This window comes from Martes martes, assembly GCF_963455335.1.
Source record: "Martes martes genome assembly, chromosome: Y".
In the NCBI taxonomy this organism is placed as follows: domain Eukaryota; kingdom Metazoa; phylum Chordata; class Mammalia; order Carnivora; family Mustelidae; genus Martes; species Martes martes.
Genome location: NC_137907.1, coordinates 18,069,107 through 18,141,195, shown reverse-complemented (window position 1 = coordinate 18,141,195; position 72,089 = coordinate 18,069,107). Strand labels below are relative to the sequence as shown.

The following is a 72,089-nucleotide window of genomic DNA, read 5'->3' as shown; positions in this document are numbered from 1 at the left end:
CTGCAACTCAGGAATAAATCCCATTTGATCATGATGAAGAATCCTTTTAAGGTACTGGTGAATCTGATTTGCGAGTATCCGGTTGAGCATTTTTGCATCCAGGTTTATTGAGGATATTGGCCTATAGTTCTCCTTCTTAGTGGGGTCTGTGCCTGGATTAGTGCTGGCCTCATAGAAAGAGCTGGGAAGTTTTCATTCCTTTTGAAATTCTTTGGAACAGTTTGAGAAAAGTAGCATGAACTCTTCTTTAAATGTCTGGTAGAGTTCCGCTGGGAAGCCATCTGGCCCAGGACTTTTGTTTGTTGGGAGATTTTTGATTACCGATGCTATTTCTTCACTGGTCATGGATCTCTTCAAATTTTCCTTTTCCTCCTGTTTCAGTTTTGGTAGTTCATATGTTTCTAGGAATTTGCCCATTTCTTCCAGGTTGCTCAGTTTGTTGGCATATAATTTTTCATATTCTGTTATGAATGAAAAATATATTCATATATTTTTATGATATATATTATATCATATATTTTTATGATATTCATATATTCTATTCTATATTATTCTATATTATATTCATATATTTTTATGATACATATATATGACATATATAATATATGTCATATATTATATATATTTTAATATATATTCCATATATTCATATATTTTTCATATTCTGTTATGATTGTTTATATTATCTGTAGTGTCTGTTGTGATCTTTCCTCTTTCATTTGTGACTTTTATCTATTTGGGTCTTTTTTTCTGTTTGGTCAGTCTGGCTAGGGGCTAAACAATTTTATTCATTCTTTCCAAGAACCAGCCCTCAGTTTTGTTGATCTGTACTGGTTTTGTTGTTGCTTCTATATCACTTGTTTTGGGTCCAATCTTTGTTTCCCTTCTTGCTGGTTTTAGGCTTTATTTGCTGATCTTTTTTTCTAGTGAGAGTAGACATCTCTGTCTTGCTCCTGACCTTGGGGAAAACTGTCAGTTGTTGTTGTATTTTTTTTATTTCTACTGAGGATGTTAGCTGTGGGATTTTTAATATATGGCCATTGTTATGTTGAGGAATGTTCCCTCTCGCCCTACTTTCTTGAGATATCTTATCATGAATGCATGTTGTACTTTGTCAAATGTTCCTTCTGCGCTGACTGAAATGATCATATGCTTTTCCCATTTGTTGTTGTTGTGATGCATCACAGTGATTGATTTACAAATACTGAACCAAGCTTGCACCCTTTGATCCCAGAAATAAATCCCTCTTATTTGAGATAAATGAGGTCTTAAGTGTATTGCTGGACTTGGTTTGCCAATATTTTGTTGAGGATTTTTCTATCTAGGTTATATAGGTATTTTGCATCTAGGTTACCTAGAGATATTGGACTGTAGTCTCTTATGGGGAAGTGTTTTGTTGTTGTTGTTGTTTTTTAATCCCATTTTGGAATTAGAGTAAAGCTGTCCTCATACTATTAATTTTTGAGATGTACATCCTCTTCTTTTCTGGACTATTTCAAGAGGAGTAGGTATTGTTTCTTCTTTAGGTGTTGCATAGGAATCGCCTGAGAAGCCATCTGTTCCTGGACTTTTTTTTTTTTTTTTAAATTTCTTTTCAGCGTTAACAGTATTCATTGTTTTTTCACCACACCCAGTGCTCCATGCAATCCGTGCCCTCCCTAATACCCACTGCCTGGTTCCCCCAACCTCCCACACCCTGCCCCTTCAAAACCCTCGGGTTGTTTTTCTGAGTCCATAGTCTCTCATGGTTCCCCTCCCTTTCCAATTTCCCTCAACTCCCTTCTCCTCTCCATCTCCCCATGTCCTCCATGTTATTTGTTATGCTCCACCAATAAGGGAAACCATATGATACTTGACTCTCTCTGCTTGACTTATTTCACTCAGCATAATCTCTTCCAGTCCTGTCCATGTTGCTACAAAAGTTGGGTATTCGTCCTTTCTGATGGAGGCATAATACTCCATCGTGTATATGGACCCCATCTTCCTTATCCATTCATCTGTTGAAGGGCATCTTGGTTCTTTCCACAGTTTGGCGACCGTGGCCATGGCTGCTATAAACATTGGGGTACAGATGGCCCTTCTTTTCACTACATCTGTATCTTTGAGGTAAATACCCAGTCGTGCACTTGCAGGGTGATAGGGAAGCTCTATTTTTAATTTCTTGAGGAATCTCCACCCTGTTCTCCAACGTGGCTGCACCAACTTGCATTCCCACCAACAGTGTAAGAGGGTTCCCTTTTCTCCACATCCTCTCCAACACATGGACTTTTGTTTGTTGGTCTGTTTTGTTGTTGTTTTTGTTGGCGGTGGTGGTGATAGTTTTTTGACTGATTCAATTTCATTGCTGGTAATTTCTCTGTATAATTTTCTTCCTGCTCCAGTTTTGAAAGGTTTCATGTTTCTTGGAATTTATCCATTTCTTCTAGGCTGTCTAACATTTTGGCATGTAATTTTTCAAAATATTCTCTTATCACCCTTTGTATTTCTGTGCCATCAGTTATTTGTCCTCTCTCCTTTCTGAATATGAGCCTCTCTCTCCCTCTCCTTTTCCCTCTCCCTCTCTCTCACTGCTAACTCTAACTAGAAGTTTATTGATTTTGTTGATCTTTTTAAAGAATGACCTACTGGTTTCATTGATGTATTCTATTGTATTTGAGTTTCTATTTTGTTTTCTTCTCTAGCCATTATATTCTTAATTCTTCTGGCTTTGGGTTTTGTTTGCTCTTCTTTTTCTAGCTCCTTCATGTGTAAAGTTAGGTTGTTTATTAGAAATCTTCTTGCTTCTTGAGGTAGACCTGCATTGCTATAAAAATCCCTATTAGGATCACTTTTGATGCATCCCAAAAGTTTTGGAACATTGCATTTTCATTTTTGTTAGTTTCCATGTACTTTTAAATTTCCTCTTTGACTTTTTGGTTGGCCCATTGATTGTTCAGTAGCACGGCCTCCACCTTTCATGTATTTATGTGCTTTCCAGATTTTTTTCTTGCGGTTGACTTCGCATTTCATACCATTGTGGTCAGAAAAGATGCATATTATGACTTGGGGTTTTCAAAAATTTGTTGAGACTTCTTTTGTGGGCTGATAAGTTATCTGTTCTGGGGAATGCTCCATGTGCACTTGAAAAGAATCTGTACAAGGTTGTTTTAGTTTGGAATGATCTGAACACATTTGTTAGATCCACCTGGTCAAATGTGTCATTCAAAGCCCCTGTTTTCTTATGGTTTTCTGTTTGGATGATCTGTCCATTGATGTAAGCAGTGTGTTAAACTCCCCTGCTATTACTGTGTTATTATCCATGATTTCCTTTACATTTGCTCTAAGTTGCTTGATGTATTTGGGTGCTCCCACCTAGGGTGCATAAGTATTTATAATCATTACATATTTGCTGGATTATTCCCTTTATGATTATGTAGTGTCCTTATTTTTCTCTCGCTATAGGCTTTGTGCTAAAACCTATTTTGTTGGGTGCATTTGTGGCTCATTCACTTAAGCTTCTGCCTTCAGCTCAGGTCATGATCCCAGAGTCCTGAGATCAAGTCCAGCATCTGACTCCCAGCTCAGTGGGGAGTCTGCTTCTCCCTCTAACCTCTCCACCCCACTCGTGATCTCTCTCTGTCTCTCTCTCTCTCTTTCTGCTCTCTCTTTCTTTCAAATAAATAAGTTAAATCTTTTTAAAAATGTTTTTTGTTTTGTTTTGAATTTTGTTTTAAGTCTATTTTGTTTATATAGGTATTGCCACCCTGGAGTTCTTTTCACGTCCATTTGCATGGCAAATGTTTCTGCACCCCCTCACTTTCAATCTGCAGATGACATTAGGTCTAAAATGAGTCTCTTGAGAGCAGCATATAGGTGGGTCTTGTTTCTTTATCCATTCTGACACTCTATGTAAGTTGAGTGTGATGTGGGAACTAAAGGCAGAAGAAAGATTTCCTCACCACCTACAGCCCACTGGCATGTCCTTGAAACAGGCAGAGTGATATTCCTCTAGGGACTCAGCTGCCTTCATGTTGATCCTTTGCTAAGGGCAAAAGACAATCCTAACCTGACCACCTCCCTTCCTTGCCAGGATCCTCTAAGTCTACTTTAACATATAAAAATTGCTTTGGAAACTTTCCTTTATCTCTAACCCCTTGCCCAAGGTAGGTGTTGGCAATCATCCCCAAGCATACGGCCCACTGATATATATCTGAAGGGTCTCATGATATATATCTGAAGGGTTTTATTAGGTGGTAATAAATGACTTTTTCCAACAATAGGTAGCCCCCTCAAGGACCTGGAAAACTTGCCTCCAAAATTCCTTAGAGATTTACGTTATCCCTAACTCCCTCCCACCTTGAAAGTATAAAATGGGCCCCTCCTCATGACCCCAGTGCAGCTCTTTCTGCCCATGGCTCCTGTCCCCGTGCTTTAATAGAATCGCCTTTGTGCACCAAAGACATCTTGAGAATTCTTGGACATTGGCTTCAAAACTTAATGTCTTTCCCACATCAATTGAAGTGTTTAATTAATTTAGCTGCAAATTAGTTATTGGTAGGTATGTACTTACTTCCATTTTGTTACTTGCTTTATGGTTGTTTCTGTAGTTCTTTGTTTCTTTCTTCTCTACTTCTCTCACGGTTTGCAGGCTTTCTCTAGTGATATACTTGGATTCCTTCTTTCCTTCCTTCCTTCCTTCCTTCCTTCCTTCCTTCCTTCCTTCCTTGCATTCTATTATCAGTGCTTGATTTGTGGTTATCATTACACTTACGTATAATTTTTTGCATATAGTGGTCTGTATTAAGTTGATGGAGACTTAAATTTGAACTCATTCTAAAATCATTAAGTTTTACTCCTTTCTCCGAACAATTTAGGTACATGAAGTCGTACTTTACATTCTCTTATTTTGTGAATCCCTTGTGTATACTTACAGATGTACTTAATTTTACAGCTTTTGTGCTTCCTACTTCCTTGTTCCTACTTCTGCTCTTTCCTGTCCACACACAGAGTCCCTATTAATATTTGTTGTAAAGCTGGGTGATGGTGATGGACTCCTTTAACTTTTATTTGTCCTTGAAACTCTATCTCTCCTTCTATTCTGAATGATGATCCTGCTGGACATAGTATTCTTGGCTTCTGGGTTTTTTGCTTTCAGCATTTGAAGATATCATGCCACTCTTCCCTTTCTCTCTCTCTTTTCCCTCCCTCCCTCCCTCCCTCCTTCCTTCCTTCCTTCTTCTTTCTTTCTTTCTTTCTTTCTTTCTTTCTTTCTTTCTTTCTTTCTTTCTTTCTTTCTCTTTCTTTCTTTCTTTCTTTCTTTTTTTTCTTTCTTTGTTTCTTTCTTTGTTTCTTTCTTTCTTTCTTTCTTTCTCTCTTTTTCCTTATTTTTTTTAAGTGTTCCAAGATTCATTGTTTATGTACCACACCCAGTGCTCCAGGCAATACGTGTCCTCCTTAATAACCACCACCAGGCTCACCCATCCCCCCATCCTCTCCCCTCTAAACCCCTCATTTTATTTCTCAGAGTCCACATTTTCTCATGGTCTGTTTCCCCCTCTGACTTCCCCCAATTCACTTTTCTTTTCCTTCTCCTAATGTCCTCCATGTCATTCCTTATGTTCCACAAGTAAGTGAAACCACATGATAATTGGCTTTCTCTGCTTGATTTATTTCACCCAGCATAATCTCCCACAGTCCCATCCATGTTGATACAAAAGTTGGGTATTCATCTATTCTGATGGCTGGGTAATATTCCATTGTAAATATGGACCACATCTTTATCCATTCAAATATCCATTTGAGATGCTGAGGGCATCTCAGCTCTTCGGCGATTGTGGACATTGCTGCTATGTACAATGGGATACATATGACCCTTCTTTTCATTACACCTGTATATTTGGGGTAAATACTGCATGGTGCAATCGCAAGGTCATAGGATAGCTCTATTTTTAATTTTTTGACGGATCTCCACACTGTTTTCCAAACTGGCTGCAGCAACGTGCATTCCCAACAACAGTGTAAGAGGGTTCCCCTTTCTCTATGTCATCTCCAACATTTGTTGTTTCAGTACAGACAAAGGGATGATATCCAAGATCTATAAAGAACTTCTCAAACTCAACACCCAAAAAACATAATCTTGTCAAAAAATGGGCAGGAGACATGGACAGTTCTCCAAAGAAGACATACAAATGCTTAGCAGACACATGCAAAAGTGCTCATCATCATTAGCCATCAGGGGATTTCAAATCATAACCCCATTGAGATAGCACCTTACACCAGTTAGAATGGCAAATATGTCACTCCTTTTTTGGCCTACCATGCTACTGATGAAAAATTGGCTCAAAACCTTTAGAAGTTCTCCTTGAATGTAAATCTTCTTTTATCTTGTTGCCTTAAAACTTTTCTCCTTATCACTACTTTTGCCATCTTAATTACTATGTGTCTTGGTGTAACTGGCCTTGGGTTGATTCTGATGGGAGTTTTCTGTGCCTCCTGGATCTGGATGTTTGTTTTCCTTCTTCAGGTTTGGGACGTTTTCAGCTATTATTTCTTCAAATAAATTTTCTTCCCACCTTTCTCTTTCTTCTCCTCTGGGATTCTTAAAATGTGAATAGTATTACACTTAACATTGTGACTGAGTTCCTTAACATATTCTCGTTTTCTTTAAAATATAAATAGAAAATAAAGATTTTATTTATTTATTTATTTGTTTGTTTGTTTGTTAGAGGGAGGGAGGGAGAGAGAGAGAGAGAGAGAACGCATAGGCAGGGGAGCAGCAAGCAGAGGGAGAAACAGGCTCCCCACGAGCAGGGAGCCCAGCGAGGGATTCGATACCAGGACCCTGGGATCATGACTTGAGCCAAAGGCACGCACTTAACTGACTGAGCTGCCCAGGCATCCCCTCATTCTCATTTTTTAAAAGCTGTCTTTCTTTTTCTTTTTTCTTTTCTTTTTTTTTTTTTTTCTTTGTAACGTTGGGGGGTGGGGAGGGAGAGTGAGAGAAGCAGAGTCCCCACTGAGAAGGGAGCCAGATGCTGGGCTTGACCTCAGAACCCTGAGATCATGACATGAGCCAAAACCAAGAGTCGACACTCAACTCAGTGACCCACCCAGGCACCCCAAAGTTATTCTCAGTTTTTATTATCCTGTTTTTCTTTCTCCTGTTCAGCTTGGCTGCTTTCCATTACTTGTCCTTGCTGTTAGCTCCCTGATTCATTCTTCCACTTCCTCTGGTGTACTATTTATTCCCTCTAGTGTATTTTTTAATTTTCAGTTATTGAGTTATTCACCTGAGATTTTTTCTTTTTAATGTTTTCTGTCCCTTTGTTGAGGGTCTCACTGAGAACCAGGGCAGTGATCCAGTGATCTTTGACCTTTACTTCAAATTTTCTGTCAAGCATATTACTTATATGCCGAATGTCTGTTTCCCTTAGCTCTCTTACTGTGATTTTTGCCTCATTCCTTCTTTTGGGATGTATTCTTCTATGTCCGCATTTTTCTGTCTGTGTGTGTTTCTGTGGGCTAGGAAAGTCAGCTCCACCTCCTGCTCTTTAAAATAGTTACCTTATGGAGATGAGGTCGTGTAGTGCCCTGCAGTGTGATGTGCCCTGTGCACCAGAACCTGGGACTTCTGGGGTGTGTCCTATGTGTGTTGTGTTCCTCCTACTATTATGGTTGAGTTGTGTCGGCCTTCTTCACTCCAGTCATTTGCAATGGCTCTCTTGGCTGTTGTGGCAGGCTGTGGTTATGGTGTTCATAGTGGGCCAGTCTGGGGCTGCCTTGGGCTTGAGCTAGGTCAGGCCACGGTGTCCCCAGTGTTACAGTTACACTGAACTGTAAGGCACCCTCCCTGTGATGTCCCCTGACAAACTTCCCATGGGTGGTGGCATTTCCAGTGTGGTACGGGCACAATGTCCCCAGCCCACTGCTAGGACTTTTGTCTGACAGATGTGTGTAATTATCTTTTTCTGGGGTAGGGGTCATACCAGAGTGGTGCTGGTTCCTATAGGGGCTGCTGACATGATGCCACACTTGTGGCACCTCTTTGGAGTAGGATTCTGGCCAAGGGACCAAGTCTGCAGGAGAATGCAGGGCTGCGGTGCATGGTGTTAGCAAGGTGTGCACAGGTTTCCTGTGGGAGGTAACCTATACTTGCTTTGGGGAGAACTGCCCAGGGAAGGTTTGAGGGTGCAGGTAGGCAGGAGAGTGTGGGGGCAGGGTGTGCTGTTAGCAAGCTAGGTGCTGACTGATCATGCTGTGCACGATGTCTGAGCGTCCAGGGAAAGAGACTGAAATCATGCCCTCCAGCCCTTTTATTCTTTTATTCTTGGAGGAGTCCCCCAAAGATCCTTGTCCCTCCAGCATATGCTCCGAGATTAGGAAACAGATCTCCTTCCCGTATGTCCCATGTACTTTTCAAAATGCTGCCTCTATGCCACATCTCAGTTGTGCTGTTTGTTGGACTGGCTTTTTAAGATCAGGGGCACAGTTTCCTCACCTCCTCAGAGCTGAGCCCACTGATGTTTAAAGTTCCAGATGTTAAGCTGTGCTGGCTGTAAGAATTCATAAAGTTAAGCCTCTGCTTTTCAAAGCAAAACTTTAGGGGTATTTGTCTTCACAGTTAGGGTTCCCCATGTCTGGGGGTGTGGGAGCGTGGTCCTCTTCCCTCTTCAATCCCAAGGTGTCCCTCCCACCCATGCAAGGTCCTGTGAGCCCGTTTCTGGGTTATTTACCTGATGTCGGTGTTATCTGGTTGTATCTGTGGGATGAGGTGGGGTTATGAATCCTCCTATTCCACCAACTTCCCAGAAATCCTTCCTTTTGTCTTTGACTTTTGTGACTCTGTGTAACCCTATTTGGGCCTCATGTATCTGGATGTCCATTTCTCCCAGGCTCAGGAAGTTTGCAGTCATTATCACTTTAAATATACTCTCTGAGAAACAAACTGAGGGTTTTGGAGGGGAGGTGGATGGGAGGTTGGGTGAGCCTGGTGGTGGGTATTATGGAGGGCATTTATTGAATGGAGCACTGGGTGTGGTGCATAAACAATGAATTCTGGAACATTGAAAATAAATTTTAAAAATTAATAAAATTAAAAAAAATAAATACACTCTGTCCCTTTGTGTTTCTGTTTTCCTTCTTGAATTCTCATAAGGCAAATACTGTTTCTTTTCATTGTGTCCTACAATTCCCATAGTGTTTCTTTACTCTTTCTCATGTTTTCTTTTCTCTTCTTCACTCCCCTTCCTGGGGAGCGTTTTAAATGTCTATTTTTCCAGGTCACTGACTCTTTTGTCTGCATGTTTGAGTCCGATTTTGGAAGTCTATTGAATCCTTCGGTTGGGCAATTGTATTTTTCAATGCCAGGATTTCTGTTGGCTTTTTTGGTGGTTATTATTTCCTTCACAAATTTCTCATTCTGTTCCTGCACTTCTTCCTTATTTCATTTAGTTGCCTGCTTTTTCTTGTAGTTCTCTAACCTTCCTTAAGAGGATTATTCTGAACTCTTTGAGAGTTCACTGATCTCCATTTCTTTAAGGTCAGATCTTCCTTTGAAACTTACTGGTACCATGTTTACCTGATTTCTTGTGAAATTTGATTCCTTACATTGGTATCTGTGCATTCGAGTAAGGTGGTTCCTTTTCCAGATGTTACAGGTTTGTTTTGCCAGATAAGGTTAGTCACATCAGCGCAGTTTGGGTTTCTGGATATCTCTGCTGGTGGGTGAAGTCTTTGGGCAGGTGGGGCCAACTCTCAGAGCGTATTTTTGGGATAGGCATGGGGACTGGAATGTGGTGTGTGTCTAATTGGCAACAGTTGGGTAGGACTAGTGGCTTGGTTCCGTACACAAGTGAGGCTGTAGGACACGCTCTGCATTGCCTGGATTCTGTAGCCAAGCCTCTATGGCCAGGACGGGACACCATACCCAGTGGGACGATGCATTAGTTGCCCTGACATGGCAGGGCAGCAGGAGGGGACCCATGTCCTGTACAGCTCATTGTTAAGAGTCCAAATGAGGCCTGAGTATGCACTTAATTTCCTGGGAAGGAGAGGCCACCAGGTTTGCGCTGTACTGGGGGGAGACCACAAGCTGTGCTCTTTTTTCAAGTGCTGTTGTGCAGATGCCTGTTGAGTGGGCTACATAGCTTCCCATGCACTGTCATTAGTTTCCTCATAGGACAGACTGAATGAAGTCTGTATTCACCGATGAGTGACATTACAAATTAGCTTCCCTCCCCAGGCACAGTGGGGGAAGCAGTTCTAAAGCCAATAGATCTCTTCATTTATCATCTTAACTCAAGCCAACTGGCATCCCAATTTCCCTGGCTGATGTGGGCCACTGACTTTCTTCTGCAAGTTATCAGTTCTGTCGGCTTTGAGTTCAAGTGCCACTAGGCCACACAGCTCCCAGGAAGTGTCAGCAGCCCTGCAGCTCAGATGGGGCTGGAAGGCAGTCTCCACAGTGGGTGCGGTGGTGATTCATCAACCTTACTGCACAGGGCCAACCAGGCTTTATGGCTGTCAAAACTCATTTGAGGACCCAGGTCACACAGACCTGCCCCTGCCGAGTTCCCTGATCAGAGTACACTCCCACTTTGGCTCTGTGGATGAGCAAAGCCACCAGTTGGGAATATTACTTGGGCACTGAAGGTATGCATTCAGTCTGCCAAGATCCGTGTGAGTCCCTACCCCTTCTCTATCACCTCAAGATTCCTGTAGATGCCCCTGCAGTCTCCATGGTATGAGATCAAAGTAGTGGCTACAACAAAGTGATCCACAATGTGGGCATCAGGGAGAGAGAAGGGGCTGGTTGTCCACCCTGCGTCCTGTCTTCCCACTGGAGGAACCATAGGTTCAGGGAGACCTCTCCTCAAGGTGCTGCACTGGCCTGGGGGAGGGACAATGAGATCAGCATGTAGCCTTTCCTCTGGCTCTTCTAAAGCAGCCCGTCACAGTCCCTGAGGTGCAGGGAGGTTCCCAGCCTCACCTGCATATTCTAGCAATTCTGTCAGTAGCATCTTGTCCATGGACAGCTATTGGTGGTTCTTGGGGCGGTAGGGGGCGGGGGTGTTGAAACTGAGAATACCTATGTTGCCATCCTGGCATGTCACTCACTCCCTGTTTGAGGAGCAGCCAAATTCTTTCGCACAGCATTTGCACTATTTTACATTCCCCTAAGCAATGTACAAGAGTTCCAATTTCTCCACATTCTCTCCTTATTTTTCTAGTGTTTACTAGTATTATTTGCTCTACTGAATATGAAGTGGTGTCTCATGATACTGGTTCACTTGTCACTAAATGTTGAGCTTCATTTCATATGGTTAACTAATGATTACTAGGGTCTTAAAAAGGGGAATATCTATCCAAGTCCTTCTACCTAGTTTTTAATTGTCATTTTTGTTGTTGTTGTTGTTCTTGTTATCTCCTGAATAGTATACCCTGATCAGATATATGATCTATTTTATACATTATCTTTGCACTTATTAGATAACCTTCTTTGACATAAAGTTTTAAAATCTGGTTGTTTCACAGTGTAGGGCCAGACTCTTGGCATTTTGCATGACGTTACTCTCGACTTTATTTTTTAACTTGTACCTTAGCATGGTACTCAAATATTAGTTTTCTCCCAAGTTATTCAACTAAAAAATACTCACTCACTTGCTTGTACACGATTAGATCAACTGCACCTTATATTGTCAACAGTTGGTTAAACAAAAAGACAAAAAAAATTCTATATGCAACTGTCCCTTGGTAAGGCCTGCTAGGACCAGAGAAACTCATGGGTACTCCACAGACATGATTTACCATCCCCTACTTTAGGTGGGTGAGGGGGAGTCCTTACAGTGCTCTGATGGAATAAAATTGTTTTTACCAACATCAGAAGGTAATCTCCACCAATCTTTATTTACTTGTGCAATAATTAATTAGCTGTGTTTTAAGACCTGAGAAACCAGGTATTTAGAACAATTATCTTTGAGCTTGAATGTCACAAGTGAAGTTACAATCAGTATAAAGAATACACAGACCCTGTTAAATTAGCCATCACATATTTATTCAACCTTAAGAGTAGATAAAATAAGATTCGCATTAGCAAAAAATCTCTACAAAATGTTTTTGAAAAGCAAAATATGGCTGTTTCATCAATTCTCTATCTTCATGAAAGATATTAGCAAAAAAAAAAAAAAATAGAGCAGTTTATGGAGTACTGCATCCTTTTTGGGGGGTATTTTCAGTTACAGTTTGAAAGAGGTAGATGTTTCTGTTAACACCTGAGAGATGAACTGTGATAACCAGGTGTGAAAAAGACAGTTAATATATAATTTTAAAAATACTGGTCTCACGACCACAAAATGTATTTTCTACACACATGAAAATGAAATGGCCTATTTTTGTACAGCCATGTTTTTTTTCTACACCTCGGAGTCCACTGACACTATTGATTTTGCAACTCCAGAGGGTTCCACAAAATGGTACAACAAACATAATTTAACTGATTGCAACATTTAAACTTTTCCTGGGCCAGCTGCAAGGTTTTTTAAACACGCTGACAAACAAAGGCCAGTTAGTGAATATTTAAGACTTGCTCAACTCAAGAGTTATAGTATGAAAGCAGCCCTAGCCAATACAGAGATGGTTTGACAACTCCTGGTCCAGAATATAGTACATACTGCACATACTACAAAGCTACTTCGAAGGGAATCCTTGTCATAAGCTACCTTTTTTCTTGCTAGCCAGAGAAAAAAAATCTGAGAGGAAAACAAATGCTTCCCAAACAGAATCCAGATCTTGTCAATGTCTTATATTATTTTACACAATATCTAACATAAATCTAGTAAACACAAAATGGTAGAGCCCATGCTTTGATCCACATTGCTTTTGGCCCAAGATTTAACCTCCACACAAAACAAGTACCACCAAGAAGTGCAGGAGGCACTTAACTACCTTAGTAAGATGGTAAGGCCTTACATGCATCAGGGTTCCGGTGTGATATGATCATTAGTATTATTTTTAAGGTAAATTATATTTGTGACACATAACCTTCATTTCCCCTCAGAGTAGTGGGTCTTTGGAGCCTGATGGAGGGACTTTTAAAAAGTTGTGGGAGGGTGGTGTTTGGTTTTGCCTCATCCTGGCAGATTAGCAGAGTCAAATGTCATGTGAATTTCTTTTCTCTCACTGTCTATTCCTTAATGATCATGGTCAGTGGTGAACATTTACAAGTACCTCACATTCTAGTCTGTTTTACCTACTAGGTAATTTACCTAGGAAAATTAGGTAATTTACCTACCTACTAGGTAATTTTCACTTTTCAACCCATTTTAGGTCATAAATATGACAGGAACACATACATAAGACTAGCTGTTGAACACTGAAATAAAAAAGTAAGGAGAAAAATTACAAATTCCAGAAATTTTGCCATGGTAAAGGCAGGGAACTAGATAATTTTTTTCCCCCTTTCAACATGTGTTCTAAGCTGAAACCAAAGCAGTAGAACTATCTTTAGTGACTCAAGCATGAAACCTGTTTGTCCAATCACTTGCTTATGCTATTTTCTTTACAAATGACATCTTCATATACATACTGTACCACAATCTTGCATTCATCTCAATTTGCAATTGACCAAAATATTATGAAGTAACCGAATCTATATCAAATTTGCTTTGCTTAGGTCTTATCCCACACTTGAGCTTTACTTTCAGATGGCATTTAAATGAGCTACTAGACAAAACTAATCTTTCTTTTTTCCTTCCTTCCTTCATTCCTCCCTTCCTTCTTCTTGTATCAGTGGGCTATAGAGTTTAAATCAGTGTTAGTTTTCACATTGGGAAACCATTCTTGGAACAACTTTCAATTGTGATACTCACACAAGGGGCAGGATTAAGGCAAATGAATACACAAAGTGAAAGGATTAGGCAATGAACACATGTATTCCAGGGAAGGGGAAGGTAAGGCAGGTGTGCAATACAGCTGCGGAAAGTGTATACATTAAAACAATGCAAAACTGCTTAGCAGCCTCCTGTATCACACAGTTCAACAGTTCTTGAAACATACAGATATAAAGAAAAAGTTAAGAGCATTCACCACAAAACCAACAGTAACTAACACTGAAAAGTTATACACAAAATTCCACTCAATACAGTGATCACACTTCATGTTAGTGAACTGAATCAGTGTCTAGAAGAGATCACGTAGAGAGGGTTTTGGAGCTGTGTTTTGTTTCATTTACTCCGTCAAGCTCAGCATCCAGGTAGATTCCTGGAGCTTTACTAGAGGAACTCTTCAACTCATCCTGAGAAACAAGAGCAGTGCAGGACCGTATCAGAGGTGCAGCTAAATCTACATTCACTGCATTTACATTGACCTGCTCTTTCAGGACTTCCACCTGCTCACTGAGCTCATTTCTTTCCATCTGGAGAGCTCTACACAGCTTCTCCAACCGTTCCAGTTTTATCTGAAGGGCCTTGTACTCTTTATCACGGACAGCTTTCTGAGATGGGGGGGAAAAAAAAAAGAATTCATGCAACCATTCTGCATGTAAATAGAAATGTTATTACTGCATACAAAAGAAAACTAAATTAAGAAATCTGTGCTATACTACAAACTAACTTGGGTCATCTGTTGAATCTCCCTCTGTTTTGATACGTAAAATACTTAAAATTATTCTGTAGCAATGCAAAAGGGTAAGTACACTTTTTTTCATTCTGCTTTGAAGTAATCAAAATCCACTTCTTGATTTCAAGTATCTATATCAACTTAAATATTAACAACATTCAGGATTTTAACTTATAATGATTATTTCTTCAATTTTTCTTCCTTTCCACCATTTTTAACCCTAATATTTTCTCTCATGAGACGTTATAACTACTCCTATCCAGTTTATGAAAGTGAGAAATTTACTTATTGTAAGTGGAATATACTTCAGCTTGCTTTACAGCAAACCTTACAGAAAGAACTTTGCTGCCTTTGGAAATGAGTAAGTCAAAATGCAAAATCAACTGGTTAAAAGACTGTGCTTTGCCCATAGGAAATCTGAATAAGATTGTCTTCCTGGAAAAGCTGGGATTCTCAAATTGTGGACTTCTGAGCCAGCAATAGGAACATACGCTGAACACTTGTTAGAAATACAAAATTTTAGGACACACGTCCGATCTAATGAATCATAAGCTATTGGGGGGGGGGGCGGTGCATCCAGTTTAACAAGTGTTAAGTCTGTATAAGCTAGGTTTGCTGTAGAGGAAAGCAAAATCTAGTTACTTTATAGGTATCTATAACACAACTCTGAGCTAGGAGGTTGGGGAAAGAATTTTGAACTTTCAACTAAGACAATCTAACTTACTGCAGGCAAGAGACCATATGAGGAAACCTCTAGAAGTTCCAGGCTGCCTTACTACTGAAACAAGTGAGTGTTCACTTTTCAGTCAGGCAAAGACTTCTCACCTCTTCAGCCATTTGCAGAAGTACTTTATTATTATTTTCCCATTTGGTACGCCATATTATCATTTCTTTTTCCAGTTTTTTAATTTTCTTTGTCATCTGTGAATCAACACAATTGCAAATTTAAATTCTATGTGCATTCCTTGAACTACCACTAAAGTATTTTACATTGTTCTTCCCCTCCCTCATCAGTGCACTTGCTTCATCCAGCTGATAGCTGTGCCTGTCTTGCTGAAAGTAGCAATGCTTGATTATACCAGAACTAATATAGCAGAAGCCCTTACAGTGGCAGCAGCAGGAACCAAGCCAGGAGGAGTTTCATATTACCAGAATAACAACAAACTTGATCTCAATTTCAGAGGAAGCAGCACATGGGAACTTCAGATGCCACCACACTCTGAACTCTTTCAGTTAAGACTGGAGTGCCATTTATTCCAGCTAGAGGGAGCAAAAGATGGGACCAGCTTCTCCCTATACCGTATCAAAAAAGTGTCCCGGATCTCAAGTTTTCTGTAGAGATAGTACACTAAGCTAATTCATCAGATTCTTGGAAAGACAGATATTCTGAGTCCACAAAGAGTTTAAGAATCTAAAACCGAATCAATATCAGAAGTAAAAGCCAGATAATTCAGGCAAGCGATAAGGAAAATGATACTGAAATTATTATATCCTTAGCTTTAACCATCTTCACAATTCACAAGACTATTCTATTTCAAGATTGTATTAAAGATAAAATGGAGGTAAAATAAGAGAGTTTCTCAAATTAATGCTACAGGACCTGAATTCTCCAAAATTCAAAATTAGATCCAACTTTGCCCATCGATTACCCATCTTTCCAATATCCCTTTATTATTGGTCTGCACATCAGCTCTGTTCCAGTAGAGATACCGTATCAAGCACTGTTAAGGGAACCTAGGACAAGGCAGAGCCAATGCCCTGGGCCATAGGTAATTACGCAGAAAAGTCCCACGAGGCAGAGTAGGACAAGGGCTGTGGGAGGAGCTCCTCTAAGATCTCAGTTCAGTGCTGCCAACTGGGATCTTTACAGGCACTAGCAACTAGCACAGAGGAATGCAATGTGTTCCAATCCAGCAAGTTTTCCAGAATGGCAGCAAACCAAGGAGTCCCTGTCCTAAACTGCTCTGCATCAGTGACACTCATGGGCTAGAGTCCAACTAACACTTTCTTCCTGCAGAGTTTCCCTGCCGTTGGAGCACTTCCCTGAAAGGACTGCCAGGTACAACCAATCTTCTGCTTGCTGAATTCAACACACTACTGGGTGTTAAAATATCTGAAATACTCTACTTAACATGACTAAGCAGTGATTGAAATACAGTAGATACTTTTGTAATTCCCATTCTTAACAATGAAGGAACAGAGAAGTTAAAACAACTTGTCCAAGGTCTACCATAAGTGACGACCAAAATTATTAATCCAAGAAATCTAATGAGCATGTGCCCCCCACCACCTTGTAAGACCTAGTAACAGTTACGCCTGATATATACTGGATGGCTACAAAATGCCAGCCTCACTGTTACTTACCCTCTCTTGACCACCATTTCTTTTTAAATCCCAATTTGAAAGGGGGAAATGCCACGCTAATCATTCGCCCCACGGAAGTTCCACAATGCAAATAACAGAACTCAGTTCCAAAGTCCACACTCCAAACCAAGGTGGCTGTATATTTATTTTGGGGGAGGAAGAGGTAGATAACTGTACCCTAAAGTTGCCACTTAGCCCCCATTCTGAACTGGAATGACCACAACCAATTTTCTACACTGAATTTTAACAGCATTTGTAAGCTTCATAAGGACATCTGTCCCTGTATATTATATGAAATAAAGATCACATTTAAGAGTAAAAATACACTCAGCTTACCTAGATTCTCATATATAATCTATTTTAACCAAAAATACCATAACTTCCCTTGAGCTTGATTTTTACTTAAAGCTTTATTGAAGAACCAGGTGGAGATCATCTGAAGTGGTTTTTTAAAAACAAAATCTACTGTTAATGATAAGTTGCCTTTAAAAAAAGTATTATTATTAGTGATGATAGAATTTTGAGAGCATCAAGATCATGAGCAACTTGGGGTAATTTTAGGACAAAATGCCAGATGAAGATCAGAAAAGATGACGTTAAGATCATATCAGTTCAATATAAACTCATCCAAATACTAATTACGCTTAAAATGACCTCATATAAATTTAGTGGTAATATTCTACTAAAATCATGTAAATACCTTTTCCATTTCCTGCCTGAAGGTTGTAAAGAGTTCATTGCTTTTTGCCATGGTAGTCTGGAATTCTTCAAACTTATCCATATAAAGAGAAAGCTACAGAAAAAAAGTATCAAATATTCTGAGTTCCAGATAAGCAATTCAGAATCCCAAAGACTCGCAAAAGAACACAGTATGGTGAAACATTAGATACTTGTTGTAATTGCTACAATGAAGAAGAAATGCTCTTAAACTTTTGAAATGTTGTTGACTTAACCTAACTATAATGTTTGAAATGTTCAACCCTTTAGTAGCTGTATTATGTCAATTGTAATGAAAACTAAAAATTTCCTATAACTATAAATTCCCTATAACTACAATGCTTTATGCACTAACCCACCGTACACACATCTGAAAAACTTCTTGGGAAAAAAATCTTTCTTTTATATTAGAAGCCTGCATATTTCTTTGCTTGATACCAAGGTTAAATTTTTCCTTAATGCAGGCAGGAAAACAAAACTAGCTGAAGAATAGTTTGGTTGGAGGACAAAGAATTTAGTGAGAGAACAGTTGAGAAAAAGAAAAGTTAAATTAAGGTAGAGATGCCCATTTTTCTTTTAATGTCCACCCTCAAGAAATTTTTAAATTATAGCTGGGAAGATAATGCTAACTGAGCAACCCAAAGAGAACACAGCATGCTGCGTCACTTTTTTCTTCCTCTTAGAAAAGGAGTTGCAGCAAAGGGGAGGAACATGCATTGTAATGGCCAGAACATAAAGCTTACAGAGTGTTGAGCTAGGCCTCAGGATGGGCTGAATTGTTTTATGTAGAACAGAGGAAACCCTTTGGAGACTATCTCCAAATATTTACATAATTAATTTTATGTAAATATTACTTATTATATATGTTACATGTTACATATTATACATAACTATACTATATGATTATATTATGTTCAGGATGAGGAGGGAAGACCAGAGAAATATAGTTTTTTGCCCAAGAAAAGTTTAGAAAAGAATAAAACACAATCAGAGGCCTGGAAATAATACAAGTGGTATCTTTTCATTTTCTTCAGTGCTTAATGAGAACTAATAAACAAAACCACATCAACGTGGTGGGGAAGGGACGCGATGCGATATGATGGAACCAGGCTACCCAGGTATCACATGGAATGGGTCATATGGGAAACAGCATTTAAAAGCAAGTTCTGCCACACATGGGAAGGAAAAACAGACTAAAAGGAGTGTTACCAGTAGCAGGGTAGACAAGATGACTATAAGATAACCAAATGACTCCCACAGAAAGAGGAAGGTAAGGAAGGCCAGGTTGAATAGAAATAGGAGCAAAGTGGAAAATACCGTGGAGACCTTATGAGCAGTCTGTAGAGGGACACACAGTGACAGGGTTTCCGAGGGTGCTGGCCTGCAGTCAGAGCGTTGGTGTTGCTCAGGGAAGCAAAGGGAGCAGTTTGGATACTTGAGGGAGATTAGAAGTTATGACAGTCTGGGCATGGTCTGCATGTACTGAAAATGGAACACCCAGATAGACTGTCCCATCCGAGAGCTCAATGCTGGCCACACTGGGTAGTTAGGAAGTGGCAACTACCATCATACCTGGAGTTCCATGCCTGCATTATGGTCAACACACACCATTGTGACTCTATTCTCAACAAATGCTGGAAACTGACATGTGAGACTGAGACTTGGAAAGAACAGCCGTATCTAGGGACTAGGACACAAGGAGGTGACAGCAAAGGATACAAAGTAATGACCAGATAACATGCTGACCCATGGTGACACACATGTACAGACAATAGAAGTTGCAATGAGAACAGCCCAAAGGAATCAGAGCTGCCTGGGAGCTTGGTCAAAGGCCCTTTGCTGACTGATACTGAAGAAACTGTCAATAGTACCACATTAAAGAATATCTTCCAAAGCTGTATACACATGCACACCTTTTCCACTTCAATCCTCTTTCCCTCTTATATGGACTTCTGAGTGTGCAAGGCTAATAAGCAAAGGTTTAAAGTTTCTAGGAACATGCTAAGCAGAGTCATAACTTATGCGTCATAACAAGAAAAGACTTCTCATTATCTGTTTCCTCTTCAATTTTCACAGTAAGTGAGGCTACTAGTTTCATCACTAACATCAATTAAAAACTGTTCCCAAAGTGATAAAGAACATTCACAAAAGGGCTGCTGATCAACATCTGTGCCAGTCTTAATACAGGAGTATATTTTAGAATTAAGAGAGTCCTTATGTTAAAAACCACTTAATAAAGTTTTAAAATATGTGATAATTTTTCAACAAAACATAATTTGGTTAACTAAAAGAATAAATTATATGGATAAATACCTAATTGTTACTGTCTATAAACACTAGGTAGATATTAGTAAAGTTTTAGAGATGGAAGCATGATCTTTCCTGGATCTTTTCCTAAAGCGAGGATGCCACATCAGCTTCCTTTATCACACACTAAGCAACACTTAAGGTTGTACTGTAAACAAAGAATCTCAATTCCTGCTTAGAAAAGTACACACACATACACACACTCACCTACAAGTGAATTTGGTGAGCATATGCAGGTTTTTAAAACTACACATACACTAAGATACGTATTTTCTGCCTGTTTTTTTATTTTCCTCATAGAACAAAATTCAAAAGACCCTGGAGAAAATAATCTAGGACAGTAGAAAAAGGACACTGAAAATAGGTTCACCAGCTATTCAGATCAGCTTGGGATTAAGGAATTCTTTGAGACACAGGACTCACAGTACTAATTTGAGAAAAGCTCTCATCAATTTACAATGACTTAGTTACCATAAATGAAGAAGAACGTTCCAAGAGGTCTATTTTTCAGTTCTAGCTGGCATTGGCTGGGAACAACAAGACTCACAAATTCTACTATCCTCTGTTGTCAAGTTACCTGCTGTTTTAATTGTACTTCTTGTTGTTTCATTTCTTCATATTTGTGCCTCGATTCTGTTGCTTCTTTTAATAACTAAAAAACAGAAACATTCTGGCAAAATAGTAACAGCAATTATACATGTGGCTAAAATGTCTAATGACTGGATACTTAGGTTTCCTGTTCCCTCTCATTATTTTAACAAGAACAATAGGTCAAGAATCCTATTATAGCAATTGTCATGTTTTTCTATCTTTGATCTGCACCACTTGCTAATACTGTGAAATGTGGGAAATATTTTTTTTTTAATTTATTTCTTTTCAGCGTAACAGTATTCATTGTTTTTTCACCACACCCAGTGCTCCATGCAATCTGTGCCCTCCCTAATACCTACCACCTGGGTCCCCCAAACTCCCACCGCCCCCCCCCCAGCCCCTTCAAAACCCTCAGGTTGTTTTTCAGAGTCCATTGTCTCTCATGGTTCTCCTCCCCTCCAATTTTCCTCAACTCCCTTCTCTCCATCTTCCCATGTCCTCCATGTTATTTGTTATGCTCCACAAATAAGTGAAACCATATGATATGTCGGAAATATCTTTAAACTGCCTGAGGAGAAAAAGTACCTTGGAAGCACAATAAGGTTTGTAAAACTGAGAGTTAAATAATCATGTTTAGGTGAACAAAATCAGGTATTTACACTTAGAAGTCTAAAACAGTGCTGCACAAAACACAAAATCTTGTGTAAAGCAAAGCACAAAACACAAAATCTTGACATTATCTAGGTGGTTTAGAAACCCTTCTACTCCATGAGAGAGGCAAGATGAGGCAGGCAGAAAGGTACACAGAGCAAAATAGTGAAAACAGACATCAGGTTTCTGGTTATATTTTTAAAAGCAGGAAAGAGGAGGGTCTAGTTTTGTACCTGGGTTTTTATGAAAATTATATAGTAAAGTTGTATGGTAGACTGAATTGTGAAATTCAGTCTTTGAATTTCTGAAGTAAAATGTCACATATACTACAAATAAGCCTTAAAGGTTTGTAATCCAACCAGAGAGTATACATGTAATCTATGTATGTGCATCTTTAGATACATATGTATATATGTATACACACACACACACACTCTCTCTCTCTCTCTTATTCCAGGTTAGAACTGGTAACAGTTCCTTCAGTTGTACATCAGATATCACTGCTGCATTCTATAAAAGGTGTCCATGCCTTGAAAAATCCATCTCTCTAAGCTCAGATTTACTATGGGGTTGTCCACATCCTGAGAAGACTCAGGAACTGAGCATTCCATCTTATAATTACTTTGGCATCTAGGTTACTTGAATGAAATGTGAAATGCTAGATCGAATAGTCTACAATTTATTTAAACTAAATTAAACATATATAGTTTGTTTTGTATATGTTAAACATGGTATTTCACTATGTTCACAATTACTGACACACAAAATAATATGATTATTATTGGGAGAAAAATGCTGCATGATCAAAAACCAAGATTACTTTCTACACATGAACAAAGTCACCATCTACATACAGGTATTTCCACTAACTTGGTCTAATATTTCCAAGTCTATTTTTGTAAGAAAACTTCATCAGAAATAAAAAGCGGAATGTATTCCAACATTTCTCAATCTTTACAGTCAAAAAATCAAACTGCATCCCCAGGTCTATATAAAATATTGAATGAAGTTACCTATTTTAAATGATTTGTTTAAATTGTGCAGTAATGCTTTTAGGAAACAGTACTTACAAATTCTTTCTCCCTTTGGTGTTTTTCATCAGCTTCCTCTATGAGCTGTGTTGTTTGCTGAAGCCTGGCATCCAAAAGCTGTTGCTGCAGTTCCTTATGTTTGAACACTTTATCAATATGCTTGAAAATAAAGAATTTCTTCCGTCACTCAATACAAAACGGTATGCATTGGTTAGGGAATACAACACAAGTTAACAATAATTCCCTTTCCTGTTCTTCCTGCTCATACTACCATAAGTAGTAACACTGGGTCTTTCTACCCTTGGATTTGCAGAAGCAACTATTGCCAACTTGCAAACCACTCTGCAACTGCAGAAATGACTTCCTCTGACTACCAACCTGAGACCATTGTTGTTGTTGGGGTCTAACCCAATCAATGGCTTTGTTATTTTCTGTTTTCTGCTCAACACTGAAAATCAGGTTCAAACTATTAAAACAACCAAATAACAACCAAAAAGTAACAACAACCCAAAAAACCCAGTCGGTTAAGACGATCAAACCACTGAAGCCATTCATCACACACATTATTCCCGGATACTTTTCTCATTACATTTTCCCAAATTTCTTAGTATAGATAATATCATGATAAATGGTAGGAATGGAATGGTAGGAATGGCAGTTGGATCTTGGCTCAACGGATGGCCTTGGACAAATCCTGTTCATTGATGAATCTCAGCTCCCTTATCTGTGAGAGACAACCACACATGTACTTTCCAAAGTTACTGTAAAAATCAGTATTTAATGTGCTTGGTGCCTGACCACATAAAACACTTAGTTAGCTGAGAATAGGTCAGCATTATATCCAAGCTAGGTTGTGAAGTAGTATTTCTAAATAATAAAGTCATCAGAACATCCTTGTCAGATACAGAAACATTAAAACTTTTGTTTCAATATTCTATGTGATAGGAAGAAATATTAGTTAATAAGAGTCATCTAATTAAGTTTTAAGGAGTGCACTAGATTTGTCTTTGACTACAAATAGTTTGTTTAAATTATTAAATTATATTCTGACCCCATCTCCAAAAAAGGGGCAGGGGAGAGAAAATTCTATAATACCTAAAACAAGACTTATGTGTAATATGATTTGAACATACACTTTCAAAATATGCCATTGTAATAACAAAGTAGGCAGTCATTTGTTTCAACAAAAAAAATGAAAGGAAAAAAAATTTTTAAAGATTTTATTTATTTATTCGACAGACAGAGATCACAAGCAGGCAGAGAAACAGGCAGAGAGAGGGAGGAGGAAGCAGGCTGCCTGCTGAGCAGAGAGCCCGATGCGGGGCTGGATCCCAGGACCCTGGGATCATGACCTGAGCCGAAGGCAGAGGCTTTAACCCACTGAGCCACCCAGGCACCCCTGAAAGAAAATTTTAAGAAAATGAGGACTTTATAAACGTACTGAAAAGATCATCCACTTTGTAGGCCTGAAAAGGAGTTTCTTCAATAAATAAACTGCACAGAGAAAACACAGAGATGGAAACCTGTATTTGAAAAAAGACTTGAGACATAACCAATGAAATGTATAAACCTTGTCTGGATCTGATTCAAATAATCTTGGGGGTTCCTTTTTAGGGAACTGGGGAACAGAAAAATGTGGGTAGTGACAAGGTAGTCGATTAAGTTATTATGACTAAATATTTTGGTGTGAAAATAGTATTGTGTTTCTGCTTCAAGAGAGTCTTTCCATTTCAAGATATGCATTCAAATAGTGCTGAGTGAAGTAATATGACACCTTGGATATGCTTAAACACAGATTTGCTGTCAAAAGATGAATGAGAATGGTTAGGAAAACGCTCAAAATCCTAAATATGTTTCTAAAGGCTGTAAGTAACACTATAAGTTAAAACAATCTAAAATTTGAAGTCAAATTGGATAAATGCCATAGAAATTGTTTTTAGGTTTGTTTTGGGGCTGTTTTGGGGAATAAAATACACCATTTTAAAATTTACCATCTTAAATTGGTCAGAATATTTTTAAATTAGTAATTTTAATCTGCTCTGTAAGGAGTTCAACACACATAATGCCACATTTAATACCCCCCTTTTTTTTCAAATATTATACTCACTTTTTTTAATTATTACTATGTCAGTCACCATACATTTTACTACCCTTAAAGCATAATAAAGGCAGAGAAATGTATCCTTTAAAAAACCCAAAGACTCTCACCCTGTACGTTTGAACTCTGAAAGTAACAAAATTTAACGAGCACGTTATCACCAATTTCCTCTTAAGCTAGATATCACAGAACTTGCAGACTAGTTTGCAAAATAACTGCAACTGTGCAGCTATTAATCATTCCTGTAAATTTACTGTGTGTGATAACCAAGAAGACTGTGTATTCTGTTAAAAGGTTCTTTTTTACTCCCCAAAAGTATGGAAGGTAGAATGCAATGGTACTATACATTTTAGTATCATAGCTTTATGATGGATTACCATGGAAGTCTGAGATACTGGATACTGGGAGGCTATATATTTATTTACCCTCATGTTGGATATGGGAAAAACAATTTATATGTTAAAATTACAATATTCAAGTAACACATGGAAAACAAGTACCACTCAACATGTCTTGCAGAAGATACTGCACATATCCAAATCCAAAGACCCTGGGTCATCAGTGAAGATCCCCAATTAGTCCTTCAGTTCACAGTGTGCCTAATAATTTCCTAATGAATTATCTAATGAATGCCTGACTATCACTAATGAATACCTGACTAACACTACCATGTGTACACAACTTTTAAAATATTGTCCTGTGACCGTAGTTTTTAGTAATAAATGGTGGAAGTTTCTCATAATAACAAGATGCTATCTAAAAACACAAAACATGTTTACCTCCTCTCTTAGTGCATACTGTTCAACAAGTCTCTTCAGTTTCTCTCCCAGTTCGGTGTTTTCCTGGCGGAGTTTGGCATTGTGTATGTCATGTTGTTCCAGCTGTGCTTGGATCTCATTTAAAGTCAACTGGAAACGTGCAGTTGCTTCTTTACGATTCTCTTCCTCTTCTTGTGCCTGCTGCATATTTTCTTCCTTATTATCCAAAATAATTTCTGTTACTGGTATAGTATAAACTTATACATAAACTGCTCATGTTACTGCTATGTCATTTCATGTAATCCTGCCCCAAGTATTGCTTCTCACCTACAAGTCCTTCTCCTTATCTATGATGAGAAAACTCTCATTTAAAAGCAAACATATTTCCTAAGTAGATAATCAGAGAGAAACAACTGCCCTGCTACTAAAGAACTATTTGCTGACTATGCAGACCTTACTACCCAAAGCACAAGTAAAGCCCTTCTCCACACTCTTATTCTTCCTCATTATTTTCCCAATATTCTCCTTACTGGTTTGACAAACAGAATGACTGATACCATTCTGTATCAGTCTGAAGAGAGATGTCCCATCTAGCAGCCTACTTTCTGAGTCACACCTTCCAATTCCTTAAGAGTCCCTACTTATATGATTACTTAGTTATATATAAGACTATATCTATATGTATACACACACACACACACACACACACATATACACTTGTTAACACACATGCACATATGTATTTAAACAACTGAATAGCTCAAGATTGGCAGAGAATACTCAGGCACACTAGCCACTCAGCATCCACAGTACAGCTCTATACAACCTGTTTTTCCTTCTTAAAGTCATTTTGATTCAAGTCTATACCTACCAGTCTCTTCATTTCAGCTAAGCATTTCATTTCTTATCTAAGAATGTGATAATCAACTACATTAATGATCAGCATACTATCTGGTCACCTTGAACTTCCTTAACAAGCAGGAAAGCTATGGCCATAAATATCAATACCTTGTGATTCCCTGTGATTAAGTATAAGATACACATACTACAAACTATAAAGCTCTTCCTCGAAGCTGAAACCACCATCTGGATAGACAGAGTAAGTCTTAGATTTATAATGGACAAACCATTATAATGGACAAACCCAGGCAAAAATGAATAAACAAGTAAGCAAGGTAGTATGTCCCTGAGGACCCCACAATGTCCTCTGCTCAGGAACCTATTCTATCAGACCAGTTGTACCTAGGATTACAGAACAAGCAACCATTATTAAAACCACGCTCCACTACAGCAAGTAAAGCAAAAATTTACTTCAAAAATATACACAGGGATTATAAAATCACCCTAACAATCTACTGAAAAACAAAAAAATGAACGAAACTAACCTTTAATGTTCTATTGTGACGCTGAAGTTCCCTGCAAAGAGACTCTAGTTTGCTCCTTGCCAAGACAGCCTTGCTGTGTTCACTCTGCAAATGAACTTTCTCTTTCACAATCTGGGCTTGTTTCTTCTGCAGAATCTTCATTTGTTTCTGAACATTCCTGCTCTCCTCCAGCTAAAATTAACAAGAACTTTATACATTTACAAAGTAAGAATCCCTGACTTACAGTTGACAGAACTGGAAGTACGACCAAGGACTCTTTCCAGTACTCTCTTAATCAGTTGAGACACAAAAACGTATGGAAATAATTTAGGGAATGAAGAAAATCAACCTCAATGTCCATTTTTTTAATTAAAAGAAAAACATCTTTTAGGAAAACTTCTTTTGAATGCACGTCATGTGGTTCTGCTTTTCTACAAGAACATACAAAAACTACTTTATTGAAAAAATAAGCAGCTCTTTGTGAGTGAGAGGAAGACAATTCTAGACTTAGAGCAAATTATGTGAGTCTTGCTGACATTTCAATGACACCTTCATGAAGAAAAAAAATGTTGACAAATGTTGATTTATTGGACACTCCTAGAGATGGGGCACCTGCGTGGCTCAGTCAGTTAAGCCTCCGACTGGGTTTAGGCTCAGGTCTAATCTCATGGGTCATGGGATCCGGCCTTGTCCTGCTCAGTGCTCAGCAGGGAGTCTGCTTGAGATTCTCTCTCCCTCTGCCCCTCCCCCCACATGCTCAGGTAACTCATTCATGTGTGCGCACTTACTCTCTCTCAAATATTATACTCACTTTTTAAAAATTATTACTATGTCAGTCACCATGTATTTTACTACCCTTAAAGCATAATAAAGGCAGAGAAATGTACCCTTTAGAAAACCACTTTCTCAAATAAATATTTCTCAAATAAATAAATAAATAACTTCCTCAAATAAATCTTAAGCAAACAAACACTCCTGGAGGCAATATGTTTACAGCTACTAAAAATGCTTTTGATTTCACTGAAATTCCTGCTGGAAAAGAGTAATTTTGCTTTTGAGTCATACTATTGTCTGTAAGTACAGCACATTTAAACTGGTAATTCATTAACAGACAGTATACAATTAACAAAACAGCAGTAAGTACAGCGAAAACAATTACTTTAAATGTAACTGGACTAAATTCGCTAATCAAAAAACAAAGTGGCTGAATGGATTCAAAAAAAACAAGACATAACTAGTTATTCGCTGCCTACAAGAGTGTCACTTCAACAATCAGAATGCATAGGAGTGGAAATGAGATAGAAAATATAGTACATGAAAATGGAAACCAAGAAAAACTGGGATAACTATACTTATTTCAAACAAAATGGACTTTAGAGCAAACTCCATTGAGACAAAAAGATCATCCAAACAGATTATCAATCTGTGGATTTAAAAAGGTTAGAATAACGTAACACAATTAAAAAAAAAAAAAAAAGAACAAACAAACAAACAAAAAGGTTATAACAGACAGATACTAGGAGAGACATCCCACCGAAAAGCAGAATGCACCTTCTTCTCAAGTGCACATGCAACATTCTCCAGGATAGGTCTTATGATAGGCTCCATACAAAGAGAAGACTGAAATCATATCAAGGATCATTTTCAAACAATATGGTATGAAACAAGAAATCAGTAACAAGGGGGAAAAAAAGAGGGAAATTCACAAATCTGTGGAGATTAAACATCGCATACTGAAAAACCAATGGCTCAATGAAGAAATCAAAAGAAATAAAAAAAATCTTCTGACAAATTCAAGTGGATAAACAACATACCAAAATGGGATGCAGCAAAAACATTTCTAACAGCGAAGTTCTTAGTAATAAATGCCCACATCAAAACACAGAGCCCAAATGAACCACCTAACTTTATACCTCAAGGAACTGCAAAAAAGGGAAGAAATAAAGCCCCAAATTAATAGAAGGAAGGAAACAGCACAGGTCAGGGTGAAATAAAAAGACTACAGACTAAAAAGGCAATAGAAAACATCAGTGACTAAGAGCTGATTGAAAAAAGTAATAAAAAAATTGACAAACCTTTAGCTACAGTTAAGAAAACAGTAGGACTCAAAATCAGAAATGAGGGAGTAGACATAACAACAAATACCACAAAAATATAAAAGATCATAAGAACCTATTACACACAACTGCAGAGCAACAAATTGGATGACCTAGAAGAAATGGATGAATTCCTGGAAACAGATAACCTATGAGCAGAATTAAGAAAATACAGAAAATACAAACACTCAAATTGCAAGTAAGGAGATTAACTCAGTAATCAACAACTTCCCTGCAAACTAAGGTTTAGGAACCAAGGGCTTTACTAGTGAATTCTACCAAGCTTAAAGAATTAACACCACCCCTCAGTCTCTTCCAAGAAAAATTGAAGAGGAGGGAACACTTCTGATCTCATTTTCATGAGGCCAACATTACCCTGCCAGCAAAAACCAGACAAGGACATGATAGGAAAGTAAATTATAGCAGCACAGATGCAAAAGTCTTCAGCAATATATTAGCAAATCAAATTCAACAATACAATAAAATGATCAGACACCATTATCAAGTGGGATTTTTCAGGGATATAAGGATGGTTCCATATTCACAAATCAAGCAATATGATACACTACAACAACAACAAAAAATAAAGGATAAAAATCACAGGATCATCATAGTACATGCAGAAAAATCAATATCCATTTATGATAAAAAAAAAAACCTCTGATAAAGTGGCTTTCGAGGAAACACACCTCATCACAATAAAGCCATATGTAATAAGCCCACATTTAACATCACAGTCCATGGGGAAAAGCTGAGGGGGCGCCTGTGTAGCTCAGTAAAAGCATCCAACTCTTGATTTTGGCTTGGGAATGATCTCAGGGTCCTGAGATGGAACCCGGTGATGGGCCCTGCACACAACATGGAGTATACTGGAGTTCCTTTCTCTCCATCTCCCTCTGCTCCTCTCCCTGCTGATACTCTCTCATTCTCCTTGTCCCTCTAAATGAATAAATAAAATTAAAAAAAAAAAATCAGTGCTTCCCTGATCTAAGATCAGGAAAAAGACAAAGATGTCCACTTTAATTCAACACAGTATCAGAAATCGGTTAAGAGCCTGCCTTCCCTCTCTCAGGTCACGATCCAGGGATCCTGGGATCAAGCCCTCTGTCGGAAAGGGAGCCTACTTCTCCATCTACCTCTGTTATTTCCCTGGTCATGCTCTCTCACTCTGTCAAATAAATAAATAAAATCTTAAAAAGAAAGAAAAGAAATCCTAGCCAAGCAATTTAACAAGAAAAAAATATTAATAAAATAATCCAAATTGGAAAGGAAAAAAGTAACTGGAAATGACATGGTATTATATATATCCAGAAAACCCCTACAACTCAACCAAGAAATTGTTAGTATGGATATAAGACTCAGTAAAGTTAAAGATTATAAAATTAATATGCAGAAATCAACTGTGTTTTTTTTCTATATAGCAACAATGGGAATATCAGAAAGAGAAATAAGGAGAATAATCCCTTTTACAATTACACAAATAATAAAATACCTCAAAATAAATTTGACCAAGATGAAAGACCTATATTGAAAACTATAAGACATTGATGAAAAAAAATGAGTAAGATACAAATAAATGTAAAGCAATTCCATGCTCATGGGCTTGAAGAATTAATATTTTAAGATCTTCATACTACCCAAGGCAATCTACCAATTGATGCAATCTCTATCCAAATTCTAATGGCATTTTGCACAAAAAAAGAATAATCCTACAAGAGACACAGAACCACTACGGTGATTAGGATGGAAGTTTCTCAGAAAATTAAAAACAGAATTCCCACATGAACTGGTAATTCAATGACTGGGTATTTACCCAAAGAAAATGAAACATAAATTCTGAAAATTATGTGTCTCAAAGTTTACTGCAGCATTACTTACATCAGCCAGGACTAAGAAGCAACCTAAGAGAAGCAGGTTAGAAAAACATGGTATAATGCACAATGGAATATTATGAAGCTGTAGAAAAGGATGAGATCATGTCATCAGCACCAACACAACTGGACCTAAAGGGTGCAATGCTAACTGAAATGAGTAGACTGAGAAAGACAAATACCCATGATTCCACTCATAAGTGGAATCTAAGGAGAAAAAAACTAAGAAAAAGGAATGAATAAACAAACAAAAAGCAGAACTAGACCTTAGCACAGAAAACAAAATGATAGTTGCCAAAGGGGTGTGAGGATGGGCAAAATGGGTGAAGGGGAGTGGGAGTAACAGGCTTCCAATTATGGAATAAGTAAGTTTCAAGAAAAAAAGGTACAGTCCATGATATTGTAATAGGGATATAAAGGGACAGATGGTGGCTATACTTGTAGTGAGCACAGCATAGTGTTTAAACTTATCTAATCACCATGTTGTACATCTGAAACTAATGTAACAACTGTACCCCCCCAAAAAGAAAACTTTAAAAACAAAAACAAAATACTGTATCCCAAATGTCTCCTACAAAGAAAAAATAATGGATCAAAGACATACTTGAGACATAAAACTGTAAAACTCTTTACAGAAAACTTGGGGTAAAAGTTCATGACACCACGTCTGACAGTGATTCCTGGACCTGATACCAAAGACATAGGCAAGAAAAGAAAAAACAAACAAACAAACAAACAACAAACAAACAAAAACAACTTGACTCCATCAAAATTAAAAACTGTCGTACATCAGAGGCACTATCAAGGAAGCGAAAAGGCAACACAGAGAACAGAAAAAAAGGTCAGGTTTAAATTCCATATCACAAGAGATTAATATTCATAGGTTATAAACATAAATTAAACTTAAGAACATAAGAACAAAATAACACAGTTATAAAATGGGCAGAAGACTTACACAGACATTTCTCTGAAGAAGACATACATATTGCCAGTAGGCACATAAAAGATACACAATATTACTAATCATTACAGAAATGCATATGAAACTGCAGTGAGATACCATTTCACACCTATTAGAAAGGCTTTCAACAGAAACAGAAAACAACAAATATTGGCAAAGATGTGGAGAAACGGAAATCACTGAGCACTGCTAGTTGCCTACAGCCACTGCGGTATACACAGAATTACTATATAATCCATAAATTCAACTTCTGAGTATGCACATGATATATCAGAAAGTAGGTATATGAACAGATTATTTGTACACCCATATTCATAGAGGCATCATTCAAAACAGCCAAAAGATATAAAAAAATGTCCAAAGGATGAATACATGAGCAAAATGTGTTATGCACATTTTGTATACATGCAATGCATTACTGTGCTACAAAGGAATGAAGTTCTGATACATGCTACATAAACTGAGATATGCTACATGATATAAAACAGGTGCAAAAGTATTTTTGCATGCACACTACCACTTAAATGAGGAACCCAGAGTAGTCAAAAATCACAGAGATGGAAGTAGAATTGTGGTTACTAGAGGCTGAGGGAGAGAAGGAGGAGTTACTGTTTAGTAAGCATAGAGGCTTGGTTTGTTTCTAGATGTGGATAGTGGTGATGGTTCACAACAACATAAATGTATTTAATAGCACTGAAATGCACTACTTAACAGTGGTTAATACGGTACATTTAATGATATGTATATTTTACCACAATGAATTAAAAAACAAAACAAAACACAGAAACACAAGGCCAGGGCTGGAGTTTCATATGGGCCATCTACAATAAGGAACCACCAAGACTGAGAACAGGAATCAGGGTTCTGTGGACAACTGTGGGTCAGTACAAGTCTTCAGTGAGTGAAAAAGTTGGATGACCAGTTGCTCATGACAACAACAAGAGAAAAAATAGCATGACCACTACATTTGTCTCAAACCTTTAGAAACACAGGTTTTAAAAAGACAGAGGAACAGAAAGAAATGAGAAGGGTGCACCTCCTCGCCTCAAGATATTTGGGCACTGAGAGAAGACTGAAAGGGAGTAATTTCCTCAGAGGAAAAACAGCTTTCAGCAATGTAAGTTGAGGTACTGATTTTAGATACGGCTATAAATTCTGGAGTTTGCATTTCATTTGGTACAGAGTAAGAATCAAAGAAAACCATGTTGTTTGGTGGGGGTCAGAAGGAAGAAGGAAAGACATTATCCATCTCTCAAGACCTAATTTCCCTAGTCCTAGGCACTATGGCTTTCACTTACGGCCAGGAGGCAAGATTATTCCAGTAGTATGGCTTGAAGTTCAGGGCCTAGGAATTGGTTTCTCACAGACAACCAGGATCTGCAGCTTTAGTTAACTGTATTTTTGTGCTATCACTTGCAAAGTCTCCTCTATTGGTTATTTTATTTATTGGAGCCCTCTCTATTTTTTTCTTGCTAGGTGTAGCCGAAAATTTGTCAGTTTTGTTAATCTTTGCAAAGAACCAGCTTAGTTTCACTGATCTTTTCTACTGCTTTTTGGTCTTTTTCATTTGTTTCAACTCTGATCTTTATTATTATGTTTATGTATTCCTTCCTACTATTAACTTGGGGCTTTGGTCTTTTTCTAGTACGCTGAAATGTAAATTTAGGTTGTTTGAGATTTCACGTTTTCTGAGGAAGGCACAAATTGCTATGAACCTCCCTCTGAGAACTGCTCTTGCAACTGATAGGTATGATGTATTCCCGTCATCATTTGTCTCAACATTTTAAAAAAATGTCCTTCAATTAATTAAATTTAATTCCTTTATTGATCAACACTTTAGCACATTTAACCTCCACACATCTGTGAACTTCCCACTTTCTTTTCAGCTTGAAGAAGTCCCTTTAACGTTTCACATAAAGCTAGTTTAGTCATGATAAACTCCTTTAAGCTTTTGCCTATCTGGAAGATTCTTTACCTTTCCTTCAATTCTGAATAACATCTTTAGCCAGGTAGGTGTTCTTGGTTAGTTAGCAGTTTTGTTTTTGTTTGTTTTCCTTTCAGAACTCTGAATAATATATCGTGTTACTCCCTTCTGGCTTGCAAAGTTTCTTCTAAAAAATCTGCTGATGGTCTGATAGGGTACCTATGTGTATAAGGTTTTTTGTTTTTTTGTTTGTTTTCTCTTGATGCTTTTAATAATCCCAGTCTTTAGCTTTTAACATTTTAAGTACAACGTGACTTCATGTGGATGTCTTTGGGTGCATCTTCTTTGGAACTGTGCTTCCTGGATCTCAAGGTCTGTTTCCTTTTCCAGCTTAGGAAGTTTTCACCTATTCTTTTCTAAATAAATTTTCTTCCTCCTTCTTTGTTCTCCAACTCAGAGCCTTATAACACAAATGTTAATCCCCTTCATGGTGTCCCCTAAGTCCCCTCAGCTATCTTCACCTTTTTAAAATTTTTTTTTCTTATTTTTCTTTTTGCTGCTCTGATTGTGTGAGATCACTATTCTTGCTGCAGAGTTCACTGACTCTTCTATCTCACCTAGTCTGCTGCTAAACCCCTGTAGTGTATTTTTCAGTTCAGTTATTGTATTCTTTTTCTCTTTGACTCTGTATTTTCTATCTCTTTGTTAAGGTTCTCACTGTTTTCAACCATTCGTTTTCCAGGTTCAGTGGGCATCTTCCTGACAATCATCACTTTGAACTCTTTATCAGATAAACTGCTTATTCTGTTTCATTATGGTTTCTTATCTTGCCCTTTCCTTTGGAACATATTCCTCTGTTTCATTTTTCTTGACTCTCTGTCATAGTCTATGCAGTAGATGAAGTGGCCACCCCTCCCAGTCTTTTTTTTTTTTTTAAAGATTTTATTTATTTGACAGAGACAGAGATCACAAGCAGGCAGAGAGGCAGGCAGAGATAGAGAGGGGGGAAGCAGGCTTCCCAGTGAGCAGAGAGCCCGAAGCGGGGCTTGATCCCAGGACCCTGACTGAGATCATGACCTGAGCCGAAGGCAGAGGCTTTAACCCCCTGAGCCACCCAGGCACCCAATACCCCTCCCAGTCTTGAAGGAATGTTTTATGTAGCATGAACAGCAGAATTCAGCAATGCCCTACATCTTGGTTGTCTGTCAGACCTTCCTGATTGTCCAATGGCCTGCCTGTCCCTTCATAAACTCATAGTTGTTCAGTGTACCAAGACCTGCCAGTGTCCCAAAGTACACAGATCTCAGAGATCACTAAGGTTTGTGCTGACTGGAAGCCAGGCCCCAATAACACATCTTAAAATATGCAAATATATGGAGTTCTGTAGGACCAGAAGCATAGGGCAGGCTGCCTGCCAGAACAGGAGATCTGGAGGTGCTCCTGGGTGATGAAAGTCATAAAAATCAAGACTCCAGATGAGCGAACAAGCTCCTTTCTGAGAGACACTGTGAGCTCAGTGAGGCAGTAGAAGAGAACAATGATGGCATACTCTGGTCTCTCTCTCTCTTTTTTTTTTAAATTTCTTTTCAGTGTAACAGTATTCATTGTTTTCGCACCACACCCAGTGCTCCATGCAATCCGTGCCCTCCCACCTGGTTCCCCCACCCTCCCACCCCCCTCCCCTACAAAACCCTCAGATTGTTTGTCAGAGTCCATAGTCTCTCATGGTTCACCTCCCCTTCCAATTTCCCTCAACTCCCTTCTCCTCTCCATCTCCCCATGTCCTCCATGTTATTTGTTATGCTCCACAAATAAGTGAAACCATATGATAATTGGCTCTCTCTGCTTGACTTATTTCCCTCAGCATAATCTCTTCCAGTCCTGTCCATGTTGCTACAAAAGTTGGGTATTCGTTCTTTCTGATGGAGGCATAATACTCCATCGTGTATATGAAACACATCTTCCTTATCCCTTTGTCCGTTGAAGGGCATCTTGGTTCTTTCCAGAGTTTGGCGACCGTGGCCATTGCTGCTATAAACATTGGGGTCCAGATGGTCCTTCATTTCACTACATCTGTATTTTTGGGATAAATCCCCAGTAGTGCAATTGCAGGGTCATAGGGAAGCGCTGGTCTCTCTTCTAAGAGAGAAACTACATAGGGCACTAGAAACCTGAAGCCTGCCCCTTGAGCCAATGTTTCAGGACAAGCAAATGGACATTTTTTGCAAGACTTGCTGCTGTGTTTCAGTTCTAGCCAAGGACTGTCTCTCTGATTGTTACAGCCCTATGGGATCCAGGAATACAAGACACTCTGGCCACTGGACAAGGCATTCAAGAGATATCCTGTAGGCAACAGACACATGTAAGAGCTCCTCTCTGAGCGAGACTGGTGCTCTGGAGTGGGAGAGGGAGATCTCAAAAACAAGACACATCTTTCAAGTTCTTTAGAAATGTTTACAGTCTGCCTACATAGGCGTGTCAATTAGAAGACTGACCCTCAGACTGCAGCTGTGATGATAAAGTTTCTCAGCAAGACTGAAGATATGTTTTAGTCTGCCCTGGGGATGGTAGTCAGTGAAGAATTGTCTCTGCTTATTACAGCCCTGTGGGATCCAGCAGATCAATCTCCTCAGCCTGAAGATCCAGATAGCAAAGAGTTGTCCCCTGGGAGGCAACAACAAAAACTGGGTCACCAGACTCGTGTAAAAGCTTCCCCCTGGGAATTGTGGAACATGGCAGAGGGAGAGGTCAAAGATGCTACCCACCAAGGAAAAAGAAATAAAGGAATGGTTCCCACTGATTGTAGCAGCACACATGGAGAGTGCAAAGATGGCATCCACTAAAGGGGAAACAAAAAGTCGAGTTAAGTGAAAAAAAGGCACTCATGGGCTTTAAGGATAGGAGAAGGATACAAAAATGGTACCCACAATCACCGCAGTCCCTGAAGAGCATTCCAACATGCCCTGTCCCTCAGGTCCAGACTAAAATAATCAAACGAGCATCTTTCACATTAAGTCCAGGTGCTTTTCAAACAGCGGCTTCTGTGTTGGGCCTTAGGTCAAGTGAATGTAGGCACAAGCCCTTACATAGCAGTATCTCAGTTTACACTGCCCTTTGAGTCTTGCCAATAGAAATCTTACCAGTATTCAAAGCCAGATTATTGTGGGGGTCTGTCTCTCAGTGGCAGATTTTAAAAACTGGGATGTGTGATATGAACTACGAACCCTTTGTTCATCACAGAGAAGGTCTGGATTTGTGAGTTTTCTCAAGATTGTTGACAGCCATGTCGGGGACAGGATTTGTGTCTTAGTCTCTCCTGTCCACTGTGACGTGGCCCTTAGCTTTTTTGATAGTGACATTATACTTTCAAAGTGGTCTCACTGTTACGTATCCTAAGTCTACTACTCTACTTCCTTAGGAAATTAGTTTTTCAAGAAACAAAGTATTAGAACTTTTTTTTTTTTTCAAAACAAAATATGCCTGTTTTATTACTCATAAGAACTACTGATCTGAATGGGATGAAAGAGAGGTTACTCACTAGCAAAAGTCTCTAATGTGTCACTTGCTAAAACAAATGCTGTAATTTTTACTTATGTCCTCCTCCTAAGCAAAAGCCCACTTGATTTTGGTTTCTCTAAGTCTAGTCCCTGGGCCAACCCCTTTGGTCATTACCTAGGAACTTGATAGAATATGGTACTTAAGCCATGCCCTCCACCCCTGCCTCAGATCCACTATAAAGTGAATTTTACATCTACTGAATCAGAATCTACAATCAAAATTCTCTGGTGATTTGTATGAGTTTGAGGATTGCCCTAGCCCACTATGCTAGTCAATTTGCTCTTTCCTGCCTGATCCTTTCATGCTGTCTGCTGATATTAACACTAGGCTAACTACCCAACCTTTCATCATTCTGTCACTTTTCTACGTGAATTTCACTCCTTTCTCCATCTTTCTTTTTCTTTTTTTAACCACTTCTTATTTGATTTTCATCATGTGAGTGTATCATTACAGACCTGAAGGAATAGTAACTGTAATTGTTTCAGTTCTATACATAAAAGTCCATTATTGTGGCGCCAGGGTGGCTCAGTGTGTTAAGCCTCTGCCTTTGGCTCAGGTCATGATCCCAGGGTCCTGGGATCGAGCCCTGCATCGGGCTCTCTGCTCAGCAGGGAGCCTGCTTCCCCCACTCTCTCTCTCTCTGTCTGCCTCTCTGCCTACTTGTGATCTCTGTCAAATAAATAAATAAAATCTTAAAAAAAAAAGAGTCCATTATTCACAAACCATAATATGTTTTGATACTATGAAGTATCTATGATATAGAGCATGATATAGGGTATTGCTTTAATAACACGTGTGAATGCATAAAATTCACTAAAAATAATTTACATAAATATTTCACAAAACACAAGAATTTCGGCATTTACATTAGAACCAATAATTCTAAAAAAAAAATCCCACTATTCTTCAAAAGATCTTATGACTTTCCTATTCTTCACTTTTAAAATTATGGCAGGGTTTCCATGTTTAAGAGTGCTTCCACATACCCCAAAAAAGGATTAATGTTACTTGAAATAACATAGGCCATTCTCAGAACAAATTCTTTTCTATGAGTCAATTTCTTTGGAAGATGGGGGAAAAAATACGATGCCTGCCATATAGGGGGTGCTAAGCAAATATTTTCCTAAGAAACTACTAGACTACTTCATGTAATTCACAACATCAGTCAAATTCCTTAAAGCTTTCAAATTTAATCTGCTTTCATGTCTAAAATCCCTCAATTTACATATGAAATTATTCCCTCACAGTGTCAGGCATGTAAACATACAATGGAAATGCAAACTTAGAAATGTTAAAACTAGGGCTCCTGGGTAGCTCAGTCAGGTAAGTATCTGCCTTCAGCTCAAGTCATGATCCCAGGGTCCTGGGATCCAGCCTCTCTGCAGGCTCCCTCTCCCTTACTTCCCTCCTCACCCCCATACTCGCTTGCTCTCTCTCTCTCAAATAAATAAATAAAATCTTTAAAAACAAATGCTGAAACTGAGTTTTACAAAATCTATTCTAGAACTCAGAAAGCAATAAAATGTTGTATATGTCATACCATTAAATGGGCCCATACAATCAACCTAAGCCTCAAAAATTAGACTCTTCCCTTCAATTTTGTACTAAAATACAACTTTACTTTTAAAGCCATACCAAAATTCTATTTTAAAAATTTACCAAGCAAAGATACAGATGTAGTGAAAAGAAGGGCCATCTGTACCCCAATGTTTATAGCAGCCATGGCCATGGTCGCCAAACTGTGGAAAGAACCAAGATGCCCCTCAAAGGATGAATGGATAAGGAAGATGTGGTCCATATACACTATGGAGTATTATGCCTCCATCAGAAAGGACGAATACCCAACTTTTGTAGCAACATGGACAGGACTGGAAGAGATTACGCTGAATTAAATAAGTCAAACAGAAAGAGTCAAGTATCATATGGTTTCCCTTATTTGTGGAGCATAACAAATAATATAGAGGACAAGGGTAGATGGAGAGGAGAAGGGAGTTGAGGGAAATTGGAAGGGGAGGTGAACCATGAGAGACTATGGACTCTGAAAACAACCTGAGGGCTTTGAAGGGGCGGGGGATGGGAGGGTGGGGGAACCAGGTGGTGGGTATTGGGGAGGGCACAGATTGCATGGAGCACTGGGAGTGGTGAAAAAACAATGAATACTGTTACGCTGAAAATAAATAAAAAATTTAATTAAAAAAAAATTTACCAAACACACACACATTTTGCTATATTTTACATAAGTTTTGCACCCTTAATACTCACAAGATCAGCGTATTTCTTACAGAGAGCTGCCAGCTTCTCCTCTGGAGTTGAAAGAGTGTTTAAGGCGTGCATCAATAATAACACTTCTTTTCCTGATGGCCAATAAAAGAAAAAAAAAAAAGTACCAGAAGGAGAAAATTAATCCAATCTGTAAATTCTACATAAATTTTATGTTCAAACATCCATATTACGATGTAAGGGTGTACGTCAGACACACGTTCACCAATAAATCAGGGAAACTATTAGGAGGAATTCCCCTGCCCCCATCAAATTTCTTCAGTTTACTAACATTATTAGCAATTTACTATTTGGCACTTGGGCAGTAAGCACACCACTTCTTGAAAGTTTAAAAACTCTTACTTAACTGCTGATTCCAAGGTAAAACATTTTACAAAGTATAGGAATGTTTTCAAAACCTTTCCACTGGCCAAATACAAATATTGAGAGAAGTTTAAGACTGCTCATCTAGCACATTCTGCCTATCTAAAATGCACATAATCCACTGTGACTAACAACTTTTCCAATGACCAATTTGAGCTATGATTGTTTTCTGGTGATTTACCAAGCATATTCTGGGTGTTTAGAGTTTTACACCATACAAAACAATAAACTCAAAAGGGATGAAAGACCTCAATGTGAGACAGGAATCCATCAAAATCCTAGAGGAAAACACAGGCAGCCACCTGTGTGACCTCATCCACAGCAACTTCTTGCTAGACATGCTCCAAAGGCAAGGGAAACAAAAGTAAAAATGACTTTTGGGACTTAATATAAAAAGCTTCTGCATGTGAGGAAAACACTCAACAAAACTAAGAGGCAACTCATGGAATGGGAGACGGTATTTGCAAAAGACATTTCAGATAAAAGACTGGTATCTAACATCTATAAAAAACTCATCAAATTCAACACCCAAAAAACAATCAACCAGTCAAGAAATGGGCAGAAGATGCAGACAAGCATTTCCCAAAGACTTACAAATGGACAACAGACACGGGCGAAAATGCTCGACATCACCGGGCAAATCAAAACAATGAGATACCACCTCCTTGGTCAGCATAGCTCAAATGAACAATCCAGGAAACAACAGATGTTGGTGAGGATACAGAGAAAGAACCCTCTTACACTGTTGGTGGGAATGCAGAGTGGTGCCGCCACTTTAGAAAAGAGTGTGGAGATTTCTGAAGAAATTAAAAATAGAGCTACCCTATGAGCTAGCAATTGAACTACTAATTATTTACCCAAAGAATACAAACACAGTGATCCAAAGGGGCACCTGTACCCCAATGTTTATAGCAGGAATGTCTACAATAGCCCAACTATGGAAAGAGCCCAGATGTCCATCAACAGATGAATGGGTAAAGATGATGTGGGTGTGTGTGTGTGTGTGTGTGTGTGTGTGTGTGTGTATAGTGGAATATTACTCTGCCATCAAAAAGAATGAAATCTTACCATTTCCAAGGACATGGATGGAACTGGAGGGTATTATACTAAGTGAAATAAGTCAATCAGAGAAAGAGAATTGTCATGTGATTTTATTCATATGCAGAATTTAAATAACAAAATAGAGGATCAAAGGGGAAGGGAAGGACAAATAAGACAAAAAGAGATGGAGCCTGACCATGAGAGATGCTTATCTCTAGGAAACAAACTGAGGGTTACTGGAGGGCAAGGCAGGGGGAGGCAGAATGGGGCAATTGGATGAAGGGCAGTAATGAGTGCTTGTGATGGAAGGAGCACTGGGTGTTACATATGACTGATGAATCACTGAACTCTACCTCTGAAACTAATAATACACTATGTATTATTTAACTGAATTTAAATAAAATAACTTGCACACAAAATTTTCATTCTGAAATTGTTTCTTATTGAATTAGGACAAATAAAAAGGGAATGAAATAATACTATATGTAAACTGTAATTTTATGAAGATTTTAAACTATAACCATTTACAACTATTTAACCATTTACAACTATTAAACTGTTTTAAAAAACCTAAAGCTGTATTTTACATATATCATTGGGGCTGCCAATATAAAAGATACCTATCTTGTTTCAAGGAATTTTAAATACTACTCACATTCCTATAAATTTTAAAGTCATAAAGGATGGCAGAAAAGAGATTTAAAAAACTCCAAGTTAGTGTCAGGTACAGAAATCACTCAATTCAAACAAGGTAAATGCTAGTTCTAACAATCATATTTTAAAATGAGAAGCAACTCCTAAGGCAAAGTTAGGGTTTTAAATTTTATTTATGAAATTTAACATACCACATTCTTACCCCTAAACTGTCAAACTAACATACCAGAAGGGAGAAAACACACCCTGAAATTCAGGCTTATTGGCCTGCTTTCTAATCCAGGGTTAACATATCATGCCAAATTTTGGTAAATATTCTTTAAATAAACTGAGCAAAAACAATCTTCATAGTAATTGGTCGATTACTTTAAAGAACCAAACAACAGGCAAAACAATAGTGCTTCTGCCATATGGCTACAGATTTTTTCACAAAAAGAAAACAAAAACAGAAACAAAAAACATAAAAACAATTCTTGATTATTTAGGCAGAAATAACTTGGACCCAGTAACTAAGGTCCCTCTCTTGCCACTTTTCCCTCCTACATACAACTCACTGACCTGTTCAAACATAACAGAGGTTTTTTTTTTTTAACCAAAACCACAACTACCTGACAACTGGACAAGTTCTATAGTTATCTGTGCCACAGAAAAGCTCAGTAAAATAAGCAGCACATAAAAATGTCCAACCACTGAGCAAAGAATATTACCTAAGGTTTTTTCTTTGTTCCTGTTGCAATCCGAATCTTCTTGACTATCAGAAGGATCCTTGCCAGCATCTGGTCCAGGGGGATCCATTCTTGATTCTTGCGTGCAGTGCACTGGGTTCACCAAACTCCTGTTCTTTGTTATAAAGTTACTGCCTTCATCCTCTTGCAAGGAATTCTTATTACTTGTGCCAGCACAATTTGAGTCTTGGTATTGAGGAATATCATTTGATTGAGAGTTACAAAATACATCTGCTTTCACTCCTAGCCTGCAAATTCTAGATTCTTCCATTATGCCAATCACACGCTAGAAAGAATGAGGAGAAAAAAAGATCATGGGAGGGAGGCTAAATCAAATGTAATCAAGGGAAGGAAATTATACAGTACATAAAAATACAGTTTTCCATCCTACATTGCTGATGTCTAAATGTACTTTTTACTTTTTCTATGTGGTACAATCAATAGGCACATCATCATCATCGGCAGTTTTTCATCCTTTCATAGTTGTTTACAAAATAATAGTGCAATTTTAAATGAAAGGAGGCAAAGAGTTAAAAAGAACTACCATAATGGTAGAATAGGAAGCTCCAAGGCACTGTTCTTCCAATAAGTAATACGCTGCCAGAATCCATCAGAAACAACTTTTGCAGAAACAACTTTTTCTCAAATTTTCTAAAAAGGAAAAAAATTTCTAAAGTTTTTAAATTTAAAACTTCAACCTGAATGGAAGACTTTAGTGATAGAAAAGCAGCTGTTTTGCAGTAGGAAAGCACCATGGGATTTTAAACTTCCCACCTACTGTTCCTCACTCTCTAGTGGCCATAAAGATGGGAGCCCATACTCTTAGTGCCAGAGAGAACAATATGGACATTATTTAAAGGATCATTCAACCTTTCTGGCAGAACCTGAGAAACCTGTATATGAGTATGCCTTTGTCTTACTCTTGGAAGAACTGTTCCAAGTCTGGGTAGCTTCCCAGGAAGCTCTGGATAAAAACATTGTAGGCACAAATACTGACTTCAGCAGCCTGGGGTAAGGGACAAAATCAGGAAAAAGGCAAGCAACAGAGAGAAAAACTAAGGAGAGAAACTGGAAAAAGAGATGATAATATGCTTTTAGAAGCTCTCACATTAAACTTATCTTTTATCTCTTCCTGGCCCTCAGTCCGGCCTTTAAACAGTGAAGGCTAACATTTGAAAGCAAAGTTATAAAGACCCTGGTTATGCTGCTCAGAAGCAAGAAGAAATACTTCTTGCATATGTTTCTTCTTATGTATAATGTGGACCTACTCTCTCCTTCTTCATTTCCTCTAATTTCTTCCTGTGCACCCTGACTTTAGCCACTTTAAGGAGAAAGATGGTTAGGGTTGAGACCAAGGATCCCCCATTCCCAAAGGGAACCAAAGTCCACACACATGCATCCTAGTATGCTCACATACTGTGAGGAATAGACAGAGTCAAATTTTTAGGTCTCTGCTTAACAATAGCTAAGTCACTGCCCCACCTGATTCTGTTTCACTAATGGCATCTGGGGCACACATCACAGTAGACCTAGGAAGTCAGACCAACCTGTTTTGGCCTTATTCAACGTACTGTTAGTGCTGCCCCCAAATCTGAATGTATAGTACAAATTACTATACAAATACATACACATATATTAGTTATGAAGTGTAATGAAGTATATGAAGTGTATGAAGTGCTGCCAGTAGGGATTCTCTCATTTAGGAAACCCACAAACAAGTACTTTGGGGGTCCACAAACTGTAAAGACTCCTTTATGTTACAAGTCTCTATGATAAGGCAAGCAAAGAGCAGCCTCCCTCACACACCAGGCATATCCTTTTTGAAAAGCACCAATTATCTTACCTCAAGGCTCTTGCAAACAGTGAACACCTAGTGAATGAAATTCTCCTGAGTCTCTGGCCTAATATTCTTCTTTTGGGGTGGGTGAGCTCAGTGTATCAGACTTGCCATGTGGGAAAGGCCCAACAAACTTTATTTCTTAAATTTAAATGGTAGTGTCAAGAATTTAGCCAGCAAAGTCTCATCTCAGTAATACACAAAGAAGTGGAGGGCATTATTTTGGAGATTCATTGCCTAAAGCAAAGACACTGACCCGTGGGATTCACAGAGGCTCTCCAAACGTGTGGTCCCCATTTACTAGGGGATTCAGTTAGAATGAAACTGAACAGTGTGCAGTTGGCTATGGTGGCTGTTTTATTACAAATTATGAAGGACCAAGAATGGATATGTCCATTCTGTTGGTGGAGAGAATTCAAGGTAATTCTCATTGCTTTGACCTATATTCCCTGAAAAGCCTTACTACAGCCTCACTATTTGGTCTTCAGCTTAGAAAACTACAGAGTGGCAGATGAACACAGTGGTAGATGAAAATCAATCACACCTACTAAATAAATCATCTGGGATATTCATACAAATGCCCAAGGCATTCATAAAATGAAGCCATTGATCAAGCCTGCACCACTCAGATCATCACCATTGCTAGCTGAATTATAGTCACTGCACTGATCATGGCAATGCGAACACCATTAAATGAAATTCAAAGAATCCCGGCCTTTCATAAGCTGATGTTTTTTTCATTCCCCCAACACCAAAACCAAATCAATCCACGTGGTATATTCTTCAGCTACAAAATGGGGCCTAGAGGATTCAAACTTTGGCTCAGCTACCTGGATACTTCTGTGGGACTGACATGGTCCTATATCGCAAGGAAAATAACCAGTTGTCTACAGCCCATGGGATGTCCCTAAGATGATCGCCCACACAGGTCAAAGAAGTCAAAATGGATCTCTGCAGTTTGTAAAACTTTCCCCATCCCTCAAGTACCTAACCCTTCTGGACAAAAGGAATTCTACAAGTAGGGGATGACTGGACAAAACGTGAAGCTGAATCTACTAGAAACACCCACTTTGTGGCAGTTACAAAATCAAGGCACTGAGTAACAGGTTAGACTGAGGAGCACTGAGGAGGGAAAGTAATTAACTATCCTGTGTCTTTCAAAACTGCTCCTGGAGACCTCCTCATTAAAAATATACTCTGGTGTGGCCTTCTCAAACTGTTACAATCTCCTTGGATCTGACACACCGATGAAAGTAACTTCCAACCAGACAGCTCAGATGATAAGTTTACTACCTTTTAAAGGGAAGCAGCAATAGATGCCCCAGCTCCTGCATCCCCCAAATAAAACACTTGTGTTGATAAGTGACTGAATGTCTTTCCTGCTGTCATTCCTCCAGTCATCACCAAGTTATTCCAGGGTTCCAACCAGAGTTCCAGGTTATTCCATTCCAACAAATGGAATACAGCTAACATAACTGATACGGCAAATTGGACAGAGTGGTCTCAGGCAGGTCTTTCAAAAAAGACAAATCCAATTACTTAAATTATAAGATTTACAAGTTTCTCTAGGGAGCTAGGCTGTAAAGCACTCTAAAATTGTGCGTACTTGTGAACACATGATTTAAGTACTACTTTGGAAGCCCCAAAATCATAAACACTTTCTTTACAGAGGTACAAGATGTGCCTCTTCTTTCACAGAAGTTGTGCATTAACTTGCAACCTTCAAAAAACTGTGTCTTCTAAACCTTAGGGGTGGTCATAAAAATGATCAATTCTTTAAGGAAACAACCAGTACTTGCAAACCATTCATGAGCCACACTCTACCCAGTGGAAAGGTCAACACTGAGCCTCATGGAAGAAAGTCATCTAGCTTTCTGCGGTAGATCTGATGATGGATTGATTGATTATAAGACTTGTTCAGCCTGTTACATCTGGATTTCAGGGTAGGACTGAAATTAATCCTGCCACTTGGGCTCTTTCTGATGCTTGGAGTCCTGCTGATAGTATCCAATTGAAAAAATTTGGTCCTAGCCGATACTCATCAGATTGAATAGTGTGGCCAATGGAGTTGTGTACCCAAGGGAAAATGCACTAGAACCCATGACAGTGTTTCTGCTTCTCCTGTGGACAGAGACACTGCTGTCTTTGTTTCAAGCTATCTTTACAAGTATCTCTATACAACAAACAGTCTTGGGTGAAAAAACAGCAATGATGTCTACCTCTAAAGCTGCAGATATATTTGTCTATTGGCATGTTTCCAATTGCTGCTATAATAAATTGCCAAGTGGCTTATTTATTATTTTACATCAAGAGTCTATGAGAGAATCCATTTCCTTGCCTTTAATGGAGGCTAGCTCCTGGCCCTTCTTCCCATCTTCAAAGCCAGTAACAGGAAACCAAGTCTTATACACAACGCCCTCCCTCTCACTCTGACTCTTGTCATTCTCCCTCTGTTATAACGATGCTTGCAATTTCACTGGGCCCATCCTGATAATCCCTCAAAATCCTCATCTATGTAAACACATCTACACCAAGTCCCTTTGGCCAATAAGATAATATACAGGTCCCTGCTTAAGACATGGGCATCTTCGAGCAGCCACCATTCTGCCACATTATAAAAGTCAGGTTCCCTAAGCTTAGGATTCCTCTTATGAAATCCAAACATCATCTGGTTCTCTTTACATCACCCTGAAGGAACTGATGCTCAGGAAATAGGTGAGAACGTGAAAACTCTTGGTTACGTGTTATTGTAAAAAACTGTCTTTTGTCTCAAGACTTCTCCCAGTATTCATAAACTATGGCAAAAAAATTAGTTTGTAAGTGAAATAATTTATCTCACCCTACATAGTTTCTAGTTACTGTGATTTTTCAAATTTGGGTATTTGCCAGGCATTTTGTAGAAAATGAATTAAACAAGCTCACAAAAATAAACAATAGACAGTATCTGTTCCAATGGGAAAATTCAAATGAAAATTAGAATTTTGGAAAATTTCATTCAGCCACCATGACTGGCAGACTCCAGGTACATAAAGACTTTATTGATGAGACTGATCATGGTATCAACAACTATGATAGTCTAATATTGTAGAACAACATGTGAAAGAGCTATACAACTCAGTGATTCAATATTTTCCACAAGACAATGCAGTACAAAACGGTCCAAAGGGACAGGATGAATCAAAAGCATAAAACAGAGCATTGGATTTTAAAAGAGCTCATTAGAAAAAGTTCTGATAGGGCTTAAGATTCTATATGGGAGCCATCAATGCTTTTTAAGTTATTTTAAAAGTAAAATTAAGTAATAGTTAAGTTACTTCTTAGGCCAAAAAATTAGAGAACTGTTGCCCTTGGGTGTAAATAAGGATACAGGTAAGACAGTAGAAATAAAAACATGGTCTAAGAAGGATCCATACCTTACATATTATCAGGCAAACCCAACTTTAGGGAACATGCCCTGGAACTGGGTAGGAAAACAGGGAGAGGAGTTCCAACCACTTCCTTTTTGATCAACTATAACTTATAAATAAGATCTCCATTTGTGAAGTGATTGGTGTTATTAAGCCAGGATAATTCAAATAGGAGGTGAAATAAAGCATCTTCCCTTGTATCTTCATTGCTCTAGCTTAAACCATCTGCAACATAATTAGGAGCTATGTCACCTAAGAAAGTTTTGCTGTGTTTTTTGTTTTGTTTTGTTTGTTATCTGGATGGTATTATCCAGATACCACTACTTTACAAAATTAAGGTTACACTAGAGAGAAATACATGACTAAAAACAATGAAGCAAGGCTTCTAAAAACCCATTCCTATACTAAGCAATGATTGAGCTCCCATAAAAATCCAAATTTAATTTTCTGAAACTCTGAAATATAATCAAAACTTACAATCACCACAGAAAGGCTAAATGAAAAGAAGCTACTGCTACTACATTTTAGTAAAGGGACACTGAAGCTTTCTAATTATCTGCCTAACAGACCCTAACCACAGCTTGGAGGTAGCTAGCCTTCCTGGTGTGACTTGGTGGTTGGCAGAGTGGGTAACAGAAACCTTGTTCCTAAGCTCTCTGATGATGGATTTTGACCTACAAGGCAACTCCCAAGGAGCCTTTGTTTTCCCAGCCTTAGAACTCTCTCAGACTAGTATAGCCTCCTAGTATAAAATTTGAAGTAACAGCTGCAACCCCTATTCTGGGCTAAAAAGACGACGTAAGGCAAACAGCATGGAAATGAGAACTTTGAAAAAGAAGATACATGGAATAGAGCTTTGAAAAGCCTCCAAGTATACCAGGGAATCTAGAAGACCAGACATATGAAAGGGAAAGATACACGCTCAGAAAAGACTTCAAAGATCCTACACTTTTACATCTTGCTATTTTCAAGGTGGTAGTACAAGCTAAGGCTAGTTTTAAATGTCCTGGGTAAGTATTAAGGAGTTCCCCAAACAGAACTCATTTGCAAAGACTGGGTTTGTTTTTAGTTGTTCCCCGTTTTCAAAGAAATCTGTTTCAAATCATTGGCTGACATCTAGCTAAAGCCATACAAAGCATTTAATATTTTTACAAAACAGTTCTTACCATCCAAAGCATAAAAAGTTACTAAACAACTACAACCCCTCATAAGCAGCAACAAGGAACGCTGAAGTTTAGGGGAAGAATCTGGCTTCCAGAGTTCAATGTTCACTGCAGCACATTTCTTACTCATTGACTTCTCTTGGCCAAACTTTAGACAAGCTTCTCTCCTTCCTCATGCCCCTGAATTTGGACTTACTCCTGAGTAAGCACGAAAATACAGATTACGCCCCCTTAGTTAGGTCATCCCATGGAAGAGCTGTGACACATTTCTCATCATGCTGTCTGCTCATTCTTTCCTTGCTCAGTTTCCCCTTGAAAAGTTTCTACTAACCCTGCTTATCCCTTCCAATCAAAGAAAAATCATTCTCTGCTTCTGAAATACTTTCAGATTTCTAAAATCAGTATGTTCTATTGCAGTAAGGTCTTTGAATAAGGTATCTTATCAAATCACAATTTGTTTTTGTTTGACAATAACATAATATTCACAACATTTACGTGTCAACAGAAAAATTACAAATAATGCAAAGAAAAATGGAATGATGGGCAAATCACAGGAATAATAAGATAAATGAACAGAAAAGGTCCTTGAGGAAACCGTGGCATTACATATACTTTGAACAAAGCTTTGTAACTATGCTCAAAAAGTTAAACTAAAAAAATAAAACTTACACAAAGTGCTAAATCAGGAATATGATATATGAACAAAATAACAGCATCAGTAAAGAGAGATTTTTAAAGAACCAAATAGAAATTCCAGAGTGAAAAGTACAATAATGAAAGGAAAATCCATTAAAGAGAGAGGTTCAATAGCAGAGTTCAGCAGGCAGCAGAATCAGCAAACCAGAAGTCAGGTCAACTGAAATAGTCTGAGAAACAGAAAGAAGAATAAACACAATCAGTAGTGTTTAAGAGCCTTGTAACATACCATGAAGCAAACCAGCATACACAGAATGAGAGTTAAAGGGGAAGTGAAAGAGAAAGAGCCCCCCCACCAAAAAAACCTTTTTTTGTTTTGAAGAAATAATGGCCCCAAGATTTCTCACATTTGATGAAAACTATTAATCTACACATTCAATGAACTAAACAAACTTTAGGTATGATAAACTCAAAATCTAGCCTTCAAAATAAAAAAGGGCATTAAAACATCTCCAGATAACCAAAAGGTCAAGATGGTGACAAATGGTAACCAGGTTAAGCGTGTTGATCATTTCATAACGTATTAAAATGTTGAACTATGTTGAACACCTCAAAACAATATAATATAGTATGTCAACCACAGTTCAATAAAAAAATAAGTAAAATAAATTTAAAGCAAAAGAGCAATGCCCCACTACAAAAAATGAAAACGGAGATCCTGAGACAAAAGTGAAAAGATATCACTTATCAATTCAAAGCCATACAAAGAAATAAACAATAGCAAAGGCAGCTATATAAGAAAGCCAATATTATTACATTTTGGCTTTTATATTTTTTTCCATCCATGATTAAAACACAAATTACAAATATTAATACAACTATCCCAATCTAAAAGATATACTCTAGACACTGTAATGAAAGAAAGGAAGAGGGCAGAACTATATAGAAGCAGACTTTCCGTATACCACTCAAAATAAATTGATGTTAATTCAGATTCATTTCTTATAAACTGAAGCTATCAATTAGAATCCCTAGAAAATAAGAAAACTAAACAATATACAGAAAAAAGAAATGAGAATTAAAATGCAACACTACAAAAAAACACAAACACAAAAGAAGGCAGCAACAGAGGGAAAAAAGACCTATAAAAACAAATTAACACAAGTGAATTTGTCTCTGTTAGTAATCATTTTTAATGTAAATGGAGTAAACTTTGCAATTAATAAAGCAAAATATACAGGATGCCTGAGTGGCTCGGTCAGTTACTTAGGCCCAGGTAATGATCCCAGGGTTCTGGAATCAGAGTTCAGCATAGGGATCTTTGCTCAGTGGGAAGCCTGCTTCTCCCTCTGCCTCTGCTCCTCCCCCTGCTTGTGCGTGCTCTCTCTCTCTCTCTCTGACAAATAAATAAGAGCTTTAAATTAATTAACTAATTAAATTAAGCAAGCATGACACTTGGATTTTAAAATGAATAATTCAGGGTGCCTTGGTGGTTCAGTAGATTAAGCATCTACCTTGGCTTTGGTCATGATTCCAGGGATCCTGGGATTGAGCCCTGCACTGACCTCCCCTACTCAGCAAGGAGTCTGCTTCTCTTTCTCCATCTGTCCTTCACCTCTGGACTCCCACTCATGCTCTCTTTTGCTCTCTCTGAAATAAAGTATTAAAAAAAAGAAAATGAATAATCCAACTACATGCCTTCTAGGAGAGACTCACCTCAGATACAAGAACTGTAGGACTATTAAACTGTAGGACTATTAAAAGATGGAACAAGATATTCCATTAAAAAAAAAAGGAAAAGTAGAGTAGCGATCTAAAACTAGACAAAAAGATGTTCTGGCAAAAAACTGTTATAAGAGACAAATGTGTTATATATTGACTGAAACATCAATCCAGAAAAATTAACAATTACAAATTTACATACATCTAAGAGAATCCCAAAGGATATAAGCAATAACAAACAAAGTGAAAAGAAAAATAGGTATTTCTAAAATAAGAACCCAATAAAATCCATCTTCTTGGGTAAAGAGGAACAAGAGTCACTTGTTTTAATTTCCTCCATGTTAAAAACAATAATAATTATCCATTATTTTAGGTCCCTTAGAAAGAACAGAGTAAACACTTAACCTAGTGTTAAGTATTTTTTCAAGTCACTGAGAAAACTTAAAAATTAAAGAATTATAAAGTACCTATGTAAAAGTGATATATACAGATAGCAGATATTCAATTTTAAAATAAAAACTGAAAAACTAATGCTTTATCATGTTATTTCAATCCCATGTTGTTAAATGAGGAAAGATAACAAAACTAAAAAAATGCTCAGAAAAGGTTTGGTAGAGAAGGACTATAATTTGGTAGATGAAAATGAGACAGTTAAGGCACTATTAGATTCAGATTATTCATATCCAACTATTAACACAAAGGGTCATTACCCTGACCTTTTAAATTTAAAATGCTAATTAAGGGGCACCTGGGTGGCTCAGTGGGTTAAAGCCTCTGCCTTCAGCTCAGGATATGGTCCCAGGATCCTGGGATACAGCCCCGCATGGGGCTCCCTGCTCATCCGGGAGCCTGCTTCCTCCTCTCTCTCTCTGCCTGCTTCTCTGCCTACTTGTAATCTGTGTCTGTCAAAAAAATAGATAAAATCTTTAAAATAAATAAAATAAAATTAAATTAAATTAAATAAAATGCTAATTGAGTAAAACTTTGTTCCTAATTCAACCCATCTCTACCCTCATCTCAAGGAGCATAAACCAGAACTTATGTCCTTAATAGCAATTTGTTTTTGTGTTTAAATCAGAGTTGTTCCTGAGGAAAAGACCCTCAACATCACTGTCACCTTAAGTGACAATTCTGAATCCTTGGAATATGTTGAATCCATGGCTTCCCTTTCAATTCTGCAGGTATCTACTGCACCTTTCTTTCAAATGCATGAAGAGTAATAAGTGGGGAAAAGACAACTGAGAAGTTAGTAACATCTTGTAGTGATACACGAAAATACCCGACATTTGAAACAGACCCTCAAAAGCTAATTCTTGACACTTTGATCAAACATAAACTTGACTTTTTAAATTCATTATACTTGTTAGAAGATTATTATTCCGTAATTTCATATAGGAGTGAATGTCTCAATACGTCCAAGTGAAGGGAAAAAGAAACGGGGTTTTCATCTTCCCAGGACCTTCCCTGCAATTCTTCATTCCAGGGCTATGAAAACAGGATAGTGTAGGGCAGTCCATCCCATCCATTGTGCGAACTTTTCCGAATTCGACACACTGAGCCCAGAACAAGTCCAATTTTCCCAATCTTAAGGAGGTCCCCATCTTTCTGTATTCAGAGAGACAATGAAAACTCCCTGAAGTAAATAAAATAAGGGAATATTTTTAGGATATATCACAGATTGAGAGACCAAAGTCTATAAGAGAGGCATTCAAAGGGCAGGAACAAGAAAGGTAAAAAACATCAATTAGAAAGAAGTTTCTACACGAGAACGTTTGCCAACTTCACTGGACTGAGGTCCTCTGGCACCACCTCGGCATCGCTGCCCCAAGTGTCACTAAATCGGTGACGCCAAGAACCAAGGTCTCAGGAACCACGCGGCCATAACCAGGTACTTCACAGCAGCCCACAACCCTGCGCCGGCGGTAAGTAAAGGAAGAGACCTGGAAAGGAAAAAGGCAGCGTAGCGACAGCTTCCCCGCCATTGTGAAACTACGCAAGAGCTCTAGCAAGCAGCATCCTGCGCAATTCCTCGTGCACCCGCCAAAACCTGAGGCCTAGCTGTTGACCTCAGTCTCCCGACGGTGGTACCCAGCGCGGGGAGCACGGGGACGGCGGGGGCTGGGAGAGAGGACACCAGGCTCCCGGGGCCCCGCGGCGCCGTCCGCACGTGGCTGTCACACCTGGCTCACTCCTGCTTCGCATACTATCTGTGCCTTTCCTTCTCTCTCAGGAGCGCGTCCCTAAACCCTAGCAGTTTCTTCCTCCCCATTCAATCGGACACACGGATTAAGAACACATACTTACTCCGACAGTGATCCCCCTGGAGGAAAGAAGGCCTATATTCGTCCCACTGGTAAAGTAAACAAGAGTTAAAAGCCAACTTGTAAAAAAACGTATTCTCCCTCACCCTCTACCCCGGCAGCCAGTGGAGATCAGGGAATCTATCCGCCAGACCTGCTAGGAACAGCTGCCGCCTCCTCCCACACGGCCCTTTTGACCTGAGTCGCTGAGGGTTGACTGAATCAGCCAAATCCGCAATTTAACCAGCAGCACGGAAGTTCGTAAAACCTACTTCCCCGCTTCTGTACCCTCGGGACCAATCGCGCACATGATGCCTTTCACGTGACCGGAAGAGGTTGGCCCCAGAAGAGAGGCTGGAGATGGGGGTGGGGAATATTAGGCGCTGTGCTCAGCTTTTCCGCTTCTGTGCCGGTACTGGCCGGGCGAGTTTGCAAATTCCCGGATGAAGACTTTGGGGAAAACTGGGACTCCTTGCAAGCGGCGTGGTTCCATCTCACGGAGCCTAGATAGTTTAGAGCGTAATTCAGGATTTTGAAAAAGGGAAGGTACCTGCTCAGCTGCACGCACAGCCTACTGGGATTTGTAGTTTTCAACGGATGATGTTCAGGATGTGGAAAGTACTCGAAAAAGTCTAAGTATTCAGTGTTTGGGAAGTTAATTCGTCATGGTCGGGTAGAGGAATTATATGCTTCCTGTTTTGTCCCTGTTGCGTTAAGCTGTACGGCGGCCTCACACTTAGGAAAAGTGTATTGGCTTTTGTAATTTGCCTCTCAGACATCTGCCAAAAGTGCCCCCCTCCCTCCAAGCCATCATAACCTTGGTTGTCCTTCACCAGTTTCAGATTACTGTGCGAGGACAATCATGTTTTGTTGAGTGCAGGCTGCCCCTCTCGGGCTTCAGAAACATAGCTCCACAAATAATTGGCGTTTAATACTTGTTGAATGGATTCTACTGCATGACCCAGTGTTTTGTTATTAGGTTTATAACACACTTCGTTTGCTGTTCGATTTTGGTTGTTGTTGATATTAATATAAAATGCTCTGAGGGTTGCTCTTAGGGTTCCTGAACATTCTGTTTCCAGTTGATAAAATCACGACTTAAGACTTTTTTTTTAAAGGTATAATTCACAACATACAATTCTCCATGTTTGAAGTATACAATTGAATAATTTTTACAATATCTATAAAGATGTTCAGTCACTACTGTATAAGTCCAGAATATTTTCGTCATCTAACCACAAAAACAAAACAAAACTATACTAACAATCACTTCACATTCTCCCTAAGCCTAGCAATTGGTTTCTTTCCCTTATAGTAATGATTTCAAGATGGTCGTATCATTTTTTGAGATCATTCTAGGGCTCCGTATAAACCCCGGTCTTAGCACATTTTCTTTATCCAATCATCTGCGAATGAACATTTGTATTGTTTCCACCTTTTGACTATTATGAACACCATTGTGCCATCAACATTTTTGAACAAATATTTGAGAATCTGGTTTGACTTCTTTGGGTATTTACTTAAGAGTCAAATTGCTGGATCACATGGTAATTCTATGCTTAATTTATTGCAAAACTGACAACAGTTTGGAAGAGATTATGCTGAGTGAAATAAGTCAAACAGAGAGAGTCAAGTATCATATGGTTTCACTTATTTGTGGAGCATAACAAATAACATGGAGGACATGGGGAGATGGAGAGGAGAAGGGAGTTGAGGGAAATTGGAAGGGGAGGTGAACCATGAGAGACTATGGACTCTGAAAAACAACCTGAGGGTTTTGAAGGGGCGGGGTGGGAGGGTGGGGGAACCAGGTGGTGGGTATTAGGGAGGGCACAGATTGCATGGAGCACTGGGTGTGGTGAAAAAACAATGAATACTGTTACACTGAAAATAAATAAAAAATTTAATAAAAAAAAACTGACAACAGTGTTTTGTACAGGAGCTGCACAATTTTATATTCCCAGTAGCAACATATTTATCCATATTCTCAACAATGCTTCCTATTATTCATTCTTTTGATTATAGCCACCAAATAGGTGTGAATCAGATGTAGTTTTGATTTGTACTTCCCCCTTGGTTAATGATATTTAGCACCTTTTCCTGTGCTTATTGGCCATTTGTATATCTTTTTGGAGAAATGTCTAATTAGATCTTTAGCCCTTTTAAAATTTGGGCTGTCTATTATTACTAGGATGTAAGAGTTCTTCACACATTCTGGATATAAATCTGTATCACATATGATTTACAAATACTTCTTCCATTTTGTGAGTTAAGTTTTTACTTTCTTCATTTCTCTTGCCACACAAAAGGTTTTTAATATTGATGAAACTCAGTTTATTTTACATGTGTACTTTTGATGTCATATCTTAGAAGCTGTTGCCTAATCCTAGAACATGATTTGTAGCTATGTTTTCTCCTAAAACATTTATAGCTTTAATTCTTATATTTATAAGAATTTTGAATTCCTAAGTATTCTTAAAACAATTTTGAATAGCTTTTGTACATGGTGTATTGTAGAGTCCAATTTCATTCTTTTATTTGTTGGTGACTTGTTATCCCAGCACCATTTATGCAAGAGACTCTTTTCCCCCATTAAATGATTTTGTCACTCTTTTTGCAAATCAAGTGATCATACATGTGACTGTTTATTTTCTTACTTATTTTTTATTTATTATTATGTTTATTCTAACATAAATATTCTAAATAAATTCTAAATATTCTAAAATAAGTATTATGTTTATTCTAAAATTTCTTTCTAAATTTTTACTTTAAATTTTCTTTTAAAAAAATCTGTATGTCTATTCTCATGCCATTGCCATATTATATTTACTTTATACTTCATTTTTAAACTTGGAAGTAGAAGTCCTACATTCTCAAGATTGATTTGGTTTTCCAGGTCTCTTGTGAATTTTGGAATTAGCTTGTGCATTTCTCTAAAAACAAAATGAGCACACACACACACACACACACACAAAAGCTAAGTGAGATTTTGAAAAGGGTTGCATAGAAGTGGCAGATCTTTTTTTGGGATTGGCTGTAGAGCACCTGTCAATGAGTACTGCTAACAGTTTTCAGTCTTTCAAACATGAATACAGAAGTCTTCACTCTTTGTTAGGTCTTTTAAAATTTCTTTCAACAATATTTTGTAGTTTCAATGTACAAGTTTTGCACATATTTAGGTAAATTTATTCCTATGTATTTTATTCTTTTTCTTCTGAAAATAGAATGTTTCATTCTATTTTTTTCATTCAATAGAAAAAATTCCATTTTGAATTATCTCTTTTATATTTTGAATTAAATTCAATTAGCCAACATTTTATATTTTGATGTAGTGTTCAATGATTGATTAATTTCATTTGAAACCGAGGCTTCATCAGATGTCATGCCCTCACCTATAGGCCCATTGTTCTGTTTATATATGCCCATCCTCACAACCCCTACCTTTCGTCAACCCTCAATTTGTTTTGTTTCCTGGAGTCCAGAGTCTCTTAGGGTTTGTTATCCTCTCTGATTTTCCCCCCATGGAACTGGAGGGTATTATCCTAAGTGAAATACTTCAAGCAGAAAAAGACAATTATCATATCATTCCACCAATATATGAAATATAAGGAATAGTGCAGAAGACCATAGGGCAAGGGAGGGAAAACAGAATGGACTGGTTATTTCTAATTTACAGAATTACAATTAGTTTTTGCATACTGATCCTGTTTACTTCAACTTTCCAGAATTTATTTCTTAGTTCCAACAGAAATGGATGTGGGCACACATGTGTGTGTTTTTGTTTGTTAGTATTTCTACAGTGTGTACAAGAGCATGTTTTGCAAATACTATTATTATCTTCTTTGCAAATCTGGATGCTTCCAGTTACTCTGTTTCTGCAAAGCTGGATCCTCAGTGGTACAGAGTTTGGGAAATGCTTTGAGTGAAATATTATTTCCAAAATAAAAGTTATACAATCACATTCAACAAAGAGAAGACTTAATATTTAGGTTTTTGTTTGTAAAGAGAAATTCCAGAGCCTCTTGTCTAATAGACAGCAACATCTTCCATGAGACATCTCTAAAACTAAGGGAAACAAAAGCAAAAATGAACTTTCAGGACTTCATCAAGATAAAAAGCTTCTGCACAACAAAGGAAACTGTCAACAAAACTACAAGACAACCTAAGTAATACAAGAAAATATTTGCAAATGACACTACAGATAAAGAGGTAGTATCCAAGATCTATAAAGAGCTTATCAAAATCAACACTGAAAAAACACTCCAGTCAGGGAATGGACAGAAGACATGAACAGACATTTCTCCAAATGGCTAAAGACACATGAAAAAATCTTAAACATCACTAGCCATCAAGAAATAGAAAACAAAATCACGATGAGATACCACCTTACACCAGTTAGAATGGCAAAAATTAGTAGGAGAGAAAACAACCAATGATGGCAAGGTTGTGGAGAAGGGGGAATGCTCTGACAATGCTGGTTGGAATGCAAGCTCATACAGCCTCTTTGGAAAACAATTAAAAATTTTTTAATGTTAATTTTATTTTTTTAATCTTTATTAAATTAAATTAAAATTATAATTAAATTAAAATTTAACTTTAATTTAATTTTTTAAATTTCTTTTCAGCATAACAGTATTCATTGTTTTTTCACCACACCCAGTGCTCCATGCAATCCGTGCCCTCCCTAATACCCACAACCTGGTTCCCCCAACCTACCACCCCCCGTCCCTTCAAAACCCTCAGGTTGTTTTTCAGAGTCCATAGTCTCTCATGGTTCACCTACCCTTCCAATTTCCCTCAACTCCCTTCTCCTCTCCATTTACCCTTGTCCTCCATGTTATTTTTTATGCTCCACAAATAGGTGAAACCATATGATACTTGACTCTCTCTGCTTGACTTATTTCACTCAGCATAATCTCTGCCAGTCCTGTCCATGTTGCTACAAAAGTTGGGTATTCGTCTTTTCTGATGGAGGCATAATACTCCATAGTGTATATGGACCACATCTTCCTTATCCATTCATCCTTTGAGGGGCATCTTGGTTCTTTCCACAGTTTGGCGACCGTGGCCATGGCTGCTATAAACATTGGGGTACAGATTGCCCTTCTTTTCATTACATCTCTATCGTTGGGGTAAATACCCAGTCATGCAATTGCAGGGTCATAGGGAAGCTCTATTTTTAATTTTTGAGGAATCTCCACACTGTTCTCCAAAGTGGCTGCACCAACTTGCATTCCCACCAACAGTGTAAGAGGGTTCCCCTTTCTCCACATCCTCTCCAATAGACATTGTTTCCGTCTTGCTAATTTTGGCCATTCTAACTGGTGTAAGGTGGTATCTCAATGTGGTTTTGATTTGAATCTCCCTGATGGCTGGAGATGATGAACACTTTTTCATGTGTCTGCTAGCCATTTGTACGTCTTCATTGGAGAAGTGTCTGCTCATATCCTCTATCCATTTTTTAATATGATTGTCTGTTTTGTGTGTGTTGAGTATGAGAAGTTCTTTATAGATCCTGGATATCAACCTTTTGTCTGTACTGTCATTTGCAAATATCTTCTCCCATTCCGTGGGTTGCCTCTTTGTTTTGTTGACTGTTTCCTTTGCTGTGCAGGAACTTTGGATCTTGATGAAGTCCCAAAAGTTCATTTTCACTGTTGTTTCTATCGCCTTTGGAGATCTATCTTGAAAGAAGTTGCTGAGGCTGATATCAAAGAGGTTACTGACTATGTTCTCCTCGAGGATTCTGATGGATTCCTGTCTCACGTTGAGGTCTTCTATCCATTTCGAGTTTATCTTTGTGTACGGTGTAAGAGAATGGTCAAGTTTCATTCTTCTACATATAGCTGTCCAGTTTTCCCAGCACCATTTATTGAAGAGACTGTCTTTTTTCCACTGGATATTTTTTCCTGTTTTGTCAAAGATTATTTGACCATAGAGTTGAGGGTCCATATCTGGGCTCTCTACTCTGTTCCACTGGTCCATGTGTCTGTTTTTATGCCAGTACCATGCTGCCTTGGTGATCACAGCTTTGTAGTAAAGCTTGAAATCAGGTAACGTGATGCCACCAGTTTTATTTTTGTTTTTCAACATTTCCTTAGCAATTCGGGGTCTCTTCTGATTCCATACAAATTTTAGGATTATTTGTTCCAGCTTTTTGAAAAATGCTGGTGGAATTTTGATTGTAATAGCATTAAAAGTATAGATTGCTCTAGGCATATAGACATTTTAACAATGTTTATTCTTCTGATCCAAGAGCATGGAATGGTCTTCCATCTTTTTGTGTCTTCTTCAATTTCTTTTAGGAGTGTTCTGTAGTTCCTCGAGTACAGATCCTTTACCTCTTTGGTTAGATTTATTCAGAGGTATCTTATGGTTCTTGGTGCTATAGTAAATGGAATTGATTCTCTAATTTCCTTTCTGTATTTTCATTGTTAGTGTATAAGAAAGCCACTGATTTCTGGACATTGACTTTGTATCCTGCCACGTTACTGAATTGCTGTATGAGTTCTAGTAGTTTGGGGGTGGAGTCTTTCGGGTTTTCCATATAAAGAATCATGTCATCTGCGAAGAGAGAGAGTTTGACTTCTTCCTTGCCAATTTGGATACCTTTTATTTCTCTTTGTTGTCTGATTGCTGTTGCTAGGACTTCTAATACTCTGTTGAACAAGAGTGGTGAGAGTGGGCATCCTTGTCGTGTTCCTAATTTCAACAGGAAGGCTGCAAGCTTTTTCCCATTGAGGATGATATTTGCTGAGGGTCTTTCATAGATAGATTTGATGAAGTTCAGGAATGTTCCCTCTATCCCTATACTTTGAAGCGTTTTAATCAGGAACGGATGCTGGATTTTGTCCAATGCTTTTTCTGCATCAATTGAAAGGACCATGTGGTTCTTCTCTCTTCTCTTATTGATCTGTTCTATCACATTGATTGATTTGCAAAAGTTGAACCATTCTTGTAACCCAGGGATGAATCCCACCTGGTCATGGTGGATAATCTTTTTAATGTGTTGTTGGATCCTGTTTGCTAGGATCTTGTTGAGAATCTTAGCATCCATATTCATCAGGGATGTTGGTCTGAAATTCTCCTTTTTGGTAGGGTCTTTGCCTGGTTTGGGGATTAGGGTAATGTTGGCTTCATAAAAAGAGTCTGGAAGTTTTCCTTCTGCTTCAATTTTTTGAAACAGCTTCAGGAGAATAGGTATTATTTCTTCTTTGAAAGTTTGGATGAATTCCCCAGGGAATCCGTCAGGTCCTGGGCTCTTGTTTTTTGGGAGGCTTTTGATCACTGCTTCAATCTCGTTACTAGATATCGGTCTATTCAGGTTGTCAATTTCTTCCTGGTTCAATTTTGGGAGTTTATAGTTTTCCAGGAATGCATCCATTTCATCTAGGTTGCTTAGCTTATTGGCATATAACTGTTGATAATAACTTCTGATGATTGTGTCTACTTCCTTGGTGTTAGTTGTGATCTCTCCCTTTTCATTCATAATTTTATTAATTTGGGCTTTCTCTCTTTTCTTTTGTATTAGTGTGGCCAATGGTTTGTCGATCTTATTGATTCTTTCAAAAAACCAGCTTCTAGTTTCATTGATCCGTTCTACTGTATCTCTGGTTTCTACCTCATTGATCTCTGCTCTAATCTTGATTATTTCCCTTCTTACGTGTGGAGTTGGTTTGATTTGTTGTTAATTCTCCAGTTCTTTAAGGTGAAGAGACAGTATTCTGGATTTTTCAGTTTTTTTGAGGGAGGCTTGGATGGCTATGTATTTCCCCCTTAGGACCGCTTTTGCTGTATCCCATAGGTTTTGGACCAAAAGTGTCTTCATTCTCATGGTTTCCATGAATTGTTTAAGTTCTTCTTTGATCTCCTGGTTGATCCAAGCATTCTTAAGCAAGGTGGTCTTTAGCTTCCAGGTGTTTGAGTTCCTTCTGAACTTTTCCCTGTGATTGAGCTCCAGTTTCAAAGCATTGTGATCTGAGAATATGCAGGGAATAATCTCAGTCTTTTGGTATCAGTTGAGCCCTTATTTGTGATCCAGGATATGGTCTATTCTGGAGAAGGTTCCATGTGCACTTGAGAAGAATGAGTATTCTGTTGTTTTAGGGTGGAATGTTCTGTATATGTCTATGAGGTCCATCTGGTCCAATGTGTCATTCAATGGTCTTGATTCTTTATTGATTTTCTGCTTCGATGATCTTCTATTTCTGAGAGAGGCATGTTAAGATCTCCTACTATTAATGTATTCATATCAATATGACTCTTTATCTTTTAAAATTCTAATTTAAAAAAAATAAAAAGAGGTATCCTAAAACCCAGCAACTGCACTTAGGTATTTACCCCAAGGATACAGATATAGTGAAGAGAAGGGAACCTGCACCCCAAAGTTTATAGCATTGTCCACAATAACTGTGTCCACAATAGTGAAACTATGAAAGGAGCTGAGATGCCCTTCAATAGATAAGTGGATAAAGAAGGCGTGGTACATAGACACAATAGAATATTATTTAGCCATCAGAAAAGATAAATACTCACCATCTGCATCAACATAGTCTAGACCAGATAATGGTAAGTGAAACAAGTCAATCAGAGGAAGAATTATCCTATGGTTTCACTCATACGTGGAACATAAGGAATAGCACAGGGGACCATTGGGGAAGGGAAGGAAAACTGAATGGGAAGAAATCAGAGAGGGAGACAAACTATGAGAGACACTGGATGCCAGGAAATAAACAGGGTTACAGAAAGGAGTGTCACGGGGGTGATGGAGTAACAGGAAGATAGGTATTAAGGACAGTTCATGTGGTGATGAGCACTGGGTGTTATATGCAACTAATGAATTGTTGAACACTACACCAAAACTAATGATGTACTGTATGTTGGCTAACTGAACATAAAAAAAAAAAAAAACATTTAAACAGAAATAAAAGATCTCTATGGTCAATCACTATTCTTGTTGAGCTTATATAAATAATTAGATCAAAGTTGTTAACATTGAAGTTGTTTACAAATGAATTAGTCTTAATTTGGCTATCACGGAAATAAAGTGATTTCAGAGAAAAAAATTATGTTTTAATAACCTACCACTGCAAATTCTAGTTTTGATTGTCTTTGAATGTTTGCTGATGAGGTTATCTTTGGATAAATTGCTGCAATACCTCATGTATAAACAATCTTCATTCTTGTTATGATTATTTACACACCTAGAAAATGGGACTGATTCACCAACTACTGAATAACTCAACTAGAACTTTGACAAATTCTGTGTGGTTGGAATGACAAACTTGTTCCTTACACACCAGAGCTTACCCCATTCCATGGAGTTAACTATTGACTTGTGAAGATATTGGATGGCCCCACTATCCCTGTGATTGGATTGGATGATGCACTAAGGGTTGATATTACCTCCCAAGATAAGTCTTTTTCCTGTGTTAGTGATTCCTTGTAATTAGGGTATTGTTAAGGCTAGATCTCAAACAAAGTCGGCTTCTTGATGGTTTTATCCTTTCATCATGTTTGTCCCAGGAACTACCTCTATTGATGTTGATATTTGATTGCAAGTAGGGGCTTTAGTAAGCATACAAGAGCCTTCCTGGTAGAAGAAGCCTCAAAACAGAAAATTCTCAAATAGTCCCTAGCTATAATGACTCTACATCAGATCCAGTGTGTCTTAGAGAACAGAAGTCACTAATGGATGATAGGATGCCTATTTATTAAGTACAAGACTGTGTTTATACTTGAAATAATACTTAAAATATACCTTATACCTGAAGTAATGCTCAAAACTTGTTAAACTTTCAACCCAGCTATCGTTATAACTGGGTGTGACCATGAGACTCCCACGTTAAACATGTATGCTCAGGTATTATTGACTGATGGCAGTAGTTTCATGAAAAGGGGGATAAGAAAGGCTGGGTGTGCTATGGTTAGTTTAGACTAACCAGACTGTTGAGACCAAAGCATCCTAGCACATATCTCTGCCTCCAAAGTAGAGATAAATAGTGCTCACTTTACAGTTGGTGAAGGGTTTCAATTCTGACTCCAAACATGCCTTCCTAGTTATACATGCTCACAGAGCAATTTAAGGAAAGGAGATTATTATCAAACCATTATTCCCCAATTGAATATGGGCCTGAAGTTACTATTCTTCTTGAGGCTGTACACATACCTGAGGAGATGGCTGTGATTCACCTCAAAGGACCTCAAAAGAATATGACCTTAGAGTTTATAGAGATAAGTTGGCAGACATTAAAGCAAAGCAGGTAGGACAAAATAGACAAAATATTGAGTCTTATATCAGTCTTAACTCCAATTAAGTCCATAGGCCTGTCATTTCAGATTAAGGATTTCATACAGTCTAGGAACAAGTATATTTTTTAAATGCACATGACTTGCTTATTAATAATGAGGGAAAACCCTTATACCCAAAAATAACAAGTAGGAGGTAATACAGTGTTTATACCAGGATCCTTATTTGGGTAAAAAGGCAACTGAGCTGACAAAAACTTTTCTAAGAGAAATTATTCCTAGATTTGACGCTCTTGGTCCTTACAAAGTGACAATAGACCATCTTTTATTGCACAAATAACTCAGCGAACCGATTGGGCCTTAAAAAATTAATTACTATTTACATTTGGCCTGATATCTACAATTCTCTGGAAGGGTGGTCCTCCAAAACTGAATAGCCCTTGATATCTTGACTGCAGTTCAAAGAGGCCCAGCAGTTTTATAAAATAGAACAGCATTAGATGTTTAACTGGTGCATAAAAACAGAATGCTGTACACACATTTCAGATTACTACAAAAGTATTTCTGGGTTAACTGAAATAAATACTCAAACTGGAGCTATAGAAGATCCTGCTCTTTCCTTTAATAATTGGTTAAACTCATAGACTGGAAAGGATTTTTGTCAGCTACCAAAGGACTCTTGAGTTGGGCTTCTTTTTCTTTTTACACTAATCAGTTTTGCCACGTGTCTCCACCTGGTGCTGATCCTCCTTCATTGCCATGACTTCAAGCCAACAGATGATCCTTTCCACTTGGGGAGATCCACACATGTGGTCTCCCTTGGGTTCAGGTGTCTTTGTCTTTTGTAACTCTTATATCTATACAAGTCCCAACTGACCAATGTTGACCCTTAGGTAGGGACATATCTATGTCCCTATTCAGTAGGAGGAAGTTACAGAAGATGACATCTTCCACCCACAGCAAACTTAAGGTCAGATTTTAAAGGGCCAAAGTTGATCAAGAGGGAATGATGTGGGAAAAAGGAAAAATAAAAAATTAAATTTTCTAACTTCCTACAACCCATTGACAAGTCCTTGAAAAGGTACAGTGACCTTCATCTGGGAGCTTAGCTGCCTCAACTGCGACACTTTGCTAAGGGCAAAAGGTAATCTTATCCTGACCCTCAGGATCCTATAGGTCAACTTTAATATGCAAATCCCTTTGAAACCTTCATTTATCTCTGCCCTTCCTAGATATATGTTTATGATCATCCCCAAGCATATGACCTACCAATATATTTCTGAAGGGCCTCTTGACTGAGGGTTTACTGGAAAATAATAAATGATCTTTTCCCAATAAAGCTAGCCCCTCAAGGTCCTCAAAACCTTGCTTACAAAATTTCTTAACTACTTACATTATCCCTAACCTTTTCTCAACTTGGAGATATATAATGGGCCACTACTGTGGCACCAATCCACTCTTTTTTTTTTTAATTTTTTATTTCCTTTCAGCATAACAGTATTCATTGTTTTTTCACCACACCCAGTGCTCCATGCAATCCGTGCCCTCCCTAATACCCACCACCTGATTACCTCAACCTCCCATCCCCCGCCCCTTCAAAACCCTCAGGTTGTTTTTCAGAGTCCATAGTCTCTCATGGTTCACTGCCCCTTCCAATTTCCCTCAACTCCCTTCTCCTCTCCATCTCCCCATGGCCTCCATGTTATTTGTTATGCTCCACAAATAAGTGAAACCATATGATACTTGACTCTCTGCTTGACTTATTTCACTCAGCATAATCTCTACCAGTCCGGACCATGTTGCTACAAAAGTTGGGTATTCGTCCTTTCTGATCCAGGCATAATACTCCATAGTGTGTATGGACCACATCTTCCATATCCCTTTGTCCGTTGAAGGGCATCTTGGTCCTCTCCACAGTTTGGCGACCGTGGCCATTGCTGCTATAAACATTGGGGTACAGATGGCCCTTCTTTTCACTACATCTCTATCTTTGGGATAAATACCCAGCAGTGCAATTGCAGGGTCATAGGGAAGCTCTATTTTTACTTTCTTAAGGAATCTCCACACTGTTCTCCAAAGAGGCTGCACCAACTTGCATTCCCAACAACAGTGTAAGAGGGTTCCCCTTTCTCCACATCCTCTCCAACACACGTTGTTTCCTGTCTTGCTAATTTTGGCCATTCTAACTGGTGTAAGGTGGTATCTCAATGTGGTTTTAATTTGAATCTCCCTGATGGCTGGTGATGATGAACATTTTTTCATGTGTCTGATAGCCATTTGTGCGTCTTCATTGGAGAAGTGTCTGCTCGTATCCTCTGCCCATTTTTTTGATATGATTATCTGTTGTGTGTGTGTTGAGTTTGAGAAGTTCTTTATAGATCCTGGATATCAACCTTTTGTCTGTACTGTCATTTGCAAATATCTTCTCCCATTCCGTGGGTTGCCTCTTTGTTTTGTTGACTGTTTCCTTCGCTGTGCAGAAGTGTGAAGGGCCTAAATGTGCCCATAAAATGACACACGGTTGCAGATTGGATAAAACGACAGGACCCATCCATATGTTGTCTACAAGAGACCCATTTTGAACCTAAGGATACACCCAGACTGAAAGTGAAGGGATGGAGAAGCATCTTTCATGCCAATGAGCCTCAAAAGAAGGCTGGGGTAGCGATTCTCATATCAGATAAATTAGATTTTAAACTAAAGACGGTAGTCAGAGATACAGAAGGACACTACATCATTCTTAAAGGGACTATCCACCAAGATGATCTAACAATTGTAAATATCTACGCCCCCAATATGGGAGCAGCCTATTACATAAGAAAACTCTTAATCAAGATAAAGAGTCATATTGATATGAATACATTAATAGTAGGAGATCTTAACATGCCTCTCTCAGAAATAGATCATTGAAGCAGAAAATCCATAAAGAAATAAGAGCATTGAATGACACATTGGACCAGATGGACCTCATAGATATATACAGAACATTCCACCCTAAAACAACAGAATACTCATTCTTCTCAAGTGCACATGGAACCTTCTCCAGAATAGACCACATACTGGGTCACAAATCAGGGTTCACCCAATACCAAAAGACTGAGATTATTCCCTGTGTTTTAATCAAATAACCATTTTACTCCAAAGACATTTCAAGAATTCTTTCTTGACTTTTTGGAGACAAGATGGCGGGGAAGTAGGAGGAGGCGCCTTTTCAACCTGTACCCTAAAGTGAGCTGATTACCTACCAAAGAACTCCGATCACCCATGAAATCAGCCTGAGATCAGAATTATACACGTCTGGATCTCTACGGGGGCCAGAAGACGCCAGTGGGCAGGTAAAGTGGAGTGGGAACGTCGGACTGATATCGGAAGATAAACAAAAGGTGGAGGGAGCCACCAGAGGCGACCGATTGGAAAATAATACCCGAATACGAGAGTGCTCTGCATCTGGGGACCAGCATTAATTTGGAGTCTGGTTGAAAGCACCCAAAAGAACAAAGGATCATGGGGGAGAATTGAGGGAATCAGGGCGGCGAAGGACAGGGGCTTAAGTCCCCAGACCGAGGACAGCCTCCCCTGGCGCTGAGCCAGAGAGAGTGTGGCAGACAAACCTGGTCTTTGTCCCTGAGCTGCCAGTGCGCCCGAGACGGATGGAGTCTGGCTCCCGTGAGGGGCTGGGAGCCACACCAGATGGCAGAATGCGCACCTTCCTGGAGATGCACGCATGCCTCAACCTCCCCTGAGAGAGGTGCACGAATGCCCAGCCTGGTGTCCTCGGACCCACATGGCGATAGAGCCAATAGAGCCAATAGAGCTGGAGGCGCCGCGCCCCTAACCCTCCCCTGGGAGAGGTGCACGCAAGCCCAGCGCTCTTAGCCCCAGCCAGCGGGAAAATCTCAGTGTGCGATCGCTGCTTGGAACCTCTCTGGCGGTCTGGAGCTGCCCAGACAGCCACAGCTGCCTTGGTTTTGTGTACAAGCAGGAGATCCTGCGTCCCCAGGGACCGCGACCCAGAACCTGCTCTGCCAGCGGCCCAGCGGCTGCAGCACCTGCAGGGGAGCAGACTGAGGCTTCTCTCTGAGAGGAAGGTTGGGGTGCAGTTTTCTTTCCTCTAAACCTCCAAAAGCCATCAAAAGCTGTCAAGGCGAGAGAAAAGAAGTGAACAAACATAAAAACCTCCAGAGAACAAAAACCTGAAAAAAATTTTTTCTCAGAGCCCACCCCCTTGAGGGGGTCGGGAGGACTTAACTCAGGGAACATCATTGACTGAAAACCCACGTGGCAGCCCCCTCCCCCAGAAAACAAATCAGGAAAGAAAAAAAAAAAAAGACTACAAGAGAACAACCACCACTATTTCATAGATATAACTTTTATTTTTAATTCTTTCCCCCTATTCTGGTTCATTTTTTTTCTTTTTTTATATAGATAATTTTTAACCTATTTACCATCTCAGTGAGATGTCCAGTACATCAAATTCCATGATAAACTTCTAACCTGAATTTTTTGATACATACACATGTGTTTTTCTTTTGCTTTTCTATTTTCTTAATTTTTAAAAAAAATTTTAGTTTAGTTTAGTCTAGTTTATTCCTTTTTTATTTTTATTTTCTAATATTCATATAGAGTTAAACTTCAAGGTAACCCCCTTTCTCCAATCAATGCTACCCCATAGGTGAACCAATTTTTAATCCCCCTTTTTCTTAGGAAGTTGAGTCCTTTAACAAAGATATCAAGATACATCCAGGAAGAATCAAAATAACCTTCCTCACCCATACCGAGAATCTATAACCATGCTCCCATCTTTTTCTTCTGCCTGTGTCTCTGTGTATTTATGTTTGTCCTGATAGTATATAAATCTTACACTTGGGGTTCTTCTTGACAAGGCTCCTCCTTTTTTCGCATATATATATATATATATATATATATATATATATATATATTCTCTCATCATATACTTTTATCAGTCTTTTTGTTTGTCTGTTTTTGTTTGTATACATCATAAATCTTACCCTGGGGCCCATTTGGGCTGAACCTTCTCTTTTATCTTCTCTTTTTATCCTGTCTCTCTCTCTCCCTCTTTTTTCTTTTTCTTTTCTTTTTCTCTAGTTTGGGTGGGGAATCCTGAGTGCTCAGAAGCATTCCAGGGTGCACCTTGACCGCACCACGGTCGATACATCCAGCTACATCTGTCCAGTCATCTCTCACCAAAATGACTAGGAGGAGGAATCCCCAACAGAAAAAAAATACAGAGGATGGGCCTTCTGCAACAGAGCTAATGGCTATCAACATAGACAATATGTCAGAAAGAGAATTCAGGCTAACAATTATCCAGGCAATAGCTAGGTTGGAGAAAGCCATGGATGACCAAACGGAATTGATTAGGGCAGAATTGAAAGCAACCAGGGAGGATGTTCCTAATGTTAGGGCAGAGCTGAAGGCCACCAGGGATGAGGTTCACAACGCTCTCAATGAGTTCCAATCTAATCTAAATTCTCTAAAAGCTAGGGTAACTGAGACAGAAGATAGAATTAGTGATCTGGAGGACAAACAGACAGAGAGAAAGGAGCAGGAGGAAGCCTGGAACAAACAGCTTAGAAGCCACGAAAACAGAATCAGGGAAATAAATGATGCCATGAAATGTTCCAACGTCAGAATTATTGGAATCCCTGAAGGGGAGGAGAAAGAAAGAAGTCTAGAAGATAGAGTGGAACAAGTTCTTCATGAAAATTTTCCCAATCTTGCGAATGGAACAAGTGTTCATGTACTAGAATTAGAAAGGTCCCCCCCCCCAAGATTATAAATTCAAAAAAAAAAAAATCCAGGCACCTCATAGTAAAATTGAGGAATCATAATTGTAGATACAATCTCTGGAAAGCCGCTAGGACAGAGAAGCTCCTTACATACAGAGGAAAGCCCATCAGAATAACGTCAGACCTGTCCACAGAGACCTGGCAAGCCAGAAAGGGCTGGCAAGATATATTCAGGGCACTAAATGAGAAGAACATGCAGCCGAGAATACTTTATCCAGCAAGACTGACATTCAAAATGGATGGAGAGATAAAGAGTTTCCAAGACCGGCAAGGCTAGAAAGACTATGCAACCACCAAGCCGACACTGCAGGAAATATTAAGGGGGGTTCTATAAAAGAGGAAAAAATCCTACGAATAGCACTGAACAGAAATATAGAGACAATCAACAGAAAGAAAGACTTCAAAGATAACACAATGTCAATAAAAACGTATCTCTCAATAATCACTCTCAATGTGAATGGCCTAAATGCACCCATAAAACGACACAGGGTTGCAGATTCGATAAAACGACAGGGCCCATCCATATGTTGTCTACAAGAGACCCATTTTGAACCTAAAGATACACCCAGACTGAAAGTGAAGGGATGGAGAAGCATCTTTCACGCCAATGGGCCTCAAAAGAAGGCCGGGGTAGCGATTCTCATATCAGATAAATTAGATTTTAAACTAAAGACGGTAGTCAGAGATACAGAAGGACACTACATCATTCTTAAAGGGACTATCCACCAAGATGATCTAACAATTGTAAATATCTACGCCCCCAATATGGGAGCAGCCAACTACATAAGAAAACTCTTAATCAAGATAAAGAGTCATATTGATATGAATACATTAATAGTAGGAGATCTTAACACGCCTCTCTCAGAAATAGACAGATCATCGAAGCAGAAAATCAATAAAGAATTAAGAGCATTGAATGACACATTGGACCAGATGGACCTCATAGATATATACAGAACATTCCACCCTAAAACAACAGAATACTCATTCTTCTCACGTGCACATGGAACCTTCTCCAGAATAGACCACATACTGGGTCACAAATCAGGGCTCAACCGATACCAAAAGACTGAGGTTATTCCCTGCATATTCTCAGATCACAATGCTTTGAAACTGGAGCTCAATCACAGGGAAAAGTTCAGAAGGAACTCAAATACCTGGAAGCTAAAGACCACCTTGCTTAAGAATGCTTGGATCAACCAGGAGATCAAAGAAGAACTTAAACAATTTGTCGAAACCAATGAGAACGAAGACACTTCACTCCAAAACCTATGGGATACAGCAAAGGCGGTCCTAAGGGGGAAATTCATAGCCATCCAAGCCTCCCTCCAAAAAATGGAAAAATCCAGAATACACCAGCTGTCTCTACACCTTAAAGAACTAGAGAATCAACAACAAATCAAACCAACTCCACACGTAAGAAGGGAAATAATCAAGATTAGAGCAGAGATCAACGAGGTAGAAACCAGAGATACAGAAGAACGTATCAACGAAACTAGAAGCTGGTTTTTTGAAAGAATCAATAAGATCGATAAACCATTGGCCACACTAATCCAAAAGAAAAGAGAGAAAGCCCAAATTAATAAAATTATGAATGAAAAGGGAGAGATCACAACTAACACCAAGGAAGTAGACACAATCATCAGAAGCTATTATCAACAGTTATATGCCAATAAGCTAAGCAACCTAGATGAAATGGATGCATTCCTGGAAAACTATAAACTCCCAAAATTGAACCAGGAAGAAATTGACAACCTGAATAGACCGATATCTAGTAACGAGATTGAAGCAGTGATCAAAAGCCTCCCAAAAAACAAGAGCCCAGGACCTGACGGATTCCCTGGGGAATTCTATCAAACTTTCAAAGAAGAAATAATACCTATTCTCCTGAAGCTGTTTCAAAAAATTGAAGCAGAAGGAAAACTTCCAGACTCTTTTTATGAAGCCAGCATTACCCTGATCCCCAAACCAGGCAAAGACCCTACCAAAAAGGAGAATTTCAGACCAACATCCCTGATGACTATGGATGCTAAGATTCTCAACAAGATCCTAGCAAACAGGATCCAACAGCACATTAAAAAGATTATCCACCATGACCAGGTAGGATTCATCCCTGGGTTACAAGGATGCTTCAACATTCGCAAATCAATCAATGTGATAGAACAAATCAATAAGAGAAGAGAGAAGAACCACATGATCCTCTCCATTGATGCAGAAAAAGCTTTTGACAAAATCCAGCATCCGTTCCTGATTAAAACGCTTCAAAGTATAGGGATAGAGGGAATATTCCTGAACTTCATCAAATCTGTCTATGAAAAACCCACAGCAAATATCATCCTCAATGGGAAAAAGCTTGCAGCCTTCCCATTGAGATCAGGAACATGACAAGGATGCCCACTCTCGCCACTCTTGTTCAACATAGTATTAGAAGTCCTAGCAACAGCAATCAGACAACAAAGAGAAATAAAAGGTATCCAAATTGGCAAGGAAGAAGTCAAACTCTCTCTCTTCGCAGATGACATGATTCTTTATATGGAAAACCCGAAAGACTCCACCTCCAAACTACTAGAACTCATACAGCAATTCAGTAATGTAGCAGGATACAAAGTCAATGTCCAGAAATCAGTGGCTTTCTTATACACTAACAATGAAAATACAGAAAGGAAATTAGAGAATCGATTCCATTTACTATAGCACCAAGAACCATAAGATACCTCGGAATCAACCTAACCAAAGAGGTTAAAGATCTGTACTCGAGGAACTACAGAACACTCCTAAAAGAAATTGAAGAAGACACAAAAAGATGGAAGACCATTCCATGCTCTTGGATGGGAAGCATAAACATCGTTAAAATGTCTATACTGCCCAGAGCAATCTATACCTTTAATGCCATTCCGATCAAAATTCCACCGGTATTTTTCAAAGAGCTGGAGCAAATAATCCTACAATTTGTATGGAATCAGAAGAGACCCCGAATTGCTAAGGAAATGTTGAAAAACAAAAATAAAACTGGCAGCATC

General features: G+C 38.6%; 1 protein-coding gene across 2 annotated transcripts; it reads right to left on the bottom strand.

Moving 5' to 3' along the window:
• Positions 1 to 12,017: 12,017 nt before the first annotated feature.
• On the bottom strand, positions 12,018 to 53,267 carry LOC308337763 (gamma-taxilin-like). 2 transcript variants are annotated; one of them, XM_080795959.1, is made up of 11 exons: positions 53,166 to 53,257; positions 53,016 to 53,061; positions 41,929 to 42,232; positions 39,146 to 39,237; positions 26,495 to 26,665; positions 25,131 to 25,325; positions 22,293 to 22,412; positions 20,558 to 20,632; positions 17,657 to 17,749; positions 15,418 to 15,513; positions 12,018 to 14,467 (listed from the first exon to the last, which is right to left on the bottom strand). In XM_080795959.1, the coding sequence occupies exons 3-11, from the start codon at positions 42,215 to 42,217 to the stop codon at positions 14,165 to 14,167; spliced, it is 1,434 nt and encodes a 477-aa protein (XP_080652085.1). In that variant the 5' UTR covers positions 42,218 to 42,232; positions 53,016 to 53,061; positions 53,166 to 53,257; the 3' UTR covers positions 12,018 to 14,164. The 2 variants fall into 2 exon arrangements, with proteins under 2 accessions (XP_080652085.1, XP_080652086.1); XM_080795960.1 differs by lacking the exon at positions 53,016 to 53,061 and having other exon boundaries at positions 53,166 to 53,267.
• Between the last annotated feature and the right edge of the window lie 18,822 nt (positions 53,268 to 72,089).

What these genes read in the sequence shown, in the direction of transcription:
- LOC308337763 (XM_080795960.1), bottom strand. Translation starts at nt 42,217, where the DNA reads ATGGAAGAATCTAGAATTTGCAGGCTAGGAGTGAAAGCAGATGTATTT. An exon ending in GTAAGAAATACGCTGATCTT is followed by an intron (nt 26,666 to 39,145) that starts GTGAGTATTAAG and finishes TGTTAATTTTAG; the next exon opens with CTGGAGGAGAGCAGGAATGT. An exon ending in AGTATGCACTAAGAGAGGAG is followed by an intron (nt 22,413 to 25,130) that starts GTAAACATGTTT and finishes TTTATTTTCAAG; the next exon opens with CATATTGATAAAGTGTTCAA.